General features: G+C 36.4%; 3 protein-coding genes, 3 long non-coding RNA genes, 1 other non-coding gene and 1 pseudogene across 7 annotated transcripts; 4 read left to right on the forward strand and 4 right to left on the reverse strand.

The window, feature by feature from the left end:
- Positions 1-389: 389 nt before the first annotated feature.
- On the reverse strand, positions 390-1,972 carry LOC113331135. The gene is made up of 3 exons (XR_003350731.1): positions 1,780-1,972; positions 662-732; positions 390-581 (listed from the first exon to the last, which is right to left on the reverse strand). It is a non-coding gene; the product is annotated as an uncharacterized LOC113331135 (long non-coding RNA).
- A 2,115-nt stretch (positions 1,973-4,087) lies between these two features.
- On the forward strand, positions 4,088-5,512 carry LOC113331141. The gene is made up of 3 exons (XR_003350737.1): positions 4,088-4,739; positions 5,033-5,228; positions 5,352-5,512. It is a non-coding gene; the product is annotated as an uncharacterized LOC113331141 (long non-coding RNA).
- A 1,262-nt stretch (positions 5,513-6,774) lies between these two features.
- On the reverse strand, positions 6,775-7,877 carry LOC113347366. Its single transcript, XM_026591010.1, has 2 exons — positions 7,299-7,877; positions 6,775-6,807 (listed from the first exon to the last, which is right to left on the reverse strand). The coding sequence occupies exons 1-2, from the start codon at positions 7,875-7,877 to the stop codon at positions 6,775-6,777; spliced, it is 612 nt and encodes a 203-aa protein (XP_026446795.1).
- A 459-nt stretch (positions 7,878-8,336) lies between these two features.
- Positions 8,337-10,842, forward strand: LOC113294190. Its single transcript, XM_026542605.1, has 3 exons — positions 8,337-8,691; positions 8,804-9,022; positions 10,370-10,842. The coding sequence occupies exons 1-3, from the start codon at positions 8,467-8,469 to the stop codon at positions 10,445-10,447; spliced, it is 522 nt and encodes a 173-aa protein (XP_026398390.1). The 5' UTR covers positions 8,337-8,466; the 3' UTR covers positions 10,448-10,842.
- A 670-nt stretch (positions 10,843-11,512) lies between these two features.
- TRNAT-AGU lies at positions 11,513-11,586 on the reverse strand. Its single transcript has one exon. It is a non-coding gene; the product is annotated as a tRNA-Thr (tRNA).
- Positions 11,587-11,754: 168 nt separating this feature from the next.
- Positions 11,755-14,034, reverse strand: LOC113294183 (annotated as a pseudogene).
- Positions 14,035-14,240: 206 nt separating this feature from the next.
- Positions 14,241-14,952, forward strand: LOC113331148. The gene has a single exon (XM_026577903.1). It carries the CDS (start codon positions 14,338-14,340, stop codon positions 14,848-14,850), a length of 513 nt encoding a protein of 170 aa, XP_026433688.1. The 5' UTR covers positions 14,241-14,337; the 3' UTR covers positions 14,851-14,952.
- A 51,206-nt stretch (positions 14,953-66,158) lies between these two features.
- Positions 66,159-70,346, forward strand: LOC113294198. Its single transcript, XR_003332649.1, has 5 exons — positions 66,159-67,007; positions 67,113-67,318; positions 67,407-68,106; positions 68,214-68,581; positions 68,688-70,346. It is a non-coding gene; the product is annotated as an uncharacterized LOC113294198 (long non-coding RNA).
- Positions 70,347-72,089: the final 1,743 nt, after the last annotated feature.

Genomic DNA, 72,089 nt, shown 5'->3' on the forward strand with positions numbered 1-72,089 from the left:
ATTTCATAATACAGCTCTCTCATTGATTTTGGCCCCACATAATTGACATCAAAATTTTGTTACACATGGTTTACACTTCCCACTCAACCACATTCCACCTTAATCAACCCCACCACACCCCACTTGTTCCACAGCTAGGTATGTAACTAGAGCTGGCAAACGGGCGGGCCGGGGCTGGCTTGTGACCAACCCGCGGGTTACGGGTTAATACAAGCCTAAGCTTGCGGGTTGAAATTCTTCACGGGTGGTCATTTCTCCAACCCGCGCCCGTCCCGGGTAAAGCTTGCGGGTTCACGGGAGCTCACGGGTTAGCTGGTTTTTGTTGAGTCAACTCGCCAGAAATCGATTTCTGGGCTATTTCCGGCCACATTCAGGCCATCTAAAGCTCATTCCCAACCTAAGTACTTAATTTAACATTCATCATTTCATCTAATTCATTTGATTTCGATTCAAAAACTCAAAATTGCAAAACTAAACTACTTTGCAATTATATTAGAAGATGGTTCAGCTGCTTCAGCATTATCAGTTTTGGACTTGTTATTTATCAGGGATGCTTCATCAGTCTTCTCTTTGTTTTTCATCTGCAACAACCATAGCTTAGTTAAAATGAGAAGCTATACGGAAATTTCTTTACACTGCAATTGAGATGACAAGTCTTAACCTTTATTTCCAACTGCTTGACCGGCTTCTTCTTTACTGCTTCCTTGCTAGTCTTCATTATTGCAGTTATGCCTTGCAAAAACAGATTCAATTATCAATGTGGCTCAAAAGCTAACACAAAACCATCATTTCATATCCAGAACATGAACTCTTGTGCATATTATTATTATTTCAAATACTAAATAAAGCATGTGAATAATAAAAAGGAAATCTTCAAACCCATATAGCATCTCAGTCACTACTCTTTGGGTCTGGCTCTCTTTTGCAGACATTATAATTAATGACAAGACATATTTCATGGTTTCAGTTCTCTGTACGTCGATTGACACTCTTACTGGTTTACAATATCCAACTTATACACAATATGCAGAAGTAGTTTATCTAATTCTGACTATGAAAGTCAAAATCAATCATAAATCCACATAACAACAAACAATCATGTAAAATAGGAGATATGTCATGCGTACACTATGAGAGGGTAAAACCATACAAGGCTTAATTTATGCCACAAAACAGAAAACTGGACGGAATTAGAAATGAGACGGGACTCCTCTAAACTAGTCCAGGAACATTATTTCCACCAGAAATAGTATCAAACAGTTCATGTGCATTTCAAATTATCTGCAGGATTTTTAAAAATTCAAATCCACATAAGAAATACTGACATCTCTCTGTGTGTATGCATATGCAATTTAAACATGGATTTCAGATATAGACAAATGAGATGAATAGAAATCATTTCAAATACTTATCATCAACCAAAGAAATAAAATTCAGTTGATTTGTGCGTACTTATCATCAATCAAAGCATGTTAACAAATGAGTTGATTTGCATAAATGAGCTACGGAGACAAAATCATCAAAAAGACCAAAATTATGATGAAAATCATCATGAAAATCAAAGACCAAAATTAAAGATCTAAAATCAAAAATCCCCAAAATTAAACAGGACCTAATATAAATTTCATCATATAAGCAACAAAACTTAAGTTGCATGTTAAGATCTAAAGTTCTAAACATTTCTGAGAGGAAAAAAAAAACTCAAAATTATACAATCCCTAAAACAGAAAACTGGAACAGAAATTATTCTTAAGATTTGAGAGTATGAGAGATTCTTACCCCTTGGTGAGATCTGATTGAGTTCGAGAGATTAATCCTTTGAGTTTCTGCTGAATAGATTGAGAGATTGCTTCTGAGTTAGGATTTTCTGATTATGGGTTATCTTTTGAGAGATTTAGAGATCGAGAGATTGCTTCTGAGTTGCAGAGTTAGAGAGTTTTTGTTTTCTTTTTCTGGTGAAGAGGGTTTTCGTTTTTAATGGTTTTCGTGTCATTGTGTTTGTGTGACACGCGGCCTAGTGAACTGAGCCGGGTTACCCGCGGGTTTCACGGGACGGGACGGGCCAACCCGTTTCTTCACAAACCACTAATTATACAACCCGCGCCCGTCTTGTTTAGTTACGATCCGGGACGGGTACGGGTTTTCACGGGACGGGACGGGCCAACCCGCGGGTTTTGGCTCGGATTGCCAGCTCTATATGTAACCACCGAAATTCTACAAAACAACTGCAATAAGCTCAGATTTTCATAAATGCCGATCTTCATTTTTTCGCTCTGCATCCACTGTGATCAAAATCAAAATTAACGTCAGCAGTCTATATGTGTAATCAGTTAATCAATCAAAATCGGCTATTAAGTTTGGTTTTTGATCTCCCGCAAATCTTTATTTGGGCTTCACATACTTAGAAAACTAAACCGAAAAATCATATACAAAGATTTCATGTGATGCTTCTGAATTTTCTGCATTGGCTTTTGAGGTAAGCCTACCTTCATACTTTAAAGTTCCAATAGATTGCTGGGCTATTTAATGTTTTGAGGCTATTTAATGTTTGGTACTTTAAAGTTCCAATACATTGCTTTGGTACACAACATTTCAAAAATTAAGGGTTGGTACCTAAACCTACCGTTCATTGTAAAAATCAAACTTTGACCAAATTATTTTTCTATTTTGTGAATTATTAATTAAAAGAAGATATGGTTTTACATTTATATCCCTAACTTTATGTTCTTCCTCGGTTCCTGTTTTAATGCCTCCATCATTTTGAGTAAGTCAGATTATGAATTAACCGATCGTATGTGACTATTATGCATTGGTTTTCGAATTGATAACTCAATCTAAACCAATTAGTAGAAATCAATAGTACTATATCTCCTAATTTCTAACAAAAACAAAACAAAAAATAACCTAAAATCAACAGTGAGAGATTTTCTCTCAATACCCTTTTTGATTCTGTCTTTCATAGTTCCTGTTCATATACATGATACATCTCTCGGGTTCATGAATTTTCCTCCTTTTGTTGTCTTCATCTTCTGTTCTCAGTGGAATTATGGAATTGTTTTTGGTTACATTTCTAAGAATTGATCAAAGGATGTCTATTTGGGGTTCTGAGATTGATTAACAGAGTGGGTTTTGTTTGATGTGAGAACAGATGGGCTTTGCGATTCTTCTTGTTTTATTACTGTCGATTTTGACGGGGATGGATAAAAAACAAAGAAACCACCATTACAAGTTTTTCTTCTATCTGTAGCGGCGATGAAAACAAACCAATCTGCAAGTTCATAAAAGTTTCATAAATCAACAATGGCGAATCTAAATGCTGGTAGTTCACCACCAATTTCATAAAGTTTCTGCAACAATGGTGAATCAAAAATTTCATAAATTTCATACACAAACCTGGTAGTTCACCACCAATTCTTTGGAAGACAGATCCAGCTCAGATCTAGTTATTTTCCCATCTCCATCTTTATCAATTAAATTAAATGCTTCAACTAATTCAAAATGAATTTTTTCTGACCATTCACCTTTGATTTTGATTGAACAAGAAATGGAGTATTGGGAGATCAATTTTTTTTCTAGATTTACTGACAAATGGTTTGGAAGTTCTGTTTCTTCAACTGGTTTTACGATGGCGGCCGTGTGAGCAGCAGATGTGAAGAAGATAGTTCATTTTCAGGGGTAAATTCGTCAAATCAAATAATGTTTTGACTTTGACGGTAAACGGCAGGTTTTGGTACCAACCCTTAATTTCTGAAATGTTGGGTATCAAAGCAGTGTGTTGGACATTTACTGGGTACCAAACATTAAATATTCCTAGATTGATCTATTTGGTATCTTCATTTCAATGAATGGGATTATGGTTTCTAATTATAAAATTTATCTCTTTGGATTAATTATATAATGTTTTATATGAAGATCATAATTGTATGTCAGGGATTAACATGCATAACCATGAGTTGAACTTTAAATGTTTGTTGAATCACATGCACGATTATTTTTCTTTTCTTTGAGTGTTTTCTTTTGGATTTTCTTTTTCGGTTTCATCTCTTTTATATGAATTGCACTTCAAGTGTTTGTTAAATTCCTTCAGCAAAATTAATGTTTTAACTGTTTGTCCGTGGTTTTGCATAAGAGTAGTTAAGAGCTCTATGTAGACCACTTTAGTATTCATATTATAATTTGTTATGAACTGTATCATGTTTAGGTGCTGCAGGAAGTAGATGATTCCAGAAACCATCTTGAATTTAAGAAAGGCCAGGAAAGCAAGGAGGGAAAGATATCTTGGCTGTTAAGAGACATCAAAAAATTCGTACTCCGGGAAAAAATAGACAAAAGGAAGGATATATTGATTCCAAATAATTTACTGTGTTGTGCCAATAGTTTTTAATGTACCTGATCAGTATGTTGGGAGCTCTTGAGTTTTTTCTTTTTCTTAGGCATGATTTTAGGGTAACTTTTTTGTAATTTGTCATTGTGCTTAGTGTAGGCTTTTGTAAAATCAATGTAGGTCAAGATGATGACGAGAAGATGGTAGGTGACGAATCACTAAAGACTAATAGCAAGACATCCATCGAGAGTTCGTTCATTAAAGATAGTTGTTAGTGCCTACATTCCTGTTCAGTTTCTTTATATATAGACGATGGACTAATCGATGACTTATCTCAAGTCAGTGAAACTTCACCATCTCCCGCCCCTCTACCTAATGCATGTCTGAGTACTATTTGCACCTTCCACAAATTCAGGTAAATATATTTATTGAGCCTCTGTTAAGATTTTTGGTGTCACAGTTTTCTACATTTTCTGTTAACATAATTAAGTACAGTAGTTTGAATAAACTCTTAACATATCCCTTGATTGTGGTACGCATTCCACTGTCCATTCATGCATTTAGAATGCCAACTTTTGGGTGTTAGTATGTGCGCATTTTCTTTGAGTTATTTTTTCCTTTTTTTTTCCTTGGTATCTATTATTGTTTTCCAAAGGTGTTTAAAACGTTTGAATTTGAGAGTTTCTCTTAAAGTAGTTGTTAGTACAGATTTTGAATGAGCAAGCAGAGACCATAAACTGCTCTTGCACCAGAACTTATTTTTACATACCGTGGCGAGAATATGACGACCATGAGCTCATCAAATTTCATGGGTGTGAAAGCAAAGGGATGAATTAGCTTTGCTAAATTCCGGGTTTTTCCTAACCTTGCAAGGTGTATGCGATGTGAAATCCGTCTCTACATGGTATATGATCACTTAAATAAGTGGTAGACATTTTTGTTGGATTTCCTTGCATAGTGATCTTAGAAAAAAATTATGTTTTAGCAATGGGTTGTACCTAACTTAATTTTTTATTGTTGATTGCAGGCACACATTGTCTAAAACATCAAAGAATGGCAGTGACCATATCCGGAATGTAGCCACTTTGACCTACAATAACGGGGATAAAGTATCTAGAGTCATGGTGCGGTTCCTCTGTTCTCATTTGTGACTATCTGTATATTGTGTATAAATTTATATAAGTTTGACTTCAGTATGTCCTTCTCCTTTTATCTTTATACATTAGTTTTAACTTTTAACATGTCGTAACTACCTTTGTCTCTTAAGCAAGTCTTGAATATAAACTGGAATATCTAAGTCGTAACCTTCTGGAAAATAGGTAACTTTGAGAGCTCAAGTTTCACCTATTTGAGAACAAGAGCTGAGCCGGACGAAAGAACAATATGTTTCTGCCTTTTTGGTCACCTCTGTTACTCTAGATGTACTTTTTTCGTTTTATTTTCTTTTCATACAAGATGGTGGTATGATTTCTACTTTATAATGTTCCGGGGTTTATTATCAAAGTATGTCCTGCTAAGGGTGTGGAGGACAATTGTTGGTTGTCGTTGTAGGAAGTGCTCTAGAAATGCTCTTGGAAATCTATCATTCCCCTCATTACAAATGTTTATTGATGCACATGCCCGTTGGATGCTACCACCATTCCTAGCCTCTTACCTATTTATGGTGGAATTCCATGAAAGACAATGGCCAGTTTAAGACTTCAAACTTCATGAATGAGGCAAAGAAAAAAGCTCAAGTGATGCACACCGGAGAAAAATATCCAGTTAAGAAAAACTGAAATGATCAGAAAAAGTGATGAAAACTTCCACTCAAATGTTTTTTTTCTTTAATTATTTTGGTGAGAACCTCTAAAAATCTTACTTCAAGCAGTGCAGAGAGAAACTGAAAATGCTGGAAGTGTTATACAGTGCTATTTAACACATAACAAAATGAGTAAGAGAGATCAAGCTTTGATGCTACTTTTGTTGATAACGCAGTCTAAGCTACAGGTGTAACAGGGTTCAACTGCGAAGCAAAGACCACTCAGGATGGAGCGATAATGTGACTGATATCAGCTCTATCTTTGGCAAGAGACAAAGAGACAATCAGCTGTTAGGTGGAGATTGAAGACAAGAATGTAATTAAACAGTGCAGGAAGAAATTAAAAACGCTGGAAGTAAACTCTGACAACAATCTTCTTGATATATCTAAAACCTTTTTTTTTCTTCCTGATTTAAGGTTAATTGAAGTGTAATCTACTAAGGCTTATTTGCCAAGCTTAGTAGAATTTGCAAAGGTTAACCAATGCCCTTTTTGCGAGGATGTCACAATTGAACACTAGCTTTATGTCTGAAAAACTCCTCGCTCTCCATTAGCTAATAGATATTGACAATTCTGATATTTAAGGCAGCCTAATTAATTTGTGATGATGAGTTTTTAGCTTAAATTTTGATCCAAAGAAATCTATGAGCTATGCAGACATGCACACTTTAGAACCATTAAGCTGTCAAAATAACAACAAAAGAATTAACAAATAGGACATCCAAAAATAATTTCACTGAACTATTAAAATAAGAAGAAAAAATAGACAGGCAAACACAAAGGTATCAACGTAGTGATAACTAATGTGATACGACCAAAAAAAAAGAAAAGAATACAAATGGATCTAATATATAACCACTATTAATTGATCTGAATAAAATAACACAAACATTTCATAGGCAATGGATTTGCCACAAATTCACTTTTAACCAAAAGTTAAAAACAACTACTTAAATCGGAATGAAAAAGATCTATGAGAACTTAAGAATAAACAAAACAAAAAAAAACTTAAGAATAAACCAAAAAACACCGAAGGCATATCTAGAATTCTAGAGGCCCAGGCGGAAGGTAGGATCAGCAGGTTGAAGCTGGTGACATATGCCTAAGTATGCAAGGAAAACAAGACGATCTTTAGCACCGGTACGATGATTCTCCGTATACTTGCAATAATACTTGAGTTGTGCCAGACTCCAACAACCAATCATTTGAAACAAAAAAAGCCAATTGATTTCTTTGATTAAGAAGTGGCTTCAAACTATTTGCTTGACTACAACTTCCACAACTAGGAAGCTTCGAATTCATCCAGTGTTCCGGTGCTCGATCACGCAAAGATTCTTTATGTACAGCAATATACTGCGAAATCTCCATAAACTTAGCTTCCAGATCAAACTCAATATTAAAAACATTACTGCATTTCTTGCACTGTACATCACCTAAAATACGTTTCATGTTGCGTGACAAAAGGTAATCAAGAGTATGAATATTTGCTCTTTGATTTGTAGCCCATTCATATGGTGGTACTATAGGTGTGTTCTTCATCTTGTCACGACCAATGGTTCTTCGCATAACACGTGATTTTGGTCTCGCAGGAGGGATACGTGAAGGTAATATATCTATGATATCTTGATGTTGATGATGGTGGTGGTGAGAAACCGGTAATGGTGAAGACGGTGGCTGAGTAAAGAGTGTAAGCTTGATATCTTCTTCATTGATTTCACGATGAGACATGGGTTTTTGTTTGTCTTCGTCCATTCTACAACCAGGTCTACCAGGTCTAGTGTTTTTCTTTCTAGGGTTTACTGAATAGTTTTTATAAAGAAAGAAAACAGAGAAAAAATGGGAGAGACGGTTTAAGGGAATTTACTCACGTAGGGAAGTGAATAACTAAGTGGACAAGTAAATGAATTTAGATTAATAATAAGAGGCTTAGATCAATGAATCTTATTTATTACATTAATATTTTAAGGAAATTTTGTTGAATTTAACTGATCCGCGTTGAAAATTCAGATTTGGGATAAGTACAGTGATACTATCATCTCTATCTTAAATTTGTTTCCAACTAAATTTCCTTAAAAATCTACTAACTAAACTTTCATTAATTTTTTAATTTAATGTGGTCACGAAATTTCATGTTGGGCCGTATTTGTGGACTTGGACCTAATTATCTTTGACGCGATGGTATTTGTCCTTTTATCACGAACCACAGGTCCACAGGGATCTCAAAATATCAGAAGATCGATCATTTGCGAAACTGTCGATTCTTTTTTTTCTTCGTCTTCTCTAAAAATCTCTGAAAGGAAGAAAAGCAGAGGTTTGATTGATTAATCAGAGGGAAGAAACAATGAAAGAAGATGATATGCCAGTGACAAATAAGAGAGAAAGCAATTCAGATGGGAATTTATTTGGGAAAGGAAAGTATAAATTCTGGGCATTAGCTGCAATTTTATTATTAGCATTTTGGTCTATGTTTACTGGTACTGTTACACTCAAATGGTCTGCTGGTAATCTCAATCGTTTCTCTGACGATCTTCTTGATTCTCCCATCCACGATGATCTCGATGTTCTGGTTAGTTACTTTTTCCCATCTCTCTCTCTAGATTTCTCAGTTTTGTGTCGGATCTTAAAGGTATTTTGATATTTTGATGAATCTGATTGTTGATTTTGGATGATTGAAACAGGAAATTGAAGAGAGGGAGAAAGTAGTGAAACATATGTGGGATATATATACACACAGTAGGAGGATTAGATTGCCTAGATTTTGGCAAGAAGCATTTGAAGCTGCATATGAAGATATGGCTAGTGATGTACCTGATGTTAGAGAATCAGCTGTATCTGAAATTGCTAAAATGTCTATTAGATCTATTGATCTTGAACCACCTCCTTCAAGCCAATCCAGGGTTAGTTTGATTTCTTCACTCTTGTTCTTCTTCTTTTGGGAATGGTTGATGGTATGAGCCTCATTTCATCTGTTATTAGAATTGTGATTTTTTGCATCAACAATTTAGAGTGTACACCAGAACAACAATTTTAGGGTTTGTTATTAGGACCAACACTGTTTTACCCTCATTTCCTTTCTTATGATATGATGAGTGAATTATGGTTTGCTTTGTAGTAGTTCACAATTACTACTTGCTGAATTCTGATGAAAAAATTCCCTCTTGATGGAACTGAAACTTTGTGTTCTAATTACTTTACTCATGACTTATCATGGTTCTGTTTGTTAGGATAGCTTAGTTTCCTGTTGGTAAAGTTACTATCGTGACATTGATTTCCAACACTATCCTGACAGTAATCGTCAATGCTAGCATTGGGGCTAATTGATAGTTGACTTAACTCCGTCTTTGTTTTTTCTATCTTTTCATTTACCCTTGTCAATTAACTCTCGCTGAATTCTGTTGAAAAATAATTATCCCTCTTGATGAAACTGAAACTTTGTGTTCTGAGTACTTTACTCATGACTTATCATGGTTCCATGTGTTAGGATAGTTTAGTTTCCTGTTGGTAGCGTTACTATCGTGACATTGATTTTCAACACTATCCTGACATTCATCGTCAATGCATTGGGGCCAATTGATAGTTGATGTAACTCTGTTTTTATTCCCCATCTTTTCATTTATTCTTTTCATTCTACATTTGATCTTGTTATCAATTCATTGTAAATTCTATAGATTTGGTTCTTTGATCGGAAGTTTCAGGATAACGATTCAGATCATAACTAGATATCTTTTTGACAACATTATATTTTGTAATTGGAATATGGGTTGTAGACCACGACTAAATTAGATGCATATATGCTTTAGAACTTTTTTGAGTATGGGTTGCTGAAGATGATGTGCAAATTGTGTTCCTCTCCTCTCTGATGTTTGTAATTCCTAGTTAAATTTTTAAAATTTGGTCTGTCTCTTGAGTCTTGGTTTTCAATGGTGTTTCTTATATATATTGTTGTAATTGCATTTACATTACAAAGTTGGAATCCGCTCTTTAGTGTTTGTTTGCCTTACAAAGTAGGAGATTTATAAGCAAAAAGAAACTGACCGACTTAGAGTTAAACTTCTGAAAATATAAATAGAAGGCTGTCAAATGTTTTCTTTTACCTAGCTCCTGTCTGTATTGAAATTCTTTATGCAATTGTGTAGACAAATTGCAAAATTATAGGTGTATTTAAATTTTTTGTTTCTTTTACTTTCCGTTCTGTGATTTTATTGGATCGTTAATGTGTGTTTGTGATGCTGCTGCATGTATAGGATGTCCAGAGAATGAGCAAGCTCTCCAAGGAAGTTGAAGAAGGGAAGGAGAAGTTGGTGTCGGTTGGGGGAAGTTGACAGGTGCAAGAATGTTCGAGGACCCCCACCCCTACATTTACAAATTTTGTCTTATGTATATTTTTTGCTACCATTAGGATAGCTCATTTACCACGTGAAAGACTACTACGACGTTGGTGATAAGCTCTAGTATGCACAATATTTTTACTAGTGAGCATTACAGAGAGCTATATAGAGTAGGTCTAAGAGTTTTCATTACTTGCTTCTCTCTTATCATGTTACCCTCTTCTGTGCCTACTTTCTCAAACTGGTTTGGATGGAATTCAATTCAACGGTGACACACTTTGCCAAGTTAAACCATATCATTATAAATCTTGCTGCAAGAAGTTCCTTCTGGCGAAACGTGAAATGAATTTATGTTTGATGTTTGCTTTAAGAAGAAGAGAACGAATTTATCTCCCAAATGTAAAAATAAAAGTAAAAACCTGCTTTGTCCAGTAGAGGTTTTTCTACCCTGCTGGGTGGTTCAGTTGCAAATTTTTCTTTCCTTGGGATCTCTAATTCCAATAGCAAGTTAAATATGATTCCAGCCTTGGCATCTCAAGTGAGGAACCACTACAATGACCACTTGATTCATTCACTTCTAGATACTGCATTTGTTGATAGAGGTAGTCTTTCTGAATTCTGGACTAGTTTGGAAAACAGATCACAGGCACAGCCACATGCCTTCAAGACTATTTTGAACATGAAACCCTACCCATGGTCATGCTCTAACAACAACAGAAGATTATCTGGGGACCACGGTTATCCCCAAATCTGTCAGTACTCAGTAGACTAAATACCACACCACACCACACCATCACATGGGAATAAGAAACCTGCATTCATATGCGTTTTCTTTCCTAAGAAATTCCTTCAGCAAAAGGCAGCTGAAATGACAAAAAATGCTATTGGCAATAAGAAACCAGCGCATCAAGGAAAAAATCCGAAAACAATCCAGCGTTTAGCATACTGTTGTAACAAATAAAAAAAATGAATGCTTTTGAAAAAAAAATCGATTGTTCAGCAGCATTATAAAAAATGAATGCTTAAAAATCCAGCGTTGGAAAAAAATCGAAAAATAAATGCTTTCATTGAGAGTTGAACTCAAGACCTCCCGCTTACTAAACGGGTGCTCTAACCAACTGAGCTATGAAAGCTGCTTGCTAGTTCTTACTGTCCTAACAAACTGACACACCCACTCCGGACTCCAAAAGAAAATAAGATGGGGAACAACTGCTAAATCACACCAAGAACTGACCAATAGTCCATCTATTCCGTATACTTGGAATCATAACTGCACATGCACTCAAACACACAAGAGGTAGAGTGATACTGATACAACATACTATAATATATCTAAAAGCCATTTCTGTGGTTCTACAATTGATTAGATTTGCAACCCATTACAGTGCTTAGTGCTTCTCAGTATCTCCATATCGATTGTCATTTCTCTTTTGGTTCCCAGCTCCTCTAATTTCTGTAAAACCTGGTCCAATCTGTGGTGGTGGCTGCACAAATTGAACATGAGGCTGTGATGAAAGTGGTGTTTGGAAATGCCATATGCTGGAGCTACTGGAGGCCGAGGGACCAGAAAAGCGATGCAACATCTGGGAACTGGTGGTAGCATCTGGTTCTCTCTTAACTACCTTATGTTCAACCTCCAGAGGGCTCAACTGGATCTCGTTCATGTCAATACCTCTTTCTGAAATCCGAATTTTTTCTGCCTCAGTTTGCTTAGAATCAGAACCACCAAATGGAACCTGACCCTGCCAAAAGGTTGTCTGACGATTCACTGCAGGATTATTGGCTGCTCCATAAGGTTCATGGGCAACGCCTTTGTTTTCTGACTCCTCTTTGCCGCTAAGCTGATGATCACTCTCCAAGAGCTCAAATGATTTCTTAGGTTTGCTAACTTCAGGTTGCTTATCTTTATCAGAAAAAAAAGCAATCTCAGATGGGTCAATTCTAGAAGCCGATGAAGAGCGTGCTGTAATTAGAGTGGTTGGGAATGCTTTCTCGGGAGGGATGGCAGGTGTGTAGTTAGGTGGTAGAAGATCGTCCCAGTTTTCCAATAGTTCCTTGTAGACTTTGCGCAGCGTCACCTCGGTTAGTCCCGTGACTTTGCAAATCTCAGCCTGGGTCTTGCGTTTGTCTTCTAGTTGACAGGCCAGATAGATAGCTGCCGCAGATATGCTAATAGGGTTTCTGCGTGTGCAGAAGCATTTGTTGATTACAACCTCGCCAATGTGAGTAGCCAATTCCTGAGAAAGTTTAAGACTATTATAAAACCCCAAAAGAATAGTGATACTGAAATGGTTAAGTGGATCTTTGACAGAGGAAAGCTGGTAATTGTTTCAAATCTTTTGAGAAGTAACTGATTTGTTATATGACTGTTTCAAATGATACCTGAGCTGATTTGTTTAGTTGGAGAAGAGTGCAAAACCTAGGCATGTGAACGGATATCGAATTCCTATTAACCGGCTGACTCAGCTGCAAAGCCTCTCCCAATCTCCTTCTGAGGGACATTGGCTGCATTTGATATTTCCTGCAGTGCAAAGAGTGTTCTTCATAACTAAAGAGGCAATCGGCTCAAAACATGGAAGATCATACATGCTACAATCAATAACCACACCCATTAAGACCATGAAATCATTAACCACCACACTAGAGATACAGTTGAAATCGATCTATATTACTATCTGTGTCTCATAAATTCAATGTTTGCTGTACTATAGTCCATACTTTCAAGTAATCCAATGTTAAACGAACCCTAGAAACAAAATTTCCCCCTTTTCCAAAAAAAGAGATACTGTAGTAAGAAAATCCTAAAGTGAGAAAACATACCTGGAGAGTCCTGGGTTCTTGAGCTTCTCTAATGGCTTGAACAAGGGCAGCAGTAGCAAGTGCTTCAACACTTCGATTTCTCAAACAAGTAGCTAAAGAACAATCTCTAAACAATTGAAAAGCATGATCTGATATATCAGCCTAAAATTGAAGAAACATCAATTATTTGAAGATAAGCTCTTAAATTATCAACAACAACACCAGACCCAGAAGTTGAAGAGGAATCAATTGAACGTTCAAGTTCAGCAAGATAACCAGAAAATGAAATAGAAGACCTAGCTGTAATTGGGTTTGGTTCTAAAGACCAAGTTGAGAAAGCAGTAATGAAACCAGTTGGTTCAAATGGGTCATCATCTTCATCTTCCTCCCCCTCCTCTTCTACTTCATTGTTACTGTTGATTTTAGGGTTTGGGGGTTTACTAGCACCCACAATATCTGGAGATGGGATAATTGAAGCAAGATCAGAAGTGACCACACAGAGTGGAGAATCTTGAGCTCTAAGATTGAAAAGATCATGAGCTTGATGTTGTCTTTCTTCTACTATTCTTCCACATGTACAACATTCTGTTACTGAACGCCCTGATGCTGTTGTTGTACACTTCCCTTGCACACCTGAGCAATACGGACACTTCATCTTCTCTATCTGGTTTTCCTCTCTGTAATTCAAAGGATTCAGTGCAGATTACTTGTTTGTACAAAAGCTTCCATGAATAACAAAGAGTATATTTCTCTACCGAGTCTACTCTAAAGTTCTTTTTGCTGTCAACGACAAGTTATAAAAAATGATTATCCCAGCGATAAGATGGACGGCTCAGATGTTTTACTGAACATTTGCAACCCACAACTAGGAAAATGGTGCATTGGCAAACATTTACCCTGTAAATATCTGCATTGGTACCGAACCAAGGCAAAAATCTTATTTGGGTCCACTGCTTTTCTTTTCCATACACATGAATTGGTGGATAAGATTCAGAGCCAAGTAAAAACCTCCTACATTCAACAAAGTTACAGAACAAAAACAACATTCTCTATCTCTCTCTGTGTCCAATTTGATCTGTTTATAAATGGCGGCTTCTAGGATGATGATGTTGTCGCAACCGTCACTGGTGCTTCCGTCGTTACGGCGTCAATGCCGTAATAATCCAATAGGATTTAGAAGAGGAATGCAAAATGTACCTCTCAAAGTGGTAGCAATGGCAGAAGAAAGTAGTGCTGGTAATGGGGTTGCTGAGAAAGTAGCTATAGCTGGTGGATTGATTTCGAATCCGGTAATCGGATGGTCTCTATACACACTTAAGACAACAGGGTGTGGTTTACCACCTGGTCCAGGAGGATCAATAGGTGCGCTTGAAGGTGTAAGTTATTTAGTTATTGCTGGAATTGTTGGTTGGTCTTTGTATACAAAATCTAAAACTGGTTCTGGTCTTCCGAACGGACCTTTTGGTTTGTTGGGTGCTGTTGAAGGCTTGTCTTACTTAGCTTTACTTGGAGTAATAGTTGTGTTTGGTTTGCAATTCTTGGATCAGGGTTTCATCCCTGGACCAGTTCCTGTTCCAGGTGACAAATGCTTTGGGTGAATTGAATTCTCTTTTCTACATTCTTATTTGTCATGATAAATCTCCTGTCTAATATTTTCTATATAACTGTATAATAAAGACTCATATCAATGTTTTGCTTCATTACTGTGTTCTTGATAATACTAACAATAGTTGTTGACATAACTTAATAGTATTGTTTAGATGAAGATGTGAAGGAGATTAATGGTAGCCACACCAAAATGCAGCCCTTAGAATGTCACGTGGCATATTAGAGGCTACGTTTGAAACTAGATGAGTGAAAGCCTGTTTGGCAACCAAAAAAGTGCTCCCAGAAGTAATTTTCAGAAGTTAAAAGCTCAAAAAGATATAAAGCGATAATAAATGTACTACCAATGTTTCATGCTGACACTGGTCAAAAATGTAGTAACCGAATTTGAGACATCATTCTACTTGGTTGAGCTTTTATGAACAGTTGTTGGTTGGGGAACAAAGAAATTGTATAACTCGGAACAAAACCATATGATTTGTTGATTAACACGTAAAACTCAAGAGAGATTAACTTCTACGTAGACAAGGAAGGTGGTGGCTTGGCACGAGGGGCCGTGAATGTATATATCGTAGTTTCCAAAAGGGGAATTGCGTTATGTCACATCGTCATTTCATGACTGAATGTTTAAATAAGTTAACATTGTCCAAAGGCTTTGGCCTACCCAGTTATGTTTAATTGCATATTCGTTACAAAAAATCCGTAGATTAGCTATCTTAATTATCAAAATTCTTCCAACAAGATGAAAATCCTTAACTAAGAAGTTTATGTCAAATTTCGAGTATACGTAGATAAGTTTGTTTACTTAACATTCTTTAGAATCTTGCTGTCAAAAGTACTGTTGGTTCTACTTTTTTCAAAGTAAGATAAATAGATTAAAACCACAATCAAACATACACGTATTTGACAAATCAATCAAATCAATATCAATATCAGATGTCCCAACGATGGATGAATCAGATGGATTAGTGATAGACGCATTTATGTGTCTAATTTGTCCCAATTGTATATATTGTTAGTGCTCGATTTTGTACTTATTTGGTTATTTTATGTCTTTGTAGGTGTTTTTGAAGAAATAAGCTTTTGCGGCGAAATTGGCTCAAAATGTGGCATTTGAACCTCCGTAGATAACGTACGAGAAGCTCCACAGAAGTATGCCAGAGACACCCCAGAAATACCCGGAGGAACTCCGAAAAAGTGCGGAAAACATCCCAGAAAAATTACTAAAGGCACCCAAGTTTTGGTTATTTCCACCCAATAATTTTATTTCAGCCCCAATTGCTATTCGCACCCCATCAGAGGATAGGGGGCATCCTTCTCCACATTTCAAATTAACGTTTTGGCGGGAAAATGTTTCCAACGAGAACATAATTTAGGGTTCGATTGTTAGGCTATTTTGGGAGAGATTCAATCGCCAATATCAACTAGGATGGACTCTAATGGACTTAACAGAGCTTTTATGGGCAATTTCCTCGATCCAATTGGGTTGAATCGTCGATTCCAAGAAAAACAGAGGGCTGTCTTTCACGGGTCTTCTGTGGAGTTGGTTTTGCGAGATACGTGCAGATAAGGGAATGTTAGGATAGAGAATATCTTCTATGGGATATTTACTGAATCCTAAGAATAATTGTAACAATCAGGGACGCGTACATAAGCTAAAAAAGAGATTTTCTCTCAACTGTTGACCGAAGAGAATAAAAAGAATATTCATAGATAAACTCGGATATGTGGGTTTTGCTGGGTATAAAAAGGCTGGTTCGAGTCTTAGCAAGTTTATCAAGAGTTTGGGGAAGGTTTGGGACGCAGAGGAGCGAAGAAGAAGGATTAACAACAATTCCCACCTGCTGCTGTTGCTGCCATTAGAGGACCTTGAAGAACACGAAGAACGAACTGCACAGAGCAGTCTTATTTTCCGCAACGTCAACAGCAGCAGCGGAGTGTCGTTGTTTTACTGCAGTTCTCTGGTATCGTTTTTTTCTGGACGTATTTTGTGGGTCACAGAATCACTGTTTTATAACTTTTGACTCTTTTGATCACACTTTGATATTTGAATTAATATTTTGAGTGTATGATTAATATGAATAGCTAAACCCCAATACTGGGATGATGGAAGAAACCATTCTTTATGCATGAGTAATTTTTATTTAATTCTTTTATGACTATTTGCACTATTATGAATGGAATTATGTTTTTTATTGATTATTTGTGATTTTGTCTAATGATGTATGCTTAATCCATGAGATTCTTGATGCATAATGCTTATGATTTACATATAATACTTTACAAAATCTATTTTTAGCAAATTAAGAGTCGATATTTGTTATCAATATAAGCTTTAATTGTCTAGAATTAATAATTGAATCGCATGAGTATAAGAATTGGTGACATCCTGAGTCCCAGTATCTCTTGATCCTGTGACAAATGTTTGTATATATTTTTATGTTTTTAATTTTTACAAGTCCGAGCAACGAACTCTTATTTACCGCAATCGAAATACTATAACAAAATGGCGCCGCCGACGCGGACTTGTTTATAGATTTGTTTTTAGGTTTATTTTTTTGTTACTATTATTTGTTCCTTTTTACGTTTCTTTTTGTGTCTTCGATTTACAGGTTCGAAGTGGAATACTAAGGACTTGGGAACAAAAAGCTTAAAGCTAAAACCTAAAAGAGAAGAAAAAAAAGACATAATTTTTTTTTTAGGATTTAATTTTTATTATTATTATTTTTTTTGTATATAGCTTTTTTTTTTAGAATTTGTAAATAGGCTTTATTTTTCATAATTTTTGTAATTTTTGGACTTTTTATTTGGACTTTATTCTGGACTTTTGGACATTTTTTTTTATTTTTTTAACCCTACGGAAGGGTCTTATAATTAATAAAAAAAATTTAAATATAAACTGGTTGCAGGGAAGGACGACGATTACAATATCGTCTCGGCCCCTCAGGTTCGTACATGACATAGGAGTCGTGGCCCGAGTCGACTTCAACGGTTCATCCCCCGTCTGGTACGGGAGGTAAGCTTTCGAAACACCCGTGAATCCCCTGTTAGCGGGTTTACTGTATTCCTTAAGGTGATTCATTGATTGAGGACGAATTTGGACTGTTTTTAAATTCCTAGTAAAGGGCAAGGACTGGCCAATACAAGATAAGGGTTCGGATTTCATCACCGCTCCCTTCTTGCCCGCCTTAGGAAAACGAAACCTAACGCGAACCCAAGCTTAAAACTTGACTAGAACGAGACCGATAGAGTATCGCGCTTATCAGGAAAAATTTTCGAAGGATATTGGTTACTTTCTTAAGCACACCTCGAAGTTCATCTGTGAGTTGAATGCGTGACTGCGTGACTGCGCCGCCTTGTGATAGCGATGAGGCCTTGGGTATCAAAGATCCACTGAGCTTCCCTCGCCTCAATTCAACTTACTTTGACTCGGATTGATTCCAGAGGGGTTTGCTTAAATTGTAACGAATTCCCCTTCGAGAGATAGAAGCAAGTCTAGAAACAATCTAAGTGAAGCCATCATGCTTTTTGTTTGTTAGAAATCTTTAGGTTTGTTTTGGTGGAGTCGAGTCGGCCTTGTTTGTGGTTGTGTAGAATTCCCTTGCAATTAAGAATGTCGAACTGGTATGATAGAAGCCAATACAATGAGTATCGACCTTAATTTGAATATGGACATCATCAGTTTTATGACCATGGTGGGAATAGTAGTTGGGAACGCCAACCTTTTCAAGGTTATGGTTCGTACCATGGTGAGCCCAATTACTATCCACACGCGAATTGGTCTTACGAGCAAGAAAATCAAGAACAATGTAGTACTGGTTACTCGTTTTTGGAAACTAGTCCTGATTATGATATTTCTGAACCTGTTCCATCTCTAGAAGAGACCCAACAACGGATTGAAAGGACGTATAAACGTTTAGTTGCAATGAATAGTTCAAAGGAAGAGTGTACACGATATTCTGAGATGATAAACGAGAGTGGTGAACGTATAAGTGTTATGCTCAGTGAAATTCAGGCACGTCTAGAGGCAGAAAATGAACAGTTGGATAATGCTGCTCGAAATAATCTAAATTTCCAAAATAGGGTTTCTAATTCTACCCTTGATATCAATAGTGAATATTTTCCTAATTTAGAGGACGAGGCTAGAATAAAAGACACTACTTGTTTAGATAAGGTTCAATCATCTTTGTACTATTATGATGATGAGGATAGTAGTAATGAAGAATCTGAAATATGTAGGCATAGTGATCAGGAATCTATTAATCCAATTGAGCTTTATAATGATTCTAGTTCAAATCCAAATAATTTTTATGATTATTCACCTATTCAAAAGGACGAGGATTTGATTAGGGATACCACCGTTTTAGACGATGTAGTTTTTCCTTTTGATTACGAAGCCGATAGTGGTTTAGAGGAACGGGTTTATTCCGAAAATGCTGTTTTAGAGTCTAGCGACTTAGAAACAATAGTATTAGATGAAGAAGATATACCCGTAGAGATGAGTAAAGATGCACTACCTGATAATAAATTAGAAGAATCAATTGACCATTTTCAAGAATCTAATGATCCAGAAATTAGGGAGATTGTAACTAGTCTATCTAGAGACACTGAAAACTCTAAGTTTGGGGGTGATTATCACCTTCCTAGTGCCTTACCTTTAACTCTCAGAAAGTCCCTTCACTTAGGACTTGATATCTCTGCCTCGACAATTTTACAAGATTACCTTCATACTCGTTTTCCCGAACCTAATGATGTCCATGAAGAAGTTCAGTCGTTAGAAACCCATCCTATGGTTGATGTGGTTTGCCCAGGCTATGATCCCCAGATTGACTTTGTTTTCCCACCAAATAGTTTTCTTCCAACTGTGGGAACGTTTATATTCCAAATGTGTCGAATATTAAGTTGTGAGACTAAACCTAAATGATTTAGGAAATTAGAGTCGACACATTTGCTTAAGAATGACCACTACTCTCATTGTGGTCAATTACGTAAGTCAAATCTTATTGACTTAGAGGATCCTCAGTTATTTAGGTTATTATTGTGCGCTTCTAAGATCATATTTGAGTTTTTCCAGACTTTAGGACCTAATGATTCGGATCCCACCTATGAAGAAACGCAGCCAATGAAAATTTTCTATGTAGACCCTTTCATAGAAACTGAACCTGAACCACAATTAGATATAAATTTCTTAATCAGGAAACTAGGTAAGGGCATGCTATTCTTGTTCATTTTCTTGGTTTACTGCGGTTTCCTTTGGTTAGCTCTATTTGGTTTTGAAGACCCACAGTTATTTCGGCTACTGTTTACGGTTCGAGTTGACTAATCCTTTCCAATGTCTGGCTGAGGACTTTAAACTTAGCACTTCTTTGGAGGTAACCCAATCTCATGCAACACGATAATATCTTTCCTTAACTCTTTTGCTTCAAATGGTAACAGTTTCTCCTTGTTCATGCTTTTAATTTTATCTTTAGAACATTGAGGACAATGTTAGATTTAAGTTTGGGGGTATGGGAGAAACTTTTTAGTTGCAGTATGAATAAATAAACTCCAGAACCTAGAAATTTATGCCTATTGAGGATTGCACTAACTAATCTAAGTGGATGGAAGCATTTTAGTTGTAGGAGTTGAGGAACCAATCTGATTAGATGGCAACATCTAAAGAGTCTATTCATAAAAGCACAAAGCTCAGTTGTTAGGAATAACATGATAGTTTCACCATATCTCGTTGAGTCCTTTTCACTTCTTTTTTGATGTTGTTTTCTTTTTAAATATGTTTCTAAGTGATTTGGTGGGGCTCACGATTCAAGTTGTTACCAATGCTAGGGTGAATTAGAGTGACTGAGATACCATTAAAAAAAAATTGAAAAAAAAAGAAAAAAAAGAAAGAAAGAAAAGTTATAAAAAAAAAAGAAAAAAAAGAAATTGAGACCAGACCATTTGACCAAAAGGAATAAATTCAATAAAGTCGACCACTGGTACCCTTGTATATGCCAGTTGTGTTGACCTAGAGTTAGGTTATCGACCACTGGTACCCTTGTATATGCCAGTGTGTTGATATTAGTCACACTAGTATCTCAATCCATTAGGATAGGTTCATTTTGGCGGAGGCCTTCAGACAGATATGGGAAACACCGTTCACTTAGTAAACATCAAAACCATATATGTTTTTCTATATCCATCTTCTTGATCTATCCATGTGATTAGTTTTGACTCCGGATATTGATGTCCATAGTGCGACTATCTTAGTAGAGCTCTGTCACTTTATATGAATTTTAGTATGCTTGAGTGCAAACTCGTGTACATCAATTGGAATTTCGCATCAGGGTACTTCTTCCTGTAGTCAATAAGTATGCCAACCAAGGAGATTCTTTAGTGCCTTCCAAGGTTCTGCGTAGATAGCTAAGGTCTGGAGTACAGGTTTTGTGGGTATATCTCTTGTAATCCCTCCCGAGACTATAACTCGGCCACTAGGGACACCTAGGGGTTTAAAGGCTTATTACATACTCTAAATGCAATCGACGATGCCTGCGACAGTGAGTTAGGATTTTATTTTGTAGTTTTGATTTGCTCGGGACTAGCAAATAATAAGTTTGGGGGTATTTGATAGACGCATTTATGTGTCTAATTTGTCCCAATTGTATATATTGTTAGTGCTCGATTTTGTACTTATTTGGTTATTTTATGTCTTTGTAGGTGTTTTTGGAGAAATAAGCTTTCGCGGCGAAATTGGCTCAAAATGTGGCATTTGAACCTCCGTAGATAACGTACCAGAAGCTCCCCATAAGTATGCCAGAGACACCCCAGAAATACCCCGGAGGAACCCCGAAAAAGTGCGGAAAACATCCCAGAAAAATTACTAAAGGCACCCAAGTTTTGGTTATTTCCACCCAATAATTTTATTTCAGCCCCAATTGCTATTCGAACCCCATAAGATGATAGGGGGCATCCTTCTCCACATTTCAAATTAACGTTTTGGCGGGAAAATGTTTCCAACGAGAACAGAATTTAGGGTTCGATTGTTAGGCTATTTTGGGAGAGATTCAATCGCCAATATCAACTAGGATGGACTCTAATGGACTTAACAGAGCTTTTACGGGCAATTTCCTCGATCCAATTGGGTTGAATCGTCGATTCCAAGCAAAACAGAGGGCTGTCTTTCACGGGTCTTCTGTGGAGTTGGTTTTGCGAGATACGTGCAGATAAGGGAAATTTATGATAGAGAATATCTTCTATGGGATATTTACTGAATCCTAAGAATAATTGTAACAACCAGGGACGCGTACATAAGCTAAAAAGAGATTTTCTCTCAACTGTTGACCGAAGAGAATAAAAAGAATATTCATAGATAAACTCGGATTTGTGGGTTTTGATGGGTATAAAAAGGCTGGCTCGAGTCTTAGAAAGTTTATCAAGAGTTTGGGGAAGGTTTGGGACGCAGAGGAGCGAAGAAGAAGGATTAACAGAAATTCCCACCTGCTGCTGCTGCTGCCATTAGAGGACCTTCAAGAACACGAAGAACAGACTGCACAGAGCAGTCTTATTTTACGCAGCGTCAACAGCAGCAGCGGAGTGTCGTTGTTTTACTGCAGTTCCCTGGTATCGTTTCTTTCTGGACGTATTTTGTGGGTCACAGAACCACTGTTTTATAACTTTTGACTCTTTTGATCACACTTTGATCTTTGAATTAATATTTTGAGTGTATGATTAATATGAATAGCTAAACCCCAATACTGGAATGATGGAAGAAACCATTCTTTATGCATGAGTAATTTTTATTTAATTCTTTTATGACTATTTGCACTATTATGAATGGAATTATGATTTTTATTGATTATTTGTGATTTTGTCTGATGATGTATGCTTAATCCATGAGATTCTTGATGCATCATGCTTATGATTTACATATAATACTTTACAAAATCTATTTTTGGCAAAGTAAGAGTCGATATTTGTTATCAGTATAAGCTTTAATTGTCTAGAATTAATAATTGAATCGCATGAGTATAAGAATTGGTGACATCCTGAGTCCCAGTATCTCTTGATCCTGTGACAAATGTTTGTATATATTTTTATGTTTTTAATCTTTACAAGTACGAGCAACGAACTCTTATTTACCGCAATCGAAATACTATAACAATTAGTTTCCTCTGATCTTGATACAACGTAGTTATTTAAAATAGATACATTATATGCTTTGACAATGTCAAAAGTTATACCAAGAATTAGAAATACTGGTGTTGATTAATCCTAAGAAATTGTGGTAGTATATGTTTTTTCTTTCTTTGCCAATATGTCTGCTACCCCCATTCGCCTTCCTGTCAGCAAACTGGAAACCCCAAAAAAGAGATCAAATTGTCTGCTAAACTTATATCTTCATCTAAAATTGCCTTGCTTTGCCAATGAACCAAAATTTTCTTACCTTGCAGATATATAGAATAGTAGATAAGTTATCCCCCTCAATGGCCAGATTTGTAATATTCTTGAGTTGGCTCATTTGACTGCCTGTAACAGGGTTACTGCTTATGCTTCTTCTGCTGATGAGCATACGAAGCTTCCCATTTCTTCTCCTCCAAAATTTCGCAACCAATTACGCAAAATAATTCAAAAACTTGCATTAGTAACTGCAGATTTCCATGAAGCATCACAGTTTATTTTGAAAGTATTCACAATAGGCAGTTTCCGTAATATGTCTTTTTTTGGTGGTATAGTTATTATCTGTTGTGATTGGAGATTCAAGTTTGGGTGCCGGTATGCAAAATGAATTGAAATGACCATTGCTAATTGAGAAGGAGTTTTTTTTTTATCCTCAAAGACTCTGAGACATCTCTGTTTTCATATGAACCAGCATTTGGTTGAGGCCAAACCCTTTGATATTGAGTTTTCACTGCCACTTTTCCATTTTTTTTTAATGTCCTAAAAAGTATTTATCATTTACTGGATTTCAGTTTAGAGATATTCCCTGTATAGACATTGGTGGCAGGTTCCATACTTCCTTTGCATAAGCACAATCAAAACACAAATGTCGTGTCGATTTAATATATGTCTGACAAAAGAGACATTTGGTGTCTACATTCAAAATATACCCCAGTTTCTCCCTAGTAGGTAATGCATTTTGTAGACATTTCTAAACAAAGAGCTTAACTCTTTTGGAAGTATCCATGCTCCATAATGTTTTCCAGAATTTTTTTGTAGTTTTCGAAACTGTATAAGAAGGATTCTGGAGCTTTGCGTATAGAGATTTCACTGAGAACTCTCCATTTCTGGTTAAAGACCATCTAGGTTGATATTTTTTTAGAACTCCTTTTTTTGTGGTGTATAATTACATGTTCATGATTTCAGAAACCAGATAATTGTTAAACAGAGCACTTAGAGTAACTTGGTTCCACTTGTTGGTGTTAGAGTCTATCAGTTCTGACACAAGTGTTAGGTTAATGTTTGAAACAAGTTTCATTTAGGATAAGGCATTATCCCTTCCTGGTATCCATATGTCATTCCAGATGTGTATTTATTTCCCATCTCCTACTTCCCAAATATTATATTTCTTGATTTGTTCAATTCCTTGAAGAATGCAGTTCCAAATCCATGAGGATTTGGATTTTTTTCTCGGATTGGAGAGCTCCAGGTTTCTTAAAATATTTCCTTTTTACAAAAAAATTCCCACAGATCATCAAGATTTTTCACCAGTCTCCATGCAATTCTACTGATTATAGATAGCTAGTTTACTTTGTTAGCTTCTTTAAAACCTAGGCCATCCTGGTCAATTGGTTTGTACAAGAAATCAAAAGCCTTGATGTAGACGCCTTTGGAATTATAGTATTTTCTCTACCAAAAGTCTTTTTGAACTGCATTAACTCTAGCAGTTATTTTCTTTGGTAGGATGAAGCAACCCATATTGAAAATTGACATTCCATAGAGAATTGATGTAAACATAAACTAGTAAAAATAGGAGAACAGAACATGAGGGTTTTTGGAGAAGAAGACTAAATAAAATCAAGAGGAGTTTGTAGCTAATAAAAAGGTAAAATGCTAGATCCCTTTCTATTTGGGTTATTTACTTGATTTCAATTTTGTACGATTTTGTGTTGTTAGATTTTAGTAATTTATATAAAAAAAAATTATGACTCCAATCGGTGATCAAATTTCTTGTGTTAATTTATAAATTATTTAGGTATCTGTGGTTAAAATTTGATGATAATTCACCACATATTTACCGTTGAATGTATGTTTGAACTTGGATGTTGATTTCTGCAATTTCTGAACAGTTACGTTTTGTTTGTTCTTGATGACATTGAAATGATTCCAGTTCTTAACCAAAGTTGTAGATTTATGACATACTTTTTGTTAAGATTTGGATTTGTTCAATTTGAGATTGTTATGAATTTACTATGAATATTTTGGAAACTTGATGTAATCTGCCCAGTTTTAAGGACCATCTTATAAAATTAATATGTTTTATTTGAGTCGTTGGTTTGATGCAAATTTTGGATATGTTATAGATAAATGTATCAGGAATGTTCATCTAGAATTTTAAGACATATAATAGAACACATAATAGAAAAAATTTCACTTTGTTTGTTTGCTTAAATGATTAAAAGAAATAAATGTTTTTTTTCGTATGTTTATATGCCATGATTTGCTACAATTGTTTTTAAAAATGATTTACAAAAAGGAATTGAGTTCATGTTTTTCTTTTGTATGGAACTTAGTTCCATGCTAACGACGGGCAATGACTCCAGAAAGACAATGGGTAATGATTCCCAAGAACGTATAGGGTAATGATCCCCTAATCCATTGATGGAGGATGTCTGTGTATAGCTAAATGATAGGTGGGTATACCAACCTAGGACATTCGTACCGTGAACTTATGAGTGTAATTTGAATTGGGTGGTTTGTTAGAAATATTATTGGTATTGTGAACTCATGTGTTAAAATTTAATTAAATGATTTATTGGAAACATGATTGGTATTGCGATTGCTATTGTTGAGTGATCGCTGTTGTATACATCAAAAATAATTTCTCTTTCTTACTTAATCTAATATAAATATAGTATGCGATAAGAAAGAGTTCGTTCCCACAGAGAGGCTTTTGTTGTTATCAAATTTCAGTTTCTTAATAACCAATAGGGGATTTTTGTTTTAGAAAAGCAATAAAAATAATTGAAAGCAATAAAATATGAATATAATCAATAAGAGGAAGATATTGGTCACGGGATAATATCATTCACAAACATGTATTTTCATCAATGACTAGAATTGGTATTTTAATCTCTCATTTACTAAAAGTCCCAGGATACCTTGATCGCAAGTATATCCCGCTAATTCCCTGATTTCATCATAACCACATTAAAAGATGCATATGTGAATTCTTCCTAGAAAGCAACCTGAAGTGTAAAAGCACAATTAAGTTTAACTCCCTAAAAGCACTAAGTTCTATGGAATAAGACTAATCAAGGCAATCAAACATGTAAAAGCACTAATTCAATTTAACCAAGGTTATGATTCATTTGTGACTAGTAGGATATATCACTACAAGCACTACCCACAATTATGCTACTTAGAATCAGGGATAAACAACTTTTTCGTATTGAAAACCCTAATGTAGCTTTAGAAATGAATATAAATCGGATTGATTCCGGACTCAACCAAACAAACAATCAAATCATATAACAATATAAACCATGAATCATAAATAATAAAGTTGAGACAAAACTAATTCATTGAAACAATATCATGTTGTGAAATCAACTTTATCCCATAACCAATAATAGTTGTTTAGATACCCATAGCTTTTGAGTTCATCATATTCAATAATAAAATGAAGAAGATGAAAAACAAAAATGAAAGCAAACCCTAGTCGCCGCTCTCCAAAGCTCCAAGTAGAAAATACGTGATCCCCAAAGGCAGTAGAAACTTTGTCCTTTTGTAGCTTTTCATCTTTCCAAAACTAGGTCTTCAAAGCCCAAAGTCCAATAACAACATGTCCACCAAGCCCATATATGAGAAGTACCCAAGTGAAGATATGTCCCAAAAGAAGTCACCAAAAAACTGGTGAAATGGCCGGAACTTGGCCGGAGAATGGTCGGAGAAGTATCTCATGTGACCGGAAAAGTCCACCCGGTCACCGGTCAAAGTTAGACCGAGTCAGTTGGTCTAGTGATCGTATTTTTCAATGATGTTGTAGTAAGATGATTCGTTCACTCAGATTTGTTGAGAATTTGTTTTAAGACTTAATAAAGAAAATAAGGAAAAATATATATACACAATTTGTCACAAGATGAAGAGACGCGGGATTCCACCACTTTTCATATTGTTATGGTTCGGTCATTAACTCTAGACAATATAGCTCAAACAAAAGAAGTTGTGGCTCTAGTTCTTTGCCAAAAATAGATTTCGTAAAATATTATTTGTAAGTTAAAAGCATGACCATCTAAAGTATTTAGAACTAAGCATGCGTCATCTAACAAAATAACAAATAATTAATAGAAATCATAAAGCAATTAAATCTATGCAAAAAGTCAATAAAAGAATTAATTCATTTACCACAATCATGAAAAGTTGATTCCTCCGTTGTCCTAGTGATGGGGTCTAGCTCCGCATGGTGAAAACACACTCAAAGGAATTTTTCATTGCTCAAAAAGGTGTTTACAAGGAGAAAAGGTATAAAGCAGTGTGTATGTAACAGTTATAATTGTTACAGAACCCACAGTTACAGAGAAACACTAACAGACTGTTGCGATTTCGAAATAATTGTTACAGAAACTGTTACTAAGATATTGAATTTGAAACTATAGGCAACGGTTTCTGCGACAGTTTTTGACTGTCGTTCTGTGTTCTTCTTCTTCTTTAATGGCAGCAGCAGAGACCAGCTCTGCAACTCCCGATTCTCACCTTTATTCTATCCCCTAACTCTCCATCTCCACTCTACAACATCCCAAAAGCCTTATATACCCAACAGTGCCAAGATATCACGATATTAACTCCAAAATCTTCTCGCAGTAATGATAATATTCTCAGATATATTTTCCATATCTGCAGCTGTAAGTACCGGGATTTTATTCCCTGTTTAATTCTTATACGCATCTTCTGCAGTCATTTTTCACCCCAACACGCTGAATGCTCGTAGTAGAGTGATTCCAGCTCGTGTTTACTAACAAAAAATCCCTAGAATAAAAATACTACCCCTGTTTTGAAGAATGATCTTGTTCGCGCGTCTGCTGGTATTCAACATGCTCCAAACGAATTTCTCCCTCATAGCAGACAACTCTGAAACTATGTAGCCACGAAATCTTCCACAAAAAACTCGTGTAAACCCGTGAATAACTCTTTCCCTGAACGTGCTGCCTGTTCTCTTTGTTTGGATTATATAGCCAAATTCGGTCAAACCAAAGACATACACCAAGTCTGTTAAGCCCAATCAAATCATCCCAATAATTTTCTTCCATTTAGTCACTCTAAATTGCCTCCAAAATACGAACCCTAATTCTGTTTTTTCTGAAGAGCACTTTTTCCCGCCAAAACCAGTTTCAAACGAAGGAGATGAAAGTGCCCCTTATCCAGCTGCTTGGGTGTCAATATATATTAGGGCACCCCTTAGTAATTGAGGTGCCCCTTTTCCAAATTAGGGGTCCGTTTAGCAAATGTCCTTCGAGGGTACTCCGAGTAATTTTTCGAGCCGATTTTTCCATAAATGTTTATTTCCCAAAAATACCTACAAACACACAAAACACCATAATAAGAACGAAAACAACTACTAACAATACGAAACATTGAGGACAAATTAGACACATAAATGCGTCTATCAAATACCCCCCAAACTTATTATTTGCTAGTCCTCGAGCAAAACTAAAAAAATAAATAAAACCGAGTTAATCTCGGGAGGGTTTACCAGAGGTGTACCCACAAAACCAATACTCCAGACCCTAGCTATCTACGCAGAACCTTGGAAGGCACTAAAGAATCTCCTTGGTTGGCATACAATCACTGACTACAGGAGGAAGTACCCTGATGTGAAATTCCAATTGTTGTACACGAGTTTGCACTCAAGCATACTAAAATTCATATAAAGTGACAGAGCTCTACTCAGATAGTTTCTAGACATCATAACCGGAGTCAACCAATCACATGGAAAGATTAAGAAGATGGATAAAGAAAAAGATGGTTTAAAGTGAACGGTGTTTCCCATATCTGCCTGAAGGCCTCTGCAAGGATGAACCTATCCTAATGGACTGAAATACCGGTCAGACTAATATCAACACAACTGGCATATATAAGGGGACCAGTGGTCGATAATCCTAAATCTAGGTCAACACAACTGGCATATACAAGGGCACCAGCGGTCGACTTTATTGAATTTATTCCGGTTGGTCTGATGGTCTGGTCTCAATACTCAACTCTTTTTTTTTTTGAAATCTCAATCACTCTATTTCACCCTAGCAATGGTAACAACTTGAATTGTGTGCCCCACTAAATCACTTAAAAAAAAATAAAAATAGAAGGATCAGGATTCAACGAGAAATGGCGAAACTATCATGTTTTTTTTTATTCTAACACCTGAGCTCTGTGCTTTTATGAATAGACTCTTTAGATGTTTCCATCTAATCAGATTGGTTCCTCAACTCCTACAACCAAGATGTTTCCATCCACTTAGACTGGTTAGTGCCATCCTTAATAAACATAAATTTCTAGGCTCTGGAGTTTTTTTTTTTTACTGCAACTAAAAGTTTCTCCCATACCCCCAAACTTAAATCTAACATTGTCCTCAATGTTCTAAAGATAAAATTAAAAACATGAACAAGGAGAAACTGTTACCACTTGAAGCAAAAGAGTTAAGGAAAGATATTACCGTGTTGCATGAGCATGGGTTACCTCCCAAGAAGTGCTAAGTTTAAAGTCTTCAGCCAGACATTGGAAGAATTAGTCACCTCGTAGAATCATATAGCAGTAGCCGGAATAATTGTGGGTCATCTGGATCAAAAAGTATTACCCACAAGAAGACGAAAGTGCAACATACCAAGAAGATACCGAACATACCCTCGCTTAAGACAACTAAATCTAGTTGTGGTTCAGGTTCAGGCTTTATAAAAGGGTCTAAATAAAAAGCTTTCATCGGTTGGATTTCCTCAAAGCTAAGATCCGGTTCAGGTATTAGAGTCTGGAAAAACTACACTAAGAACTTAGAAGCACATAACAACAACCTGAATAATTGGGGATCCTCTAAGTCAATTAGATTTGACTCACACAGCTGACCACAATTAAAGAGGTGGTCTTCCTTAAGAAAATGTGTCGGCCCTAATATCCTAAAGTAATTAGGTTTAGTCTCAAAACTTAATAACCGACACATCTGAAAATCATATGTTCCCACAATTGGTTGAAAATTTTTTGGTAGGAAAACAAAGTCAATCTTGGTATCATAGCTTGGGTTAACCACATCAACCAGAGGATGGGTTTCTAACAACTGAGCTTCTTTCTGGACATCATTAGGTTCGGTAAAACATGTATGAAGATAATCTTGTAAGATGGTTGAGGCATAAATGTCAAGTCCTACACGAGGGAACTTTCTAAGAGTTAAAGAACACAGAGAATGATAATCACCCCTAAACTTAGAGTTTTCTGTGTCTCTATAAAGACTAGTCACAACTTCCCTAATTTCTAGGTCATCAGATTCCTGGAAATGGTCAATTGATTCTTCTAAGTTGGGTTCATCCTCACTCATTTCTACGAGTTTATCATCTTCTAAGACTAGTGTTTCTAAATCGTTAGATTCTAAAACAGTATTTTCAGGGTAAACTCTTTCCTCTAAACCATCATCACCATCATATAAAGGATTATCAGAGGAATTTTCTAGTAAAGGCTCATTAACTAAGGTGTTAATCATAATAACTTCCTCTGATTCACTGATAGGCACATGAAATAATGGATTATCCAACACACTGCAGGCTAAAGGATCATGAACTGCATCGTCTAAAGCGGTGGTATCTCTAGTCAAATCCCCATCCTTTTGAATAGGTGAATAATTATTCAAATTATTTGGATTTGAACTAGAAACAACACTATCATTATAAAGCTCAATTGGAGTAACAAATTCCTGATCACTATGCCTACATATTTCATGTTCTTCATCAATACTATCCTCATCATAGTCATCATTATTATAACATGAAAATAATCAAACCTCATCTAAACAAGTAGTGCTACCAATTCTAACCTCGTTATCTTGATTATGTAAATAACTATCTTCATTCTCAAGGGTATTATTGGATACAATATATTGGCAATTCAAGTATTTTCGAGCAATTCTTTCGTTCGTCTCAGCTATCCGCTTGAGGTGGTCTTCTAAAGAAGGTTCACTCATTATTGTAGTTCTTTCGTCTATAATTATACTATTCATCTTAGCTAACTTACGCGTCGACTCAGCTAACACCCTGAGGGACTCTTCTAAAGGAGGAATAGGAACAAAGGGATCATAAAAAGGACTACTTTTCAATAGTTTGATTGTATCCTCTAGAGACGAAGAACTAGTACTATAATCTTCTTGCTCGTAAGACTGATGCACGTGTGGATAGTAATTGGGCTCACCAGGGTATAACCCATATCCTTCCAAAGGTTGTCGTTCCCAACCACTATTCACACTATGGTAATAGTAATGTCCATATTGTTCAGTTGGATAATCATATTCATTGCGATGGCTATTATAATACCAGTTTGACATCCTAACTGCAAGGGAATTCTAAACAAACACAAAGAAGGATGACTCGACCACAACAAGCCTAATTTATCTAGCAAACAAAAAGCATGATGGCTCCACTTAAATTGTTTCTAGACCAGCTTCTAATCCTTCGAAAGGGAATTCGTTACAATTTAAGCAAACCCCTCAGGAATCAATCTGAATCAAAGTAAGTTGAATAGAGGCGAGGGAAGATGCGTGGAGCTTTGATACCCAAGGCCTCACCGCATTACAAGGTGGCGCAGTCACGCATTCAACTCACAGAAACCATCATGAACTTTGAAGTATGCTTAAAAGAGTAACCAATATTTTTCGAATGACTTTCCTATTAAGCTCGTTACCCTATCGGTCTCGTTCTAGTCAGTATTTTAAGCTTAGGTTCGCGTAGGTTACGTGTTCCTAAGGTGGGCAAGAAGGAAACGGTTATGAAATCCGAGTTTTATCTTGATTTGGCCAGGCCTTGCCCTTTACTAGAAAATTAAATCCGATTTCAGGTCCTCAACATATAGGAATAAAAATCATCCAGTAAACCCGCTGACAGGGGATTCGCGGGTGTTTTAGAATTCTTACCTCCCGTTCCAGACGGGGGATGAACCGTTGAAGTCGACTCGGGCCACAACTCCAATGTCGTGTACGAACCCGAGGGGCCGATACGATATCGTAATCTTCGTCCTTCTCTGCACATAGTTTATATTTAAAACTACCCTTTCGTAGGGTTTAAAAACAATAAAGTCCCAAAGTTCAATGTCCGAAAATAAAACAAAATGTCCAAAAATAAAAGATTACAAAAATAAAAACCTTAATTACAGTTTCTAAAAAAAAATAAAAATAAAATAGAATATTTATATACAAAATTTTTCTTCTTCACTCCTTTTGGATTCCTCCTTTCTTTTCTTCTTTGGCTTCGCTTTTGTTTTCAGCACTTTCTCCCCTTTTCTTTAGCTCAGTTCCAAATCTGAAAGCAAACAAGAAATACCAAAAGGCATAAAAAGGAACAAATAAAAAAAAAACTAAAAACAAATTTATAAACAAATCCGCGTCGGCGGCGCCAAAAATTGATCGTATTTTTCAATGATGTTGTAGTAAGATGATTCGTTCACTCAGATTTGTTGAGAATTTATTTTAAGACTTAATAAAGAAAATAAGGAAAAATATATATACACAATTTGTCACAAGATGAAGAGACGCTGAGACGCGGGATTCCACCACTTTTCATATTGTTATGGTTCAGTCATTAACTCTAGACAATATAGCTCAAACAAAATAAGTTCTGACTCCAGTTCTTTTCCAAAAATAGATTTCGTAAAATATTATTTGTAAGTTAAAAGCATGACGCATCTAAAGTATTTAGAACTAAGCATGCGGCATCTAACAAAATAACAAATAATTAATAGAAATCATAAAGCAATTAAATCTATGCAAAAAGTCAATAAAAGAATTAATTCATTTACCACAATCATGAAAAGTTGCTTCCTCCGTTGTCCCAGTGATGGGGTCTAGCTCCGCATGGTGAAAACACACTCAAAGGAATTTTTCATTGCTCAAAAAGGTGTTTACAAGGAGAAAAGTTATAAAGCAGTGTGTTTGTAACAATTATAATTGTTATAGAGCCCACTGTTACAGAGAAACACTAACAGACTGTTGCGATTTCGAAATAATTGTTACAGAAACTGTTACAAAGATATTGAATTTGAAACTATAGGCAACGGTTTCTGCGACTGTTCTTGACTGCCGTTCTGTGTTCTTCTTCTTCTTTAATGGCAGCAGCAGAGACCAGCTCTGCAACTCCCGATTCTCACCTCTATTCCGTCCCCTAACTCTCCATCTCCACACTAAAACATCCCAGAAGCCTTATATACCCAACAGTGCCAAGATATCACGATATTAACTCCAAAATCTTCTCGCAGTAATGATAATATTCTCAGAAATATTTTCCATGTCTGCAGCTGTAAGTACCGGGATTTTATTCCCTGTTTAATTCTTATACGCATCTTCTGCAGTCATGTTTCACCCCAACACGCTGAATGCTCGTAGTAGAGTGAGTCCAGCTCGTGTTTACTAACAAAAAATCCCTAGTATAAAAATACTACCCCTGTTTTGAAGAATGATCTTGTTCGCGCGTCTGCTGGTATTCAACATGCTCCAAAAGAATTTCTCCCTCATATCACACAACTCTGAAACTATGTAGCCACGAAATCTTCCACAAAAAACTCGTGTAAACCCGTGAATAACTCTTTCCCTGAACGTGCTGCCTGTTCTCTTTGTTTGGATTATATAGCCAAATTCAGTCAAACCAAAGACATACACCAAGTCTGTTAAGCCCAATCAAATCATCCCAAGAAGTTTCTGCCATTGAGTCACTCTAAATTGCCTCCAAAATACGAACCCTAATTCTGTTTTTCTGAAGAGCACTTTTTGCCGCCAAAACCAGTTTCAAACGGAGGAGATGAAGGTGCCCCTTATCCAGCTGCTTGAGTGCCAATATAAATTAGGGCCCCCCTTAGTAATTGAGGTGCCCCTTTTCCAAATTAGGGGTCCGTTTAGCAAATGTCCTTCGAGGGTACTCCGAGTAATTTTTCGAGCCGATTTTTTCATAAATGTTTATTTCCCAAAAATACTACAAACACACAAAACACCATAATAAGGACGAAAACAAGTACTAACAATACGAAACATTGAGGACAAATTAGACACATAAATGCGTCTATCATCTAGTCAGATGAGTCAAGTCTGAGTCGGAGTTAACTCATCTGAATTGGTTGGTTCTAAGCCATGGAAGTTTTGCACAAGCCTTGCTCAATCTTGCGCCATCTTGGCGCTTCACTACTTCAGTGTACACCGTACTCTGAAACCCATCAAACTCATCATGTCATGCTGCCAACTGCCTTCTTCTCTGCAACACCTCAGTCTCGATCCATACTTCACTGCACATCATCTGCAATAACTGACCCCTGCTCCATGTATTCAACTGCTCTTGCCTGCAGTAGCCTCAAGTCTCTGTAACATCAACTTTAGTCTGCAATTCATTACAAACATCCTTCCATTCTCACAATCTCATCTTAACCATCAGCTGCTTCTCATTCTGTAGCTTCAGCTCCACCAAAATCATCTCAGCTTCCCTGTAAACAATGGCAACAACATCTCTCCTGCAATTCACTCTTTTAAAGTCCAAAAGCATCACCATCTTACACTAAACCAGTTCAACATAATCCACTTGCAATCACATCCATCACCTGTATTTCATACATTCACACCTCTGCCAATTCCACTTCAAGCCATATCAGATATAAAGCATCAGCACCACCATCTTGTACAAATCCTTGGATGTAACCATGGCCAGCCACTTTATAACACCAACTGTTTGCGACTTCATTGAACCCAGACTACAACTCTTGTTCATACCAACAACAACACCAGTTCCCATATCTCAGGATCAGTTCTATGCCATAACACATATCTGCAACTCTTAACACTGCACCCTTGTTCTGCACCACCATATTGCAGTTGCAATATCACTGCCTTCTTCAACACACTGTAACTCAGCTCTGTAGCCACCATTCAGTTCAGTGTCCACTGCACTTAATTTACAGCACAACCTCCCATTTTCTTGACCTTGTAAACAAGCTTAAATCTTTGCACAACAACATCCAAGTTCTTGGCTTCAAATATGTAATGAACCATCACTTCATCTTCTAGTTCATCTGTGACACCACTCTGAGCAACACCAGTGACAACTTCTTTCTCAGGCCAAAAAAACATCTCCTTCTTGTTGTTCTTGCTCTTCAATTGCACTTCATAACCTGCAAACCCATTGCATCAAACTTGCACACCTCCATTCACTTCAGGCCATAACTAGCAGCAACATTCTGCGGCAGCAACATCCATTTGAGCTTCAACTCAGCTTAATCAATCAACCAACACTGCAACACTCCCATTTACAGCACCAACAACACCAGTACATTCTTCTCAGCTCAAAATATTTACTCTCAGACATCCACCAACACAAACAACCAGCTCCTCAGCTCATTCATCATTTAAACTTCAGTTCCATAATTCAGTATCACCAAAGTCATTTCCTGAGTCTTGCGCCGCAGTTCAGCTTGAACACAACCGATGCACCTGCAATCCCCATCTGTAGCTGCAACCATTTCACTAGCATCTCACCTCACTGCCTTCCTTGATTTCCAGCTGATTCTAAATCTCCAGTTGCAGAACCCTAACTCAATAATATCTCCTCTCTGATTTTACAGATTCAACCATCAAAACCCTATTGAGTTCAACAATCGATAACCCATCTTCTCTGTGTTCTTCTTCTCACAGTAAACACCATCAACAACAAAACCATCATTAATCTTCATCTCAATCACTGAGATTTCTGATTCGTCTTCATCCTTGATTTCTTTTTGTAGATGGTGGATTTTCAACAAAGGATAAAATTATAAAGTCATAATTATACGAAGCTCTGATTCAGCAATCGGACGCGAGTATTGAGACACGGCTCTTTCATCGAATTCTCAACGGAGAGTACTTTCTCTCAGAGTACATGTAGATATGTAGTCTCACGATTGGACAACGGCATATATCATGAATACTGAGTACTTTCAGTGATTATTTCTATATAGCATCACGAGATGGATGGCTCCTAGACAGCTTGCTCTGCTAGTATAGAGCGATAACGTCTTCAGGAACAAACAACAAGTTTACCCTGACTATATAAAGGATATGACTTACCGGCAAGCTCGTATCAGGATAATTAATGCTCCTTGACAGCTTGCTCTGCTAGTATAGAGCCACAAAGTTAATTATTCCTAATTACAATCGCTCATATTCCATGGTCGAATCTACGAATGGTTCCATGGAATGATAATAACAATTGTTCTGATTCTATGATCGAATCCACAGCTTGATCTCATAGAATAGCAATAACTATATTATCTCATTACTCCGATTTCATGATCGAATCCACAACTGGTCTCATAAATGGTAATAGATAAACCTTAATTCCTCTGATTCTATGGTCGAATCTACGATCCCATGGAATGGTAACGCTCACTTTATTATTCTGAATCCGCAGTTGAATCCTCATCGGATCCTATGAATTAATAATAAACATCTTATTACTCAGTTTTGTGAATTATTCTCCATTGAATTCCACAATTAGCAATAAATAATCAACAACCGGGCGTCTGAGCTACCTCTAAATAAGCCCCGATTCAAATGGTGAAGGTGTATTCAACGATGATACACTAACAGTCACCGCACGAACGAGTATTTCAAAAATACAACGAAACGATGAACCTATGCAAATTAGAGAAGAAAATAATAAATAATTAAAAATATTGACCAGGGTGCTGGGAGCACGGACACACGACCGACCGACCGTGTCGTGGTCAATCCCACGCCAGTTTTATATTTTTAATGCATTTTTATTATTTTCCATGATTTGATGAAAACCCTCTCATTTTATCAAATCTCCTTCGTCTCGAGGAAACTCCTCGGTTTCATGGTACTTCCATAAATCCATAAAAAATAATATAAAATTAAGGAAAGGAGTGTGGGGCGTGACCATTGGCCAACCGGCCATGCCTTGGTCCCAACCGGCCCCACACCCACGGTTCCTTATTATTTTATTATTATTATTATTTCTCTAATTTCATGAAAAAACTCCTTGATTTCATGATATTTTTGCACAAATCATCAAATAATATAAATTATGAAAACTTGTGGGACCGGGCCTTGGACGGACGGCCATGCCCTAGTCGGTCCCACACGCCCCTTTGTTTTATTATTTTATTATTAGTTTTCCTTGAATTCATCAAATTCCTTGATTTCATGGTATTTCTCTCAAATTAGGAAAAATTCCCTCAAATCATCAAAAATACCTAAAAAATATTAAAAAATTATGAAAACTCGCGGGACCGGGCCCAAGCCGGCCGACCATGCCTCCACGGTCCCGCACGCCCTTGTTTTTATTATTTTAATATTTTTTGCTTCCCGGAACTCATGAAAACTCCTTCAGTTCATGGAAACTCCCTAAATTCATCAAATTTCTCAAAATTCATGAATTTTTTATAAAATCATTATAAAATTAGGGAAACTTGTGGGACCGGGCCCTGGCCGGCGAGTCATGCCTTCCACGGTCCCACACGCCATTGTTTTATTATTTTAATATATTTTGTTTCCTTGAACTCATGAAAACTCCGTCAATTCATGGAAACTCCCAAAATTCATTAAATTTCTCAAAATTCATGAATTTTTCATAAATTCATCAAAATATTATAAAATTAAGGAAAAGGCAGTACGGGACCGTGGTCACGACCGGCCGACCATGCCTTGACCACGGCGGTCCCACGCCTCCTCATTCCTTATTTTATAATTATTTTTCATCATCTCATGGTGTTTTTCCTCAGTTTCGTCGAAACCCTAATTTTGGCATATTATCTCGAATGGATGCTCAATTGCACGCCAGAAAATATCAAAATTCTCAAGACTGAGACGTGGACGCCTTGGGGACATGAGCACGCTATCTTAACCGACCAACGGAAGCCGGTTCCATCAATTTTCACAGTTTTGACCTAATTTGCACAATTGCTCGTATTAGGTCCAAAACTCTCCCAAACACTTTGGATTTTCATGAAGTGATCGTCAGGCGGTCACGGGATAACCCAGGTCCGGTTTCATGACTCCATGGTCGGTCCCTCGCCTCGTCATAATTAATTAGGTTTTCTCACCTAAGCTCAGACGAGCATTTTTTGAATAAATGATTAAACCAACATTTAATCATTCTTCCACCAACAAATCGTCAACTCTTCAGGGGTTCTTTGTATTTTCTCACGTGAGCATACGGACACTACATGGTTGATCCACGGTCCCATGTAATCGCTCCCTCCTTCGTCCCATGGTTAAAATTCTTACGAACCATGAATTGATCATCAATTGATCAAATTAGGGTTTCTTAATCCAAGGATCATCATTCCAGATTCCAACCTTAATAATTTTACGACGACCTCATGATCATTAACCTTATTAATTATGCTCGGTTCAACAACCAGTACTTTAATTAATATTTTGGTCATGCTGCCAATAATTCATCAGATGAGCAACACTTGCTCAGACGATCAAACATTCAACAATTCATCACATGAGCAACACTTGCTCAGATGATAAATATTTTCTCAAACCAAGGAATATTGGTTCAACAATCAATATTCAACGATCCATCGAATGAGAAATACTTGCTCACTTCATCATAAGAACTATACCTCTGTCTCATGACATGTTCAATTCATGAGTTTCAGAACATCATGTTCAACTCAACAACTACATGGACTCATCGTCCCATCAAACCACGAAGTCATCAATTGACTAACAAATTACGAGACGTCAATCGTGTCACTTGGGGGGATATCACTTAGGGTTTTGGTCTGGCGGTCTACGGCACGTGTGTTCAAACACACGATGGAATGTGAGCAAGTCGTGCAATCGGTTGAAGGAATTCACGAGGTAGTGGGTGGAAAATCGACCCAAGTCTCCACACGTTGAGCAACTGGTTTCAAACACGATCTCCACTTCCCCACTCCTTGATTCCATCAACTGTCACACTTCATGGAATCATGGTGTCTAAAATTCCAGAAATATAAATAAGTCTCTGAATCATGATTGAATCATCATCATCAGTATCATCAATCTCACGTCAAACTGACAACACGAGATCATCAACTCATCAATTGAGCAACTACTCTCAATTGAGCAATTTAAATCACTCAGAGCTTATCGTATTCGGAATTCACACACCCACAATCTTTGATTACCATTGATTCCACACATTTCCCAGCTTCCCTCCTACAGATCAACCCATCCTCTCTTGTGACCAAATTTACTCTGGAACGGTCATTGTCTTGATTTAGGCCGGAGTACTACAGATTGATCTCTCGAATCTAAAGCACCCCCTTTGCAGCGGTGCATCTGTGTGAGGTTTAACATTTCGCTCGGTTCGAGGAGTATCCTCCGTACGGTCGTCTCCTCAATTCCTTAAAAACCAGCAAATCGTTTTTCCCCATCTACATTTTTCCTTCAATCCGACAACAGCATCACTCAACCCACTTGAATCAGCACCAGGTCCCCTTTCTGTTCTTCATTCAACTTCAGAAATCCATCAAACCCTTACTTCAATTTCACTATCTCAGTTCATAGCAGAAAATCCCAATTTAATCTTCATTTCTTCATCTTCAGTTCCTGATAAAAACATATTCAAACCCTTGAAACCTATTTCTCTGATCCGTTCCTCTGCCATAGAATCTCTCAGTTTCTCTGATCTTCAATGGGTGCCGCCAACATACTTCACATTCTCTGAATTTCAGACGAAAAATAATTGAGAGAATTGTTTCCTCTGAATTTTAGGTTTTGTGAAGGAATGAAAATGGGTATATCCACCCAGGTAGACTAGATAAGGTCCAACCAAGAATGTATTTCCCTTACTTCTCTAGATTAAGCTGCAAATTGTTAACTTGGCTCAACTCGGCTCCAAATGAATGATTTCTCCTTCTTTTGCTCCAAATGACTCCATCGCACCTAATAAACTCAAAAGCAAACATAAGATACATATTTTACAAGAAAAGTATCAAAGAAGGAATAAACAATAGATAAATATCAAGGTTGTTACAACACTTATCAAATTCCCCCACACTTATACTTTGGTAGTCCTCGAGCAAATCAAACAAAACAATTCTAAAACATACATAAAACTCCGTGTCGTCGAGGCTACGATCACACTTAGCATGTATAACAAGCATTTAAACCCCTAGGTGTCCCTAATGGAATAGTTATAGTATCGTGAGGGTTTACTAGAGGTATACCCACAAAACCTACTTTTCCAACTTACAAATTCTCCGAAATGATAGCATCCAACACGCTAAGAAGACATAGAGATTCTGCACACTAGTAATAATAAGTTATACACATATATGATCACAATCTCATCCTTAAAAGTTGAGAGAGAAATAACCATCCATTATCGAAAGAAATTCGGGTTCGGATTGATCAAAAGTCTCGACTCTGCCATACTCTCAATCAACTCTCTAGCATGTGTCACCGTCTTGTTCATAAGTGCACCACCACTTGCAGCTTGCTACCAATCTCTTGTACCGTTCCCAACATTCATACGACGATTTCCCCATACTTTGTTTCATCCCACAAATCTCCTTGCGAATTTGAGTCGCTTTCGACGCAGGAACATATCTCTCCAAGAAAAGTTTCTTCAACCTATTCCATGTTGTAATACTACCAGGCGGTAAGTAATATAACCAATCTTTAGCTTCATCGAGTAAAGAGAAAGGAAAAGCACGCAACATTCCTTCATCTGCATTAGCCCCATTAGGTATCATGTTTGTCATCAACCATTGAAACACCATAAGATGCTTGTTCGGATCTTCCCATACACATCCATGAAACTTTGGTATTTAACTGATCAACCCTGGCTTGATATCAAATGTGGAAGTTGCTTCAATACACCATTGTTGTTGATCCAACTTCTGAGAAGCTAGCATCTTGAGTGTACGATTAGCATCACTCATTGCTTCCCTCGGTTTGTATTTCAGCAAGTTACCTGAAACACAATTCTCAAAACGGAATTAAAAACAATATAAGAATAAGAAACCAAAACAAAATAACAACCGCTGCCTCCCCGGCAGCGGCGCCAAAATTTGATCGTTGTCGTATGCGTCAAAAATAATTTCACTTTCTTACTTAATCTAAAATAAATATAGTATGCGATAAGAAAGAGTTTGTTCCCACAGAGAGGCTTTTGTTATTATCAAATTTCAGTTTCTTAGTAACCAATGGGGGATTTTTGTTTTAGAAAAACAATAAAAATAATTGAAAGCAATAAAATATGAAAGTAATCAATAAGAGGAAGATACTAGTCACGGGATAGTATCATTCACAAACATGCATTTTCACAAAATTTGATCGCTGTCGTGTGCGTCAAAAATAATTTCACCTTCTTACTTAATCTAAAATAAATATAGTATGCGATAAGAAAGAGTTCGTTCCCACGGAGAGGCTTTTGTTGTTATCAAATTTCAGTTTCTTAGTAATCAATGGGGGATTTTTGTTTTAGAAAAGCAATAAAAATAAATGAAAGCAATAAAATATGAAAGTAATCAATAAGAGGAAGATATTGGTCACGGGATAGTATCATTCACAAACATGTATTTTCATCAATGACTAGAATTGGTATTTTAATCTCTCATTTACTAAAAGTCCTAGGATACCTTGATCGCAAGTATATCCCGCTAATTTCCTGATTTCATCACAATCACATTAAAAGATGCATATGTGAATTCTTCCTAGAAAGCAACCTGAAGTGTAAAAGCACAATTAAGTTTAACTTCCTAAAAGCACCAAGTTCTATGGAATAAGACTAATCAAGGCAATCAAACGTGTAAAAGCACTAATTCAATTTAACCAAGGTTATGATTCATTTGTGACTAGTAGGATATATAACTACAAGCACTACTCACAATTATGCTACTTAGAATCAGGGATAAACAACTTTTTCGTATTGAAAACCCTAATATAGCTTTAGAAATGAATATAAATCGGATTGATTCCGGACTCAACCAAACAAACAATCAAATCATATAACAATATAAACCATGAATCATAAACAATAAAGTTGAGACAAAACTAATTCATTGAAACAATATCATGTTGTGAAATCAACTTTATCCCATAACCAATAATAGTTGTTTAGCTACCCATAACTTTTGAGTTCATCATATTCAATAATAAAATGAAGAAGATGAAAAACAAAAATGAAAACAAACCCTAGTCGCCGCTCTCCAAAGCTCCAAGTAGAAAATACGTGATCCCCAAAGGCAGTAGAAACTTTCTCCTTTTGTAGCTTTTCATCTTTCCAAAACTAGGTCTTCAAAGCCCAAAGTCCAATAACAAGATTTCCACCAAGCCCATATGTGAGGAGTACCCAAGTGAAGATATGTCCCAAAAGAGGTCTCCGGAAAACTGGTAAAATGGCCGGAACTTGGCCGAAGAATGGTCGGAGAAGTATCTCAGGTGACCGGCAAAGTCCACCCGGTCACAGGTCAAAGTTAGACCGAGTCAGTTGGTCTAGTCAGATGAGTCAAGTCTGAGACGGAGCTAACTCATCTGACTTGGTTGGTTCTAAGACTGGGCAGTTTTGCACAAGCCTTGCTCAATCTTGCGCCATCTTGGCGCTTCACTACTTCAGTGTACACCATACTCTGAAACCCATCATGTCCTGCTGCCAACTGTCATCTTCTCTGCAACACCTCAATCTCGAGCCATACTTCACTGCACATCAGATGCAATAGCTTATACATTCATTCATCTCTGACCCCTTCTCCATGTATTCAATTGCTCTTTCCTGCAGTAGCCTCAAGTCTCTGTAACATCAACTTTAGTCTGCAATTCATTACAACCATCCTTCCATTCTCAGTACTGCTTCAAGATCTTCAAAATCTCATATTAACCATCAACTGCTTCTCATTCTATAGCTTCAGCTCCACCAAAATCATCTCAGCTTCCCTGTAAACAATGGCAGCAACATCTCACCTGCAACTCTCTCTTTTAAAGTCCAACAGCATCACCATCTTACACTAAACCAGTTCAGCATAATCCACTTGCAATCACTGCCATCACTTGTATTTCATACATTCACAGCTCTGCCAATTCCACTTCAAGCCATATCAGATACAAAGCATCAGCACCACCATCTTGTCCAAATCCTTGGCTGTAACCATAGCCACCCACATTATAGCACCAACAGTTTGCGACTTCATTGAACCCAGACTACAACTCTTGTTCATACCAACAGCAACACCAATTCCCATATCTTAGCATCAGTTTTATGCCATAACACACATCTGCAATTCTTAACACTGCACCCTTGTTCTACACCACTATATTGCAGTTGCAATATCACTGCCTGCTTCAACCCACTGTAACTCAGCTCCACATTCCCTGTAGCCACCATTCAGTTCAGTGTCCACTGCACTTAATTTACAGCACAACCTCTCATTTTCTTAACCTTGTAAACAAGCTCAAATCTTTGCACAACAACATCCAAGTTCTCGGCTTCAAATCTGTAATGGACCATCACTTCATCTTCTAGTTCATCTGTGACACCACTCCGAGCACCACCAGTAACAACTTCTTTCTCAAGACAAAACAACATCTCCTTCTTGTTGTTCTTGCTCTTCAATTACACGCACACCTCCATTCACTTCAGGCCATAACTAGCAGCAACATTCTGTGGCAGCAACATCCATTTGAGCTTCAACTCAGCTTAATCAATCAACCAACACTGCAACACTTCCATTTACAACACCAACAACACCAGTGCATTCTGCTCAGCTCAAAATCTTTACTCTCAGACATCCACCAACACAAAAAACCAGCTCCTCAGCTCATTCATCATTTAAACTTCAGTTCCACAATTCAGTATCACCTAAGCCATTTCATGAGTCTTGCGCCGGAGTTCAGCTTGAACACAACCGATGCACCTGCAATCCCCATTTGTAGATGCAACCATTTCACCAGCAACTCATCTCACTTCCTTCCTTGATTTCCAGTTGATTCTAAATCTCCAGTTGCAGAACCCTAACTCAATAATATCTCCTCTCTGATTTTCCAGATTCAACCATCAACACCCTATTGAGTACAAGAATCGATCACCCATCTTCTTGTGTTCTTGTTCTCACAATAAACACCATCAACAACAAAACCATCATTAATCTTCATCTCAATCACAGAGATTTCTGATTCGTCTTCATCCTTGATTTTTTTTCCTTCAATCCGACAACAGAATCACTCAACCTACTTGAATCAGCACCAGGTCCCCTTTCTGTTCTTCATTCAACTTCAGAAATCCATCAAACCCTTACTTCGATTTCACTATCTCAGTTCACAGCAGAAAATCCCTATTTAATCTTCAGTTCTTCATCTTTACTTCCTGATAAAAACAGATTCAAACCCTTGAAACTTCTTTCTCTGATCCGTTCCTCTGTCATCGAATCTCTCAGTTTCTCTGATCTTCAATGAGTGCCGCCAACATACTTCACATTCTATGAATTTCAGACGAAAAATAATTGAGAGAATTGTTTCCTCTGAATTTTAGGTTTTGTGTGGAAATAGAAATGGATATATCCACCCAGGTAGACTAGATAAGGGCCAACCAAGAATGTCTTTCCCTTGCTTATCTAGACTAAGCTGCAAATTGTTGGCTTGGCTCAACTCGGATCCAAATGAATGATTTCTCCTTCTTTTGCTCCAAATGACTCCATCGCACCTAATAAACTCAAAAGCAAACATAAGATACATATTTTACAAGAAAAGTAGCAAAGAAGGCATAAACAATAGATAAATATCAAGGTTGTTACAACACTTATCAAATTCCCCTACACTTATACTTTGGTAGTCCTCGAGCAAATCAAACAAAACAATTCTAAAACATACATACAACTCCGTGTCGTCGAGGCTACGGTCACACTTAGCATGTATAACAAGCATTTAAACCCCTAGGTGTCCCTAGTGGACGAGTTATAGTCTCGTGAGGGTTTACTAGAGGTATACCCACAAAACCTACTTTTCCAACTTACAAATTCTCCGAAATGATAGCATCCAACACGCTAAGAAGACATAGAGATTCTGCACACCAGTAATAAGAAGTTAGACACATATATGATCACAATCTCATCCTTAAAAGTTGAGAGAGAAATAACCATCCCTTATCGAAAGAAATTCGGGTTCGGATTGATCAAAGGTCTCTACTCTGCCTCACAAGAAAGGGTTTTATGAAGTTGCTCTCAATAATAAATAGCTTTTTACGGGTCACACATGTGTCCAGGTAGGAATGAAGAGAGAATCATGTGACACGTTGAATAGTAGGAAGGCTAAACCCTCTGAATTGTTTTGAAAACCCACATCTTTTATTCATTTTGAAAACCATTTTTTCTGACGATCTCTAAGAAAGGAAATCAATCACTTAACGAAGGTGGGAATATGATTACTTACCTCGTTATCCGTTCGACGTGCAGCTAGCACCACTCTCACAGCATCCATAGAAACGTCTTCGGTCTTCAATCCTTGTCTTCATCTTCGTCTTCGGTCTTCAATCCTTGATGATGACATCCTGAACTTTGTAGAATCTTAACAATGTAACACTTTTCTCTAATTCCTTGTTGCTTGAAACTTCATTATAGATATTTCTTCTTTCCATTGGTTTTATTGAAAGAACAAAACTAAAAACGAACTAAAATATGATACAACACATTTTTCTTGTCTCTTTTTTTTTTTTTTTTTAAATTGAGACAAGAAAAATAAAACAAATACAAAATGAAAACAAAACAAAACAAATAATAAACCTAATAAAATTTTCTCTTGTTTTTTCTCTATTTTTTTCTATTTTTTTCACTTTTTTTTAACAAGGACAAGAGAAAATACAACACAAATTAACAAATAAGATAAAATAAAAATGCAAGTACAAAGGCCATGGTGTAAGTACTTTACCGCTTGATTCTTCACAACTTGTATGTCTTGATATCATAAACTTCTTGAACTCATCTTGATAATCTCCACTCTTGTACAATAGTCTTCAACTTGTAAAAATTCTGCTCCTTGTCTTGTTGCTTTACTTGACTCTGAAATCTGCTCATTTCTGTACAGTTGCTTGTAAACCTTGAACATCTTCAACTTTCCTTCGAATTTGTGATGCTCCTCTTGTTGATGATGATGGTGTTTCTATGGACCTGTTGGTGTAGAGAGAGATAAAGCGGATGGTGCTAACTGCGAACAAGATTAAAAGTGGTAGGTAAGTTAGCAATTCGATGTCATCATCATGATTGATAAAATAGCACTCAAGAGATCAAAATAGTGCTTCTATTGGTGGGAGATTGAGTAGCTCACCATTCTACCCAGAATTTACATACGGTGACACACACTCTAAAAGCACATATTTAGACACGTACAAAGAATTGAAGGTCGGTGCCTCACATGATGTAACAATGGGTAGTCTCCACTATAGGGGACCACAACTCTAATACCGAATTCAATCTGCATCTTATTTGCCACTGGCATGGTTAAATCCAACTTTAAGTCTCATACAAGTAAGAAACCCGATCACGTTCTCTGTCATCTCTAAGTTCAGTCACTCTTGTGAGAATCTCGATGTAATCTTAGCGACATGTATACTATGTGACTCTAAACTAACTACAAGTTGGAGTTTTTTATTCACTAATTTACACAAAAGTTGAAAATTTTATTTTACAATGCAAATGCTTAACCACTCCCCCACACTTAAACTTTACATTGTCCTCAATGTAAATTGAGTCATCCAAAGTAAGTCAAGGTGGGAAATCTTATAATGATAATGTGACAAGAAATCAGAAAAAGTAAATGCAAGACAAGAAAAAAAATAATAAAAAACATAAAACAAGAAATTAATACTCATCCTATGGGTTGCCTCCCATTTAGCGCTTGGTTTAAAGTCGTCAGCCCGACTATCTTCTTGTTTGTTACGCCTTAGACGGCTTCCAACACGTTATGGAAATTTGATTGAATGATACTTGGGTGTTTCCTCACCTCAAAAATATTGAAGTGTATGACTTCCTCATCAAACTCCATAGTCAAGGTGCCATTGTAGACATCAATCTTCGTTCTAGCGGTACTCAAAAATGGTCTACCCAACAGTAAAGGTGTAGACGAGGATGAATTCACATCACTCATGTCTAAAACGTAGAAATCCACTGGAAATATTAGTCCTTTTACCTGCACCAAAACATCCTCAACAATCCCTTTCGGGTAACATTAGATCTATCGGCAAGTTGAATAACTATGCCGGTTTTCTTAAGAGGAACAAGGTTTAAAGCATCATAAATAGAAGTAGACATAACATTAATAGAAGCTCCTAAATCTAACATAACTTTTGTAAACCTCGTTTTACCAATTGTGCATGAAATTGTGAAACTACCGGGATCCTTCAATTTAGGTGGGAGTTTCTATCGAAGATATGCCGAAGCATTCTCCCCCACACTCATTACCTCATTACCGGTTAGCTTGTGCTTGTTAGTGCAAAATTCCTTTACACACTTTGCACATCGAGGAGATTGCCTAATTACTTCAATGAGTGGAATATTCACTTGGACCTTCTTAAAAACATCCTAAATATCCTTATCTTGCTCCATCTTTCTATTAGCTTTAACGAACCTGTCAGGAAAAGGTAGAGGAGGAACATAAGTAGGAATATGATTTTTAGAGTTGGAAATAGGTACCTCGGAAGTTTGGGGGAAATCAGCATCATTTTCCTCCAAAAGCGGTTCATTAGGGGCTTCTTCTTTACCCGAATCAGTAATTTCAGGTTGCACAAGTCGTGTACCACTTCCAAACGTAACAGCATTGGCACCATCTCTTGGGTTAAGAGGTTGGGAAGGGAGTTTCTCACCATTTTGTGCATGCAACTGATTAATCTCCTCGGCCATCGAACCAACTTGTGTTTGCAAGTCCTTGACCGCACCCTCCGTTCTTTGCATAACAGATTTCAGCAACTCTTCCATATTGGACCCTTGATTTTGAGGTTGTTTTTGTTGTGGTTGACCAACTTGTGATTGCAACTCCTTAATTGTGTTATCCATTTTCTGCTGATTTAAGTTCGCTAGTTGTTGATTTTGCTGTACCACGGAGTAAATACCAAACGGCTCGCAAGTGTTGGAGTAAATACCAAACGGCTGAGTTGAGAATATAGCATTGACATGCTCTACGTTCTCATAAGCTGGGCGTGACGGTTTTACAACCACTGCTGCAATTTGTTGCATCATTGCCATCATATTGCTCATTTCTTGACGTAATTCAATAATCTCGTAAACTTGATTAACTCCCTTGGTAGCTGGTTCTGATCCACGACTTGAAAATTGTTGAGAATTTGTTGCCATATTCTCAATCAACTCTGTAGCATGTGTCACCGTCTTGTTCATAAGTGCACCACCACTTGTAGCGTCAATAAGATTCCTGTCACTTGCTTGGAGACCTTCATAGAAGTATTGTATAATCATTGCGTCACTAAATTGGTGATGAGGGCAGCTTGCTACCAATCTCTTGTGCCGTTCCCAACATTCATACAACGATTCCCCCACACTTTGTTTCATCCCACAAATCTCCATGCGAATTTGAGTCGCTTTCGACGCAGGAAAATATCTCTCCAAGAAAAGTTTCTTCAACCCATTCCATGTTGTAATACTACCAGGTGGTAAGTAATATAACCAATCTTTAGCTGCATCGAGTAAAGAGAAAGGAAAAGCACGCAACATTCCTTCATCTGCATTAGCCCCATTAGGTATCATGTTTGTCATCAACCATTGAAACACCATAAGATGCTTGTTCGGATCTTCCCATACACATCCATGAAACTTTGGTATTTAACTGATCAACCCTGGCTTGATATCAAATGTGGAAGTTGCTTCAATACACCATTCTTGTTGATCCAACTTCTGAGAAGCTAGCATCTTGAGCGTACGATTAGAATCACTCATTGCTTCCCTCGGTTTGTATTTCAGCAAGGTACCTGAAACACAATTCTCAAAATGGAATTAAAAACAAAATAAGAATAAGAAACCAAAACAAAATAAGCCAAAATTTGATCACCGTCGTATGCGTCAAAAATAATTTCACTTTCTTACTTAATCTAAAATAAATATAGTATGCGATGAGAAAGAGTTCGTTCCCACAGAGAGGCTTTTGTTGTTATCAAATTTCAGTTTCTTAGTAACCAATGGGGGATTTTTGTTTTAGAAAAGCAATAAAAATAATTGAAAGCAATAAAATATGAAAGTAATCAATAAGAGGAAGATATTGGTCACGAGATAGTATCATTCACAAACATGTATTTTCACGAAATTTGATCGTCGTCGTATGCGTCAAAAATAATTTCACTTTCTTACTTAATCTAAAATAAATATAGTATGCGATAAGAAAGAGTCCGTTCCCACAGAGAGGCTCTTGTTGTTATCAAATTTCAGTTTCTTAGTAACCAATGGGGGATTTTTGTTTTAGAAAAGCAATAAAAATAATTGAAAACAATAGAATATGAAAGTAATCAATAAGAGGAAGATATTGGTCACGGGATAGTATCATTCACAAACATGTATTTTCATCAATGACTAGAATTGGTATTTTAATCTCTCATTTACTAAAATTCTTAGGATACCTTGATCGCAAGTATATCCCGCTAATTCCCTGATTTCGTCACAACCACATTAAAAGAGGCATATGTGAATTCTTCCTAGAAAGCAACCTGAAGTGTAAAAGCACAATTAAGTTTAACTCCCTAAAAGCACTAAGTTTTATGGAATAAGACTAATCAAGGCAATCAAACGTGTAAAAGCACTAATTCAATTTAAGCAAGGTTATGATTCATTTGTGACTAGTAGGATATATCACTACAAGCACTATCCACAATTATGCTACTTAGAATCAGGGATAAACAACTTTTTCTTATTGAAAACCCTAATATAGCTTTAGAAATGAATATAAATCGGATTGATTCCAGACTCAACCAAACAAACAATCAAATCATATAACAATATAAACCATGAATCATAAACAATAAAGTTGAGACAAACTAATTCATTGAAACAATATCATGTTGTGAAATCAACTTTATCCCATAACTAATAATAGTTGTTTAGCTACTCATAGCTTTTGAGTTCATCATATTCAATAATAAAATGAAGAAGATGAAAAACAAAAATGAAAGCAAACCCTAGTCGCCACTCTCCAAAGATCCAAGTAGAAAATACGTGATCTCCAGAGGCAGTAGAAACTTTCTCCTTTTGTAGCTTTTCATCTTTCCAAAACTAGGTCTTCAAAGCCCAAAGTCCAATAACAAGATGTCCACCAAGCCCATATGTGAGGAGTACCCAAGTGAAAATGTCCCAAAAGAGGTCACCGGAAAACTGGTAAAATGGTCGGAACTTGGCTGGAGAATGGTCGGAGAAGTATCTCAGGTGACCGGCAAAGTCCACCCGGTCACCGGTCAAAGTTAGACCGAGTCGGTTGGTCTAGTCAGATGAGTCACGTCTGAGTCGTAGCTAACTCACCTGACTTGGTTTGTTCTAAGCCAGGGCAGTTTTGCACAAGCCTTGCTCAATCTTGCGTCATCTTGGCGGTTCACTACTTTAGTGTACACCATAGTCTGAAACCCATCAAACCCATCATGTCCTGCTTCCAACTGCCTTCTTCTCTGCAACACCTCAGTCTTGATCCATTCTTCACTGCACATCATCTGCAATAGCTTATACATTCATTCAACTCTGACCCCTGCTCCATGTATTCAATTGCTCTTGCATGTAGTAGCCTCAAGTCTCTGTAACATCAACTTTAGACTGCAATTCATTACAACCATCCTTCCATTCTCAGTACTGCTTCAAGATCCTCACAATCTCATCTTAACCATCAGCTGCTTCTCATTCTGTAGCTTCAGCTCCACCAAAATCATCTCAGCTTCCCTGTAAACAATGGCAGCAACATCTCGCCTGCAACTCTCTCTTTAAAGTCCAACAACATCACCATCTTACACTAAACCAGTTCATCATAATCCACTTGCAATCACTGCCATCACCTGTATTTCATACATTCACAGCTCTTTCAATTCCACTTCAAGCCATATCAGATACAAAGCATCAGCACCACCATCTTGTCCAAATCCTTGGCTGTAACCATAGCCAGCCACATTATAGCACCAATAGTTTGCGGCTTCATTAAACCCAGGCTACAACTCTTGTTCATACCAACAACAACACCAGTTCCCATATCCCAGCATCAGTTTTATGCCATATCATACATCTGCAACTCTTAACATTGCACCCTTGTTCTGCACCACCATATTGCAGTTGCAATATCACTGCCGGCTTCAACCCACTGTAACTCAGCTCCATATTCCCTGTAACCAGCATTCAGTTCAGTCCCCACTGCACTTAATTTACAGCACAACCTCCCATTTTCTTGACCTTGTAAACAAGCTCAGATCTTTGCACAACAACATCCAAGTTCTCGACTTCAAATCTTTAATGAACCATCACTTCATCTTCTAGTTCATCTGTGACCCCACTCCGAGCACCACCAGTAACAACTTCTTTCTCAGGCCAAAACAACATATCCTTCTTGTTGTTCTTGCTCTTCAATTGCACTTCATAACCTGCGAACCCATTGCATCAGACTTGCACACCTCCATTCACTTCAGGCCATAACTAGCAGCAACATTCTGTGGCAGCAACATCCATTTGAGCTTCAACTCAGCTTAATCAATCAACCAACACTGCAACACTGTCATTTACAACACCAAAAACACCAGTGCATTCTGCTCAGCTCAAAATCTTTACTCTCAGACATCCACCAACACAAACAACCAGCTCCTCAGCTCATTCATCATTTAAACTTCAGTTCCACAATTCAGTATCACCTAAGCCATTTCCTGAGTCTTGCGCTGCAGTTCAGCTTGAACACAACCGATGCACCTGTAATCCCCATCTGTAGCTGCAACCATTTCACCAGCATCTCATCTCACTGCCTTCCTTGATTTCTAGCTGATTCTAAATCTCCAGTTGCAGAACCCTAACTCAATAATATCTCCTCTCTGATTTACAGATTCAACCATCAAAACCCTATTGAGTTCAAGAATCGATAACCCATCTTCTCTGTGTTCTTCTTCTCACAGTAAACATCATCAACAGCAAAACCATCATTAATCTTCATCTCAATCACAGAGATTTCTGATTCGTCTTCATCCTTGATTTCTTTTCCTTTAATCCGACAACAGCATCACTCAACCCACTTTAATCAGCACCAGGTCCCCTTTCTGTTCTTCATTCAACTTCAGAAATCCATCAAACCCTTACTTCGATTTCACTATCTCAGTTCACAGCAGAAAATCCCTATTTAATCTTCAGTTCTTCATCTTTACTTCCTGATAAAAACAAATCCATACACTTGAAACCTCTTTCTCTGATCCGTTCCTCCGCCATCGAATCTCTCAGTTTCTCTGATCTTCAATGGGTGCCGCTAACATACTTCACATTCTCTGAATTTCAGACGAAAAATAATTGAGAGAATTGTTTCCTCTGAATTTTAGGTTTTGTGTAGGAATGGAAATGGATATATCCACCCAGGTAGACTAGATAAGGGCCAACCAAGAATGTCTTTTCGTTGCTTCTCTAGACTAAGCTGCAAATTGTTGGCTTGGCTCAACTCGGCTCCAAATGAATGATTTCTCCTTCTTTTGCTCCAAATGACTCCATCACACCTAATAAACTCAAAAGCAAACATAAGATATATATTTTACAAGAAAAGTAGCAAAGAAGGCATAAACAATAGATAAATATCAAGGTTGTTACAACACCTATCATTGAGTATATCAATGATAAACTGAAGTTGCATTGTTTTTCCTATTATTTGCTTTTCCTTGATTAATTGATTTGTTTTCGCATCTTTTGAAAATGAGATGCATTTTTGAGTTGTCATCTCACGCAATTGATATTCTTGTAAATTTCATTGGAGTTGGAAGTGGAAACTAAGAAGTCAGCTTATTGATTTTATGCTTGAAATGTAATTTGAATTAATACGTTTGTTGAAAATGTTGTTAAGGATGATTAGCGAATTTGTATGCTTTAATTCGTGTTGTATGAAGTTCAATTATGCTTCGTATAAAAAGTAAATAAACATAAATATATGCATAAGTCTCATATTCCGACCCGTAACGCCTTGAGCTCGAGTCTCCATATGTGTTTGACCGTGATCCGGAACTCGAAGTATTAAATGTCTAATAGTTGATAAATAAAAGGGCACGCAAGAGCGGACAAGTAAAGAAAATGGGGAAACGGTTATAATACCTTTACAAGGGGACACTGTGACTACATGTTGGTCTGTAAATCAGTCGAATTTGGTGTTTCTCACAAGGGTGGGGTGTTAGTTTCACCCAAGAAGTCAATAATTAGGGAAGTATTGCTTTATTTGTTCCCTACCATTATATAGATCCATTAGATTTAGATTATTAACTATAACCAACCTCTTATGATTTCTCTCATGATTATGCTCATTTATTAAAGTTAGGATTTATAAAATCTTTTGCTGGGATCTCGCAAAAGCATCAGTTCAACTTCCATATAGAAAAAGGAAGGAACTCGCATCATCTATTAAATTTCAGTTGTTTTGCTGCGCATATGCACAATTTGAGAGAAAGCTATGTCTCTGAAGCACAAATACAAGGAAAGTCAAGTCAAGTGCTTTTTACAGGGAAAACATGACTTATTTTTGGTTAGTCAAGTACATCCCAAGATTTAGCTAAATCTTAGATATCTATTAGTTTTAGGAAATTTATTTGTTAGGATTTTATATTTGTTTTATGACAGTAAATATTCTCTTAGGTTATCTATATATAGACATTCTATAATGATGAGGGTACCAAGTACACCATTAGCTTTTTGATATCAACCTATAAGTCTGATGTCTTGAGTGATTGTTTGTGGACAAAGAAGTCGAGACAATATAACAACAAGATAATCACTTGATAATAGTTACGGTACAAGACCGATTTACTATAGGATTAATATCAAGTGCTTGGGTAACGTACAAGTGTAATTTACTGTACTATAACTAAAATATTATAATGCTGAAGTAAAGTAAATGACACAGCAAGATTTTGTTAACTAGGAAACTGCATCTAGTTTTGAATACTCTCATAATTAAGTCGTTATACAAAGACATTACCATATTCGTATAGTTGAGACCAATTAAACTACCCCTAGTTACCTAATTCTCTCGGTATCCCTGCGCCTACAACCAATCTGACCAACGTACGTGAATCCTAAATTATAGTCCGCTATCTTAAGTTGATTCAGTCTCTCTGAAGACTTTAAGCACTCAACCCTTTGGATCGTCTTCCAAACAGTAAAGGAATAATATGTTTGGTAACCACTCTTCTTATCTCAAGAAATCAATCAGAGATATTTGTGTTGAGTGTGACAAAGGATTTTCTGTTTAAAATAGATTAAACTCCTTTGTCGGGTTTTAGATCTTCCAAGATCTGGATTAAACAAGTCAACCAGATCGATTCTAACAGAACTACCAAATTCGGATACTGAAGAGTACCACCAAATGATAGTTTGTCGATATAAAAACGACTAGTAAATAATCAGTCTATCAAAAGATAAACTAGATATAGTCGGATCCCAGCCGATCAAGTTTGTGCACGAAGCAAATCATGAAGATACAGAACCAATAAGAAAAATCTTCTTGTCTTCAATCTTCAATTGTTTTTTATACCTGCACAATAACAAACTCGATTCCTGACTTATGATCGATCACGCACAGAACAGAGTCTGTTAACAATGGATAATCACAAGTCAATGTTAAACTCTTGATCTAGTTTGAGTGACCTTATGTCAGAAGGACAAGGCTCTCAAGAATAATTAAACTAGGTGCAAATCAAGAGATAACCACCGTTAGTCAATCAAATCAATAATCAAAAACTAAAATAACAATACGATTCTAGTTTCCCACCAACGGTACTAGTAGATGCTTCTTGATCCCAAAGAAGTCTTTAAACTAGCGGAAGTATGAGATTTCGCCTAGTTAGGTTACTCTCCTCTCCAAGATAGTATTACGAGAATATTATTCGTCGGTTACACCAGAAACAACAAAGATGAAGTTTGCCTAGATCAGGATAAGTTTGTAAGAAGAATAAACTTCACTATTTATAGACCAAGATAGTTTGGACACCAAGGAATTTCCATAACCGTAGATATTCTAAAGATACGCAATAAAGCACCTAAATTCGATTTTATGAATTCCAACCAATATCCGACTATATAACCGAAATCTTCATGGAAAACTCAATATTAGCTAGCATTTAACTAATATGTATTTCCATAGATATGTTTTGATTGCTGGTAAAATAAAACATATTAACTTCGAAAATCTCAAGAAATATTTTCTTCTTTTTTGGTTTGGGATCTCACCTTGAGTATCAAGGAATATCTTTGAACAATTAAGAAATAAGATTTTAGCACATGTTCAAATTACTCACTATGTCGACATCTTGAACTTTCCTATTTTGCAAATCCAATTTCCAAACCGCACAAACCCTAAAGTGTACGTGACTTGTAGAATTCGGTTTTATCTATTGGGATCGGTTCTATCATGATACCTAAAGCAAGTTAGGATCGGTTCTACCCAAAGTAGTCGAAATCGTTCCTCGGTCCTACTCGGTTGGGGAGCTTGGAGTGAGGAGCAATAAGATCGGACTTGGAAATTTCCAAAACTCGGTCTAATAATCGGAATCTATTTATTAATAACTTATATATCGCTGCTCATAAGTCATGATTTTTACCTAATTAAACTTAAAACTTTAACACTATCATGTAATTAAGTGTATAATATTGTTATATTCAACGTATTTATCATGTATTTAGAGGTTTTTCTATTTTATAACTCTCGTGCAAGGCCAACTCGGAAAAATCGTTAACTCGTTTTGCTCAAAAATCGGTCCAAACCGGCGAAATCGGGCGCCTGAATCGCTAAAAATCGGAAATGGCTTGGAATCGGAAATCGCCTCAGCCATATACCTTATAGCGATTACTCGGAGAGTACTCGGCCTTGGAGAGCGATTTTAACTACACTGGTTCTACCTTGACTCCCAATATAGGTACGGATCGGTTCTACCTTGACTCCCAACTTAATCTAGGATCGATTCTATCTTGATTCCCTATATAGGTTAGGATCGGTCCATACTTAAGATCTTCAATGAAAACAGAGACCAACAATCCTTTTGATTTCCTTTCGACCACGAAACAAGTTCGTACATCCACTTCCTTAAACTCATGTAATTAAACATAGTTTTCTAGGTATGAAATCAAACTTATGTTCACTACATAATCTAGTAACGAGTTGCAAAGATTATGTCGATGTCACAATTACGAAGTTCAAAAGATAAGCATTATACATCATAATTCAATATACCAATATAAAGCACTTATCACTATTGATCACAATATGATGATCAAGTCTATTATTCCATAGTTACACTTATATAACTTTGCATGTTATGTTTTCAATCAGAAACGACTTGAAAGCTTATGATATAAAAATGGAAACAAGACAAGTCATGTATTACTAACCTCAAGTGGAAGGATGATGTTATCGTCGTTGTCGATACGTCTTCGGAATTGAAAAGGCGAGGGTACCTAAATATACCTCAAGCTAAAACTTTTCCTACCTATAAGTCTTTTCTCCGAAAGTGATTGTCTATGAAATGAGTCGAGACAAATGAAACTAATCGGTTCACACTTCGTGTGATCATCTATGGATACGAGATCGAGACAATACAACAACGAAGTATGTTTACTTGATAAAAAGGTTCGGACTTAACCAAACACAATAGGATTGCTTATCAAGTAAATAGGAATTAGTGTTTGTGTAATTTACTTTAATTATAATAAAACAATTATAATGCGGAAAATAAAAGTAAATGACATAGCAAGATTTTGTTAAGGAGGAAACCGCAAATGCAGAAAAACCCCGGTACCTTGTCCAGAATTGAATACTCTCAGGATTAAGACACTACACAAAATTAAACCAACTTCGTATAGTTGATACCAAGCAAATAAACCTATAATTCACCTAGTTTCGTTTGTATTCCCACGCCTCCAACTTATGAATAAGTCACGTACTTGGAACAATTCCTTTGGTTCGTATTCCAAACAGTAAAGGAACAATAAATCTGTTTGGTATCAGCTCTCTTCAACCAAGTGATGTGAGTTCAACAAAGGCTCTTCTGTTTATTTCAATAAACTCCTTCGTCGGGTTCTTAGATCTATCTTATTCTCAAGTAGCGAAGTATTTGTTAAGATTTTGCAATCAATACTTTTAATCACAAAGAATTGTATTGATAGGGATCTACACAACTAATCAATCCAATCTACCACAAGGATAAACCGATTATAGTTGGATCCTCTTATACCGAAACAAGTATTGTGCACACCAAAGATTATGAACCCCAAATTAGAAATCTTCAATATCTTCTTTGTCTTTAAATCTTCTTAGATCTTCAATAAACACCTGCACACAACAACTTGAATCTCTTATGATCAGTCACGCACAGAACGGAGTCTGTTAACAATGAACTATCACAAGATCGTATTTAGAACTAACAACAGTCTAAACATACATGTCGAAACTTCGATCTAGTTTGAGTGAATCTTATATCAGAAGAGAAGATTCTCAAGCATAAACAAACTCGGTGCAATCAAAGTTCAACCACCGTTAGTCAATCAAATCAATCGAAAACACAAGATAAACCACAATTATCTAGTTTCCCACCAACGGTATTAATAGAGCTTCTCAATCCCAAAGAAGACTTTAAACTGAACGGCCGTAAGAGATTCGCCTAATTAGGTTACTCTCCTCTCCGAATAGGCGGCTTCACAAGTAACAACACAACCGAGGAAGTTTGTCGTCACGAAGGATTAGTTTGCTAGAAATGCAAACTTCAAGTATTTATAGACAAGGAAGTTTGGACACCAAAGAATTTCCAAAACCGAAAATATTCTCAAGATATGCAATATATTCCAAATTCGGTTTCCATAATTCCTGGAAATGCTCTGTCTAAAATACTGACCGAAAATATCTTTGGAAAATCTTTAACTAGTAAATGCACATTACTAATTCTCGTTTTCCTAAAATAAAATTAACAACCTTAAATAAAAGATTCTTAACTTATTTATATTTCAATCCTGGGATTTTCTTCCTTTAGCTATTAAGGAATAACTTTGAACAATAAAAGATAAACATTATTGTACGTGTTCAAAGTATGTCGACATCCTTACTTTGTAAGTCCTCTTTCATACTTACGACCTTGAAACCGATTTTCCACACTTCCAAACAAGTTTAGAATTGATTCCTCTGACTTTCAAGAACTATGTGATTGATCAAGAACACTCAATCACAAATCATGGGTTCAACGGTTCTACCAAAACAAGTTTCGGTTCTACCTCCATGTGAGTATTGTGCATAGTCACACTAGCTTTCCAAAATTCGGTTGACTAGGTACTAGGATCGGTTCCCTACATATATATGGTATCTAACTTATATGTGTTGCACATGTCCATAGGATCGGTTCCCCTTTACCCAAAAACGTGTTGCACATGTTCATAGGATCGGTTCCCCTTTCTGCTAAAAACTTGTTACACCTCATACAAGGATCGATTCCCCTTTGTGATGTGTTGCACCTCTTACTAGGATCGGTTCCCCTTTACCCAGATTCGGTCATACACAAATCACAAACTCGATCATACCATCTCAGGTGATTACTTAAGATCGGTTTCACTAATAAAAGTCATACCAATACATAAGTCAGGCCTTTGTGAATAGTTTTACCAAGAACACAAACAATTCGTGAGCGGTTATACTAAATCACGCATATTGGTTGTTCACAAGATATGCAATTAATAACAATACCAATAACGCCTGGCGATTTCCTTTTCGATTCATAAACAAGTTTATGAACTTACTTCCTTAAAAACACATGTAATACATTGTTTCCTAGGATGAAATCCTCACTCATACCCATACATAATCACAATAGAATTTAAACGATTATGTCGATGTCTTATCTACAAAGTTTAATGGTTAAGCAATAAACCTCGTATTGTATTCCTTAATACTATGTCTATCTAGAGTGTTCATGCTTCGCAGTTTTGTTTTCAATATGCACGACTTGAAAGATACATTAGGGAATGAAACAGTTCAAGTCAAATATCACTAACCTCAAGTGGAAGGATGATGTTATCGGTGTAGCTTCTTACTTCTTCACTTCTTCAAGTCTTTGCAATACTTGTAATGTCTCATATCCTAATACTTTCAAGCTAACCTATACGAAGTTGACTCTAGTACATAATCAAGCGACTCTTAAAATGAGTTTTGATTCACTAAAATATGACAACCAAACTTGACATACCAACGCTTGGTGGGTTCAACCGAGCTATACTCTAACAGGAATCTTCAAGTCTTCAGAGAATACTTGTTTGCCTCAAAATTTCTAGACTTCCTGGTCTAACCTAACAAAGTTGACTTTGGTTATCTAATCAAGTGACTTATGATTTTTGACACTAAAATATGACAACAACCTTGACATACCAACGCTTGGTGGGCTCAGGCGAGTAATGCTCTAACAGTATTTTGCATAAGACAATAATCATGTATTTTCGTTAAAGTTGGATTTACGGAAATCCAACCTTGACGAAATGCTCTAACAATTGGATTTATTTTTTATTAAGTGGAAGGATTTGAAAGCACTGATTGTTTAGTATCTATGATTTCGATAAAGTGTTTCGATAAATATCCCTAAGATATTATGGTTTGGGAAAACTTCGGAACTAAGAAATCCAATTTTGGCAAGTATTTTCTCCATTTTTTTGAGGTGGGGATCGGTCTTACCCTATATCCCGACGTAGGTAGGGATTTGTCCCTACTTGATCCCCAAACTATTTTGCTTATAACTTGCATACGAACTCATAATGACCTCATTCTTTTTGCGTTCTTTCTGTATCTTCATTATCTAAAACATATAGTTGAATACTCCTGAATTTGATCGAATTCCTCCTGGTACTTAGTCTAGACTCACGTTTATGTTCGTTTTGGCACTCTTTTCGCTCATCTTGGATAATTCTACCTAAATAAGACAAACAAAAAACAAAAACGAGAGTAATACAAGGTAATATGAGATAAACACATAAAATACAAGCATGGAATTGATAACAAATTATAGTAAATTATGCATTTATCAAATCCCCCCGAACTTAGTGTTTGCTAGTCCTCAAGCAAACTACCAACCTAAACTAAATCCTAATTCACTTTCGCTGGAATCACGGTTATACTTAGCATGTAAAACAAGCCTTTAAACCCGTAGGTGACCCTAGTGGACGAGTTATAGTCTCGTGAGGGTTTACAAGAGCCATACCCATGAAACCTACTCCAATTTCTATCCAAGAAAGCACGATTAAAGATAGACACCGAGAAAGCTAAATAAATAGCCTATATAAGTTCTTTAGCTACAAGAATCAATACCCCACATGAATTATAATCATCACAAATAAGCAATTTCTTGCGTGTGTCATTCATATAAGTAAGCAAACTCTACTTAGATAGTCATTGATATATACTTGATGCAATATTTTTCAACATTATGCACAATACTCGCGTATAAAATACATATAAAATGTGTACGATACAAGAAGCACATGGATTGATAAGATAATGGAGATGAAAGAGTGAAGTGTGCAGATGTTGACTAAGGTGAACGGTGTTACCCAGAATATTTATATGATTATTTGTATATAGCGCAATAGTTACGTTGAGACCAACACCCAATCAAATATTTTGGATCCAAGCTAGTTCTCATGGATCCTGCGTTCCACGCTTGTTTAGGAGATGGAGACAAGGAGAACATACACATATTTTCACCCACGTGTCGATACCCACATCAAATCTCTTGGATTTGCTACTGATGTGGTTTCACTCAATTTATCGACAGCATGATTAGATCTTGTGAATCTAAGCGCATGTTTCTCATCAGAAGATTACATGATAGTTCCCATGGATCCTGCATTCCACGCTTGTTTGGACGAAGGAGACAGGGAGAACACACACGTATTGCTATCAACGTGCCGAATACCACATCAATTATTTTGGATTTGCTACAAACAATAGTAACGTGGTAATAATCAAGTGTGATTTTTATGTGCTGGCTCACTTTTTGAGTGTATAATACAATTGCAAATTATTGCATAAAAATAACCACCCAATTTGATCGGTGTTTATTGTCTTTGGGGCTTCTATCTCAACCAATGATTAATCCTCGCGACATTATCAAAGCAATACTAGGGTCCTACTAAATCACTTAGAGAAACATATAAACTGCAAAAGTAAAAACAAAGTGATTCAGTATAGATAGATTACGAGTAATGCATGCACAAGTTCTTGTATTGATTTTTGAACGACTATCATGCTATTTCTAGCAACTGAGTTTTGCATGTGAATAGATTAGATCAATTTTTACCGGATATGACAAGTATTTTGTAGCCAAAAGAATAATTTCAACCTAGAAGGTTTAGTGTCATCCTAAGTAGCTCAAAAACCTCAAAAAGATGAAATTTCAAATTGCCGAGAAATCATAGAGTTCATGTTCTTTTATTTTATTTTATTTTACGTATAAAAAAAAACTAAAATCATCTTGCAAAAGTGAATATTAATAGTAATATACTACCCAAACATTCTTAACTATTCTCTCACACTTAAACTCTACATTGTCCTCAATGTTCAAAAACCGAAATTTCTGAATTCTGACGCAACAGCCTGGAAAACTCGAAAATTGTACAATTCAGTAGGGAATTAAGCAATTCCTGAATAAAAGTTTTGCGCCTACGTCTGTTCTATGATGTGTCAAAAGGTATAGTATTTCAATAAATGGTATGACAGCTAAACAATCATTAAGGTAGTTCGATAATCTAAAATATGATAACCAACTTAACATACCAACTCTTGGTGGGTTTAACCGAGCATTGTCATTTTTATTTGGCTTGGATAGCTCGTTTAATGAAAATACTATTAGGGTTAAAACCTGTTTATTTCTCTCTTTGAGAGATGGATCATTGTTGATAGTTATTCGTTACTTTTTTCCTAGGATGGGGTTGTTTATTAGTTTTGGGTCTTATTTACCGGAGTTGATTCTCCGCGTGTCGATTGTTTTCAAATAGTTTCCTCTATGTCATATCACTTATATGGGGATTGGTACCTTCCCAGTAAACTGGTACCTCCATTAGAAGTGTAGCGTATTTTTGCAAAATTGTGTAAATAAATGCATACAGGTAGCTAGTGTGTGATGTCACTTTGTATCTATATTAACTTTGTGTGAAATCTTTAATTAATTGGCATTCAATATGATCCATAAGTTCAGATGAGTAAATATGGATCCAATTCATTGTATTTGACTATATTTGGCAAATCTTTTTCTGTTTTTTAGCCTTCACATACATGCATCTGGGATCCATATTTTTCAGATATAAAAGGATAGATTTTGACGTTTAATTCCAACACTAGATTATTTTCACAAAATATCAACTCACTTATACAAAAGAAATAAAAGTTTTTTCAATCAAAAACAGAAATTCAAGATGAGAGCTGGTGAACGAAAAAAAACATATATAAATGTTACTGAAGTTTATTTTTGACAAATTTTGTCAACAAATCCTAATTATTATGATTAGTTGATGGGTAAAAATTGTTTTGCATGTAGATTAACTGATCATCCGAAGCATCTCGATGACAATATAACACCCGAACAAGTTCTGAAAATTGGCCATTGACCAATTTTCGATGACATTAATTCGGCTTAATCCTAGGCATGATGGTGGTCTATTATTCCCAAGATTGAGCTGACCAAATGTCATCAAAAATTGTCAATTTTCGAAACTTGTTCAGGTGCTATACTGACATGGAGATGCTTACGATGCTCGGTTAGTATATATGCAGAACATATTATACCTAACAACTGATCCTAAGAATTACGATTTGTATGAATAAATTTTACTTTTCGTTGTTTATTACCTGTTGTTGTACTAACGCATAGTTATGCTCTAGATAAGATCTTATTTATTTTATGGATCTTCACTTCTGTTATAAGGCTACTCGAGAACTTTGAAGATCGGACTGTAATGGGCTCAAGTGATTACGAATTTGTTGATATAACTATTGATTTTCTAATGTTAACAGACTCCACTTTTTGAGAAAATCATATAGTGGAATCAAATGCAGGTTGTACTGTTGAAAATTACAAATATTAAAGACTTTGATATTTTCATCTTGGTGTGATCATCTGCGAGACTTGATTGTCTAGAACAAACAAGTAGTTTAATTATCTTGTTTATCTTGGTATCTTAAATCTAAATGGAAGAGCCTTAACTCTAAACTTAATTATTTAGTTTCTGGTTTGTGATTTGGTGGTAAGTGGTTATCAAAAAGTTTGATTCCTTGTTGTTTTTAAGATGTCCTAGAGGAATTAGGGTACATAAATCTTCATGACGGATAGTGAAGTGAATCTTGACGGTGGACTCTTTTAAGGGATTCACGTGTATTGAACAGATTGGTTGTAGGCACAGGGATATTGAGGAAACTGGGTAACTAGGGGTAGCTTATTCTTTTTCTTTTTTTAATCATTTATTCGTTTTCAATTTCACGAGGTTTCGAATAGGAATTTGTGTACCGACTTAATTTTGAAAGTACTCAAAACTGGACCAGGTCCCGGAGTTTTTCTGCCAAACAGTTTTTCTTGTTAACAAAATCTTATGTGTCTGTGTTATAACTTTACTTCTGCACTATATTATTTTTATATATAATTATACTCATACGTTAATCATATCTTGATTAATCTTATAGTCAGTTCTTAATTGAACGTAGATCGTTATCATGGGGAACCTTGTTTTTTTGATATTTACGATTTCGAAAATAATACACAAGGTGTGTCTTAATAGAAAATGAATTAGTGGTGTATTCAGTACCATCTTCTTTGTTATTATTCTTTTATGTTTGATAATAGTTGAATTTGGATGTTGATCTTAATTTGATTCTTTTATTTAATCTTCATCAACTTACTTTTTATCAAGAAAAATAGAATTAGTTAGTAATAATTAAAGAGGTTTGACTCCCCAGAATTAGAGTTTGTTTGGTCCAAGATGTTAACCAAGTCTTTATGGGTGAAAAACGCAAACTAAAGGTTGAGAAAGACAAGATTGTAAATTTTGTGAACCTACGGTTATCATATATAGTCGGCCTAACTAAAATCATGTATTCCGTAATGCAAGTATTGGTTTATTTTTATGTTGCAAATGAATATCCTTTTTTGCACATATATTTTATCCAATGGATTTTTTTTCCTCATAACTTCTCCTAAATGTATTGGTATGTTGTTTATGTGAAAGGTAAATAGTCACAAATACCAATATTCATAAATACTAATCGTTTTTTACTTTGAAAGAAAATTATAATAATATTGAAAAATACGGATAAATGGTTATTTCAAAAGGTTACATATACATGTAAATATTATGTTTAAAATGTCTCTAAAGATATGAAACGGAACTCAACTGCCAAACTAATATTGTGGATTCTCAAACCAATGGAAGTGTTGGCGAAAATATTCCGCTAAACTAACACTTAATCATATGCAATTGTATAACATAATTAATTGCACTATTCCACACAATCGAAGCAAAAAATATAAGGATTCAGGAGTAAAAGTAAGCATGTATCAAAAATAATGATAATAACAAAAATACAAACCACATTTTAAACTAAAATACAGAATTATATTCATAATTTAAATATTGTTAGACCTAGTCGATGTAGGCATCCAAAACTAGGTTGTTAAATTTATCGTGGTTTAATCAAGGCTAAAAACATCTGAATTATAGTTCATATTGTGATTTATGCCTTTATATTATCTGGGGTCTTTCTTTTCTATGGATTTTGAAACTACGGGAAAAAAAGATTGACAAAAAGAACAAACTACATCAAAGAGTGCATAATGAAGATGAGTATCGGATACCCACACTTAAAAAATGTATTTAAATTAAATGTGGATCATATTTAGTTACTGCCTTAATGAGGGAGATAGAAATAAACACTTTGTGCTTAGAAGTTGGAAAATTGAAAAACAAAGTAATAAGAGACTGATATCTATTTTTGATGCTCATGCGTATTACTTTCGGCTCAATCTTATACCAATTCAGAAAATACTTGTGCAAAAATTTTACCTGTATAAAGATTATGATAATGGATATTTATTTCACTAGTAGTACTATAATATTTGTGTTTGATCTCTCTTATTGTTTTCTCGATCCATGATGGAAATCCAGTAGCTTAAGGCTTCCAATCGCTAGGATGAAGGTAAAAGTTAGGGAGTATATAAAACCAGGAGTTCGGCTAATTTTTTTACATTAGTTTAGTTGTCATGATAGACGTACCATTTTAAGAACCCTGTAAAAGAGTAAATCTATCGGCTAATTACTATGGAAGAGATTGACTTGAAAAAAATACATTGTCATGATGAGGGCAAGTGTCAGAGGGAGAGAAAAATATTTTGAATCAATCACCCAGATTGATCAAACAAATATTCGAATTTTCTCATCAAAATTTAGTTAATTGGGTCGACCAACCGGAGGGCCCGAAGGGAAGGAGTCCCTTTTATGGCCATTTTTTTATAAAATATAGACTAACGTAAAGTGCGATTTGATAAAAAATAATGGTTATTTGTTTGGTGTGATTAAAATTTTAGTTACTTTTTCACTGGACAAAACTGTCCCTCCACATTTTCTTTTCAATTGTTTATGTCCCCGTCACATTTTGGTAAATTTCGTGAAAAAGAGGGGCAGTCAAAGAACCCGGAAATTACATATCATGTTACCTGATCTTTTCTTGCTCCTCCTCCCCAGTTTCCCCCTTCAGACTTTTGTCACCGCCGAGACCCACCTCCACCACCACCAGCAACCAACACCACCATTACCACTAATCACTAATTCACACATTCGTAAAAAAAATCAAATTTTATTTCATATTTTTGACCAATTTTCCACTTTTGATTTCGATTTTGCAATACAGATTTCAGCGTCTCTTCTCGGTGGAGGTTGTTGTCACCGCCGACAACCTCACCACCACCACTACTACTATCACCACCAGCACCAACAATTTTTATTATATATTTGAATTTCTCCAATTTTGATTTCAATTGATACACCAAATTCGAATTTAAATTCATACTCACCACCACCACCCTCCTCCTCCAACTCCCTCAATTTCAAATAGAAAACACTTAAATTCATATATCATACGATGTTTCGTACACAAACACTTCAATTCATACACCAATTCTTATTTCAGATGTAAAGTTCATCAAATTAGTTACAGATACATATGTTTTTCCACATCGTCTCTTCTTAACTTCTACTACAGCTCTTTTACTTGTTTGTGGAAATGCCTAAGAGAAGACCATTGTTTAACTTCAATCAACCCATTTTTTTGTAGCTCTTTTATTTGTACACCAAATTTGATACACAAAACACTTCAGTTCATATAATGCTTCAATACACAAACACTTTAATTTGTACACCGAAATTGATTTTAAATATAAAGCTCGTCACATAATTTACAGGTACTTATGTTGAAATCTTTAATGGAAAATTGAAATCAAATTTGATATACAAAACACTTCAGTTCATATAATGCTTCAATACACAAACACTCCAATTTGTACACCAAATTTGATTTCAGATATAAAGTTCATCACATAATTTACAGGTACTTATGTTTCTCCATCTTGGCTCTTTTTAACTTCTCAATCATGTTTGTGCAAATTCCCAAAAGAATACCATTGTTTAACTTCAATTAACCCATTTTTTATAGATGGATTCATCGCAATATAACGTCCGTTGAAGCCCGAGACTTATGGCTGCAAGATAGCCAATCCCAGCGTCAGAAACAACTATGGCGTGCTCAATGCAAAGCAAAACAAGAGAAATTGACCGAACAATAAAAACAGGCGTTGAATGCAAGAAGCTTTATTTCCTATCAAAATCGGAAGACAAGAATTAATGAAGCCAGTACAAGTTGTAAGCTCACTGATTCTAATGCTCAGTCCTTAAGTAAGGGTTTAATAATATAAACTTATTATGTAGATTTTTTTTTTTATATGTGCAGCAAGTGTACAAGTTTATGACTCGGGTGGAAAGCATAAAGCAGAATCAAGTTTGATTCCTTGCCGAAGTCCTAGAGTTGAGCTTCAGTAGAGAGAACTTAAATTATAAAAACACTATATTGTAATGAAGGAAAGACGAAGTTCCATTATTGAAATTGAAAAGGAAGCACATCTACAAAGACGTAGAAATGCTTATCATCATATGAAGAAAACAAGAGGAATTGAAAACACAAGTTGCAATAATAACTTTCAAGGTACTGCGAGAACATTGATTCCACGGCCCGAGAATTTTAGAGCAAGTTAAGCACCGAGATGTGGATTTCGAGAAAGAAAGAGATGGCCATCAGGGAGTGACAGGAACAAGTTGCAGTTGAAACTCTCAAGGTGAAGCAGTGGCTTCGATTCCATGACAAAATCCCATGGTCCTCGAGCAATTTCAGCATGGTGTTGTGCACGCCGCAGAGAATGATAAAGAGGAAGAAGGAAAGACGTATAACGAAAGATGACGGGCATTGAAGGAACAAAGGAAGTTTGAAAAACAAAATATGGGAGCAATATTACTATGCCCAAGTTCAGCATCAAGCTAATGCATCATTCCCATGTAATGCAGCAGTAACAGTGGTCATTCCCTCCCAAACCCCAGATCTTGACTGCGAGGCATCCCGAAAGAGAAAAGGAAAGTTTGTAGCACATTGTAATCGAGTATGTAGTTTCCCCAAATACTATTTCGTATATTATACTCGAATTTTTGGTTGAATTTCACTTCAGGCATTGATTTAAGTGATTCTACCTTTTTTTATGGTAAACAGCCTCGGGGGGGAAAAGGTGAAGCGCATAAAGCAGAATCAAGTAATTTGCAATCGAGATCGGATGAAGTTGTACGGCATCATATTCTTATAAAAGAAATATTTTCCCATTTGGATTTGAGCCTTAAATCGAATAGAGATGCAGAGCAAGCTCGAATTGGAAGATTAGCATAACTCCGAAGAAACCGAATATTATGGTATGAAAAGTCATTGCTCGAACGCTGTCGAAGTCCAAGAATTGCACAATATCGAATCCTCCGAGAGAACCTGAGTTGTGATGGACTCATTGATGTACCAATTACATATGCCTCAGGTGGACTAGGTAGCCTCTTTGACGTGCCAGTAGGGACTTCCTCAAGTGGAATTCTCCGGTAAACATTTAAAAACTCGATTCTATCCTTTTTTCATATCTTTTCTTAAGTTCCAGAATTGATTTTTACTGGGATAAACTTTCCTTTTCCTTTCGATGTCATATAGGTTGACAGTGAGTTCAGTAACAAGTGAACTAGACAACCTCTTTGACGTGTAGATAACATATCCCTGTAAACCCCCTGCACTTTCAAATTATGCACGCCAGAGAAGATACTATGTAACACGTATAAGGAAGCAAAGAAGTGTTACGCATGTCATGTATAATAAACTACAAAGAAACTGACATTGTAGAATTGCTCAAACAAATATTGACGGTATACCATCAAATGCTCAATCAAATATTGATGATAGACCATCAAACGCTCAAAGGTTCAGAGAAACAATGGATAAGATAAAATGGGGTTTTTGTTTGGAATGCAAAACGATGTTCCCAGATATGTCACCTGAAGGGATCTGTACGTTTTGTTAGACAGACAAAGACAATCACTCAGAAGTTTTGTTGTTTAATAAAGACAATAAAATGGTTCCAAGAGATGTACCGGACGAGCTATCCCGTTTAACCGATCTTGAGAATATTTTGATAGGTTGTGTCCATACAGTAATGTCGGTATATCGAATCAAAGGCCAACAGTATAAATATGGTGGTAATGTTATTAATTTTGTACGAGATGTGAATGCGATAGCTAAAGTACTTCCATGTAAACCTAAAGATCTATCGGCAATTTTGGTTGTGAAGGGAACTGGCAATGTGTCAATGGAAGAGTTTATAGTTCGGCGGGAGTATGTGCGGCAAGCTCTGATGTGGCTGAGAGAAAATCATAAATACTACCCAGATATAGAAATTAGTGGGGAGAACATCGATACTTTTCCTGAGGAACGTGTTCCATGTAACCTTCAAGTTAAAGATGGAGGTATTGGCCAACAGGGAAATAGTAGTTCTTCGGCAGTAACAGTGAAGATGATGGTATGATGGACCTCCAGAGTTGCAAGATCAGAGTGTCAGTATCGATGAGTTTGAAACTGTATGCACAATTGGAGTAACAGTGCAGCTAGATCAGGAGAGGCACGTTAGAAAAGCTCTGGAGAATGATGAGATAGATAAGACCAACATGGATTTGTCGTTTACTGGTGAAGTAATTAGTGAGTTTACAACAAAAGGGTATATCAACATGGCGTTTCAGGCTTTATTTCCTGACGGTTCTGCAGATTTACAGCAACCAAGAGTTAGGAAAGTACCTGAACGTGTGTATTTTCAGTACCTGATGGGATACCATGGAGGGTGTTTCCCTCGTGACTCAAGATTTTGATATTTTACTTTAAATTCGCTGACCAGGTGGCGTGCATTATCTTTAGGATCTGTTTACATTAACAAGTACCCACAAGATCATAAACTCTTTATTGAAAGTATCCGAGAAATGGTCTCATCAGAGGACATCTGGTTAATTGGTCGTGTTTCTTATGTTGTGCAACAGATTCGTGGATGCAAAGCTTATTGGTATAGTATGCTAAAAGAGCTTATATCGATGGTGAATCAGTTGAGCCAACGTCCATATTCTTCACAATTAGTGCAGCTGACCTCCAATGGCCTGAACTCTACATGCTCCTTGACCCGGAAAACAGGTTGGAAGCTTTAGATTCAATGATAAAATGAGAGAAAGGGAAAGGTTACTAAACGATAATTCGTTGGTTGTATCATGGTTCCATAAAAGGGCAGATATATGTATTCTTCAAAGAGTTTTTGAATAAAGAATTTCCTTTGGTTGATCACTGGTATAGGATTGAATGGCAAAACAGAGGTAGTGGACATGTTGTTAGAGCATTGCTCGGTCGAACTCACAAGTGTTGTTATCTCAAGCTTGTTATCAAATTTAGTTTTCAAAACTATATCTTGGTTTGTAGTCTACAATTAGTTAAGTCTCGGGTTAGGATAAAAGTGTAGTTGAGAAACGGACATCACAACAGTCATCATTGCGTTCTATCGTTTGAAGGCGAAGATCAACCGAAGATTTTGGAGAACTTCTTCAACAAAAGGTGAGTGAATACTGAACCACCTATTTCTTAAGTTATATTCATCTTTCTATCTATGAAACGTTGTCGCATAACTAATTAGACTATCTTAAGCATATCAAGAATTTCGAGTCAAGTTTATCTTATAATTAGTTCTCGAAATATATATGACTAAGCTTATTTGTTCATACTTGATGAATTTCGGTAAAGGAAAATTTATTGTTCGTAATCTAAATTATGATTCTATATAATCATTCGAAAATAGTCTGGAACAGTGATATGTGTCATTGATGTTATTTGGGAATGTTTCGAATTGATCTAGAGAGAAATATAGAACTACTGAAAATTTAGATACAGGACAGTATGCATACCAGTTTCATAAACTGGAAAACTGTTATAGGTCTGGAGCCGTAGTACATGTATCCAGTACACGTACCGGCGTATCTATAGTTCGGCAACGACTTATTGGTACGCATACCCGATATCCATACCACAAAAAGTCTATGAACTCGTGAACCTGGAATGGTACGCATACCTAGTATGCATACCAGAAAAGTATTGTTGGTTCTGTAGCCGGTGTGGTATCCATACCCGGTACACAAATCAAAAAAGTTATGTATGTTCCAGAACTTATATTTGTCGTAACAGTACATATACTCGGTACATGTACCATGACAAATATAGTCACGAACCTGTCGAATATTTTCAGATGCACATAAAACTATTTCTGTGAGATAATTAGCATTTGGATAAATCTCTTATAACATTATATAGACATGATTGATCACATTATGACTTATGATTATGATTCAAACTTAAAGTCTTAAGTGTTTATGAATATGATTAAGCTTATTGTTTAATCGGCTAGTTTCGGCTAACCGTTTATGAACAATATCTTTGTACACAGTTCAGTTACGGTTCATCCTAACCAGAGTGTATATCTTGTTATGCCAATCACCTTTCAAAGATTCATCTAAAGTTGGATATTGTTTGCTTGGTTCCAAAGCTATCTTAGCTTAAACCTAAACTAACCTATGCTTTGAAAGTCTATAAAAGGAGAACCTCAAACAACTGGGATCTTTGAATCCCGACACTATTTTTGTGTGTCCTAGTTGTAAACTAGAGTCGTCCTCTTCCAAAAACCTTTTGTAGGGTTTAACGACTAAAAAGACTTCATAGGGATTCGTGAAGCCAGGTCCAACTATTGTTTATCTTGATAGCTCGAGTATCCTGATCTTGTTTAATTGTTGAGCTTGCTCCATCAATAAAGATAGATAGAAATCATCAAAATTATCTTCGTCTCTGACTTTGTTGATTCCACAAGTTTAATACTTGTGAGGTGAATAATAATCTAGGCTGCTCTTCGGGAAGCATAAGACCGGATTTTGAGGTTAGCTAGAATTTGTTTATTTCTATCGATTTCCAGTCTCACCTTGATCTACAATCAAAAATAAAATCACACATATATACTTATCTGTGGGAAGAAGATTGGTTTAAAGT

This window comes from Papaver somniferum, chromosome 1 (genome assembly GCF_003573695.1).
Source record: "Papaver somniferum cultivar HN1 chromosome 1, ASM357369v1, whole genome shotgun sequence".
NCBI classification, from domain to species: Eukaryota; Viridiplantae; Streptophyta; class Magnoliopsida; order Ranunculales; family Papaveraceae; genus Papaver; species Papaver somniferum.

Coding starts and splice junctions, on each gene's coding strand:
- LOC113347366 (XM_026591010.1), bottom strand. CDS start 7,877: ATGGACGAAGACAAACAAAAACCCATGTCTCATCGTGAAATCAATGAA. Junction 6,808..7,298: donor TGGAGTCTGGCACAACTCAA/GTATTATTGCAA, acceptor TTATTTTGACAG/CTTAATGGTTCTAAAGTGTG.
- LOC113294190 (XM_026542605.1), top strand. CDS start 8,467: ATGAAAGAAGATGATATGCCAGTGACAAATAAGAGAGAAAGCAATTCA. Junction 8,692..8,803: donor ACGATGATCTCGATGTTCTG/GTTAGTTACTTT, acceptor TGATTGAAACAG/GAAATTGAAGAGAGGGAGAA. Junction 9,023..10,369: donor CTCCTTCAAGCCAATCCAGG/GTTAGTTTGATT, acceptor CTGCATGTATAG/GATGTCCAGAGAATGAGCAA.
- LOC113331148 (XM_026577903.1), top strand. CDS start 14,338: ATGGCGGCTTCTAGGATGATGATGTTGTCGCAACCGTCACTGGTGCTT.